The sequence below is a fragment of the Glycine max genome, chromosome 3 (assembly GCF_000004515.6).
Source record: "Glycine max cultivar Williams 82 chromosome 3, Glycine_max_v4.0, whole genome shotgun sequence".
NCBI lineage: Eukaryota > Viridiplantae > Streptophyta > Magnoliopsida > Fabales > Fabaceae > Glycine > Glycine max.
Window position 1 is genome coordinate 39,945,296 of NC_016090.4, and position 60,948 is coordinate 40,006,243.

Below are 60,948 nucleotides of genomic sequence, written 5' to 3' on the forward strand. Positions count from 1 at the left end.
GAATTGTTGCACTGAAATTATACATATTTGTGAACTTTATATATTATGTTACTTGTAATAGTTTTTTTAATGAAGTAAAACAATCTTTTTAGATCCACAAATGCTAATTTTTTACTAACGAAAAATTCGAACACACCACATGTCAATCTTATGTCACTTTGAAGTAATTATCCCTTTGAAGTAAATGAATTAGTAGTATTAAATATTCATTGTCACTATTATATAAAAAACATTTATTATATTCAGTACACGTCAGAAAATTAAACCAGTGTAAAAATGAACAGAAAGCAACGTGTTCCTCGCACCGTATTCATCTAACATTTATAACGATTTTTTTTGTTTAAAATATTTCAGTAAAAATAATTTTAAAAAAATAAAGACTTAGCAAGTTTTGTTGGTTCCCCAGTAATACCCTTTCCGTCCGTAATCAATTCAAGTGAGGGTTTTAGGTTTAACCTTTAACCTTTAGCCTAAAGCCTCTTCTTCTTCTTCTTCTTCTTCCTTGTGTGTGTTGCAGTAAGTACCCAAATCAATGTTCACACTCACTTCTCCTTCTTCCAGGGCCTTACCCATGGATTCTCTTCCCAAATTGCGCCACCCTTCTCCATTTCCCACTCCCTTATCCTCTTCCCTCTCCTTCCGCTCTTTACCGCCACCCCATTTTCCTTCGTCGTCGTTTAGGTTACCCTCCATCAGAGCCTCCTCCTCACCCTCCCAAAACGACCCCGCTTTTCGCACCCCAAGAAACAAGCCCTCCCTCCCCCCCCTCCTCCAAACCCTAACCTCCTTCCTCTCCCCCCTCCTCGAAACCACCTGCATCGTCATCGCCGCCGCCGCCTTCTTCTTCATGCGCTTCCACCACACGCCCGCCGTCATCGCCGCTCCGCTCACTTCCCCCGCCGCGGAAACCGACACCGCCTTCACCCAGGAGGAAGCCGAGAGGCTTCTCGAAGAGCGTCTGAGCACCAACCCTCGCGATACCGAGGCGCTCCACGCGCTCATGGAGGTCAAAATCAAAGCGCGTAAGATGGACGAAGCGTTCGAGGTTTTGAACCGTCTGATTGAGCTCGAACCGGAGGAGCAGGAGTGGCCGCTCCTGAAGGCAAACATGCACATCTACAACGACGACCACGCCAGCGCGCGCAAACTGTTCGAGGAAATCCTCAAGAAAGACCCGCTCCGCGTGGAAGCGTTTCACGGCCTCGTCATGGCGACTGCGCAGTCCAACGAGCCCTTGAAAAGTTTGTTGAAGAGAGTGGAAGAAGCAATTGAGGTGTGCAAAAAGCAAAAGAAGGATTCCGATGTTAGAGACTTCAGGCTCTTGATTGCGCAGATTAAAGTCATGGAAGGAGATTACACTGAAGCACTCAAGGCTTATCAGGAATTGGTGAAGGAAGAGCCTAGGGATTTTAGACCTTACTTGTGTCAGGGTATTATTTATACTCTCCTTAGGAAGAAAGATGAAGCTGATAAACAATTCAATAAGTTTCGCAGGCTTGTTCCCAAGGACCATCCTTACAAGGACTATTTCGAGGACAACATGTTCGCTACCAAGTTCTTCTCGCAGAAATTGGAGAGGGAGGGAGCTGGTGCTAGGGGCTGAGAAAGGTTATCACTCTTGTGATTGTCACAGAGCTCCTAATGAGTTTTTTTTTGTCTTATCTTGTCCCTTTTCCTTATACTGATATTCAGGTGTTGCCATAGGAGGTTATTAGTTTAATAGTTTTTAGTTTTTCCTCGTAATAATGGTTGGAAATTACTGTTGGTTAGGTTTCTGGTGGATATAAATGGTAGGGTTAATGAAGAGAATCTATTTTTGTGCATTGGTTTTATTTTTTATGGCGTTATGTTTCATTTGGATTGTAGTTTCGGTTATGTTTTTAGCTTCTTTGCTGTGGAACTTTGTCTTACATTTTGAGTGGTGGAAGAGGCTAGATAGTGGATATATATTACTTTTGCCATGACAGTAATATAGGATGATTATAATAATATGAAATGGAACACTTTCCTGAGCAACAGTGTAGGTTTTGAAAATGGTATTTACGTTGAAAGAGACTAGATGTCTTTGTTAATTGTGGGTAGTATTTTGTTAGACAATAAAATAGACATATTTGGAACAAAAGTATTTATGGTTGTTAATCGATAAGCAATAGCATTTAGTAGTTGTTGGAGAATCTTTTTTGATATGGGATTACAGCTATTGGGTTGCATCAAATTTGGCTCATTCTAGTTTGTCACTTTAGTTTGGCTTTGCTGGCTAAGCTATGGATGATGGATTTGATAGTATCTTTCTGTGGTGAGGTCAAAGGTATCTTGTGAAATTTCATAGGGTATTAGAAGGCCATGAACTGCTGTGGTTCATAATACTTAATTCCAGTCCTAATATTTTGGAGTATGGCCATTTTGCTTTTTCTTCGAATTATACTCAGATAATATTTTGGAGTATGGCCATTGTTTTCTGTGTTGAGTTTTAGATGTTAGACTCATCAGAAAATGACCTAAATATAGCCAACATTGCTTGTTTAGTTGGTGCCACAGAAATCTGAGTGTAACCAACTGAGTTTTGTTTAGCTAGCAGGGATGGATTCATGTCTGTGCGGTTAACCCTTTTTTTGGAACAAAATAACTGATGTGTGCATGGCACCTTCCTGATATTTGCAAACCTATCCTATCTTGATGCTTCCTTTTCTGATTGTTGATCTCACTGGTGTGTTTAGTCAGCTTAGATTAATTAGCTCCCACTGAATTTACTAGTACTCTTGCTTGATCAGTAAAAGGGTGGCAATTGTGGTTTATTTTGCTGGAGATCTCTAAAAGGATATGATGACAAGAGTTCACATTCACTTTTAGATGATTGGACATTTTTTGGGAGCCAGGGGGACGGGGTAGAGAAATAGTATTGAAAGCAAATATATTCAAGAGTTTTCAGAATTTCATGATTAGCACTTTAGAGAATTCAGGTTGAATTGACTGTGCAAACCTTCACTCTCACTTAAAAAAAGGAGGAATAAAAAAGAGAGAAAAATGTATATTATAGGGTTATTATTTGCTTGTTGTCGATGTGATTTTCCAAGTTTAATCATAATCTAATAGTTATAGCTTTCATGTTATTGGGTCAAAATGACATGATTCTTACTTTCTGATGAGTTTCCAAACATGCTCTTAAGGTGTTTGTATGCATTATATTAGGGTCATAGGGGGGACTTATAGTTTCACGACGACTATTAACTTAGTTACCCAATTACCTGGTCTTTTCTAAATTGAGGTAGGCCCATTGCCTAACAATGGCTTTTATACCATGTTGTACAGGGAAAAGATATTGACACTGCACATACTGATACCTGGACTATTAGGAAAAAAAAGTTTTACTAGGGCCAAGTGGCCTGAATGGGAGTATTTACAGGTTGAGTCTAAGTTTCTGCAAATATCATCACCTTTTGTGCAATCATGATATTATTCTGATATCATTGTTTTTTTCATGGGTATTAGTTTGCCACTTGTGGTCAGTTAATATTTAATAGATTTTTGAACATATCACTGTAAAAATTAATACTTGACAACTTTTCACGAGTATGATAGCCATCAGATTACCAATACAAGCTTTATCATGTTAGCTCACATCTTGTTCCTCTCTGCATCTGTTCAATTAGATTAGTTGTTTCCAAATGCATGTTTTGTCTTAAGTATACGTGGTTCTGATTTATTTTGTTTTCATAGTTTATAATGTGGTTTAGTAGTGCGCCTTTTACAAACCTTGCTCATGAGGGTTGCGATGAGAAAGAAATCATTTATGTGTTCAAGAGTGAAAGGAGGATGAACATCATGGAATCTCGAAAGTCCCAATGTTACCTGTAGCCTGTAGGAGTGTTAAATAGGTACAATTTTATGTGTTGGCCCGTGGAATTGGAGGTTAACCAATGATGCCATGACGAATGTTAGACTGCTGCTTCCTGCGCCTCCGTATTTTGCTTCCTGTGGCTTTCCGTAATGCAATGAGGTGCAGGAAGCAAAATGTGGAGGTGCAGTGTGAAAATGGGTATAGTTTGATGGGTCGGACACAAATGGTCTGAAATAATTTGTTTTGGCCCATCTTGGCTTGATCTGATCGAAAAAGTTGCCTTTATTTTTGTTAAAAGTATTTGTTTTAGCTTTTGAAAAATCTGAACTAGAAAAAAAAAATCTGAAGATAGTGGGCTTAACTCTCTCATCCAGGACGTCCAGGACATACACTAAATTCAAATTCAAAACTTTGGTTAAAGTTTAGGTGGATCCTTTTCTCTCCATTGTGAGAGTTCTATTGCCTTCTTTCTCCCTCAGTATCACAATCTACCTTTTTCTCTAGTTACAACTTACACCTGCCTTTCTTTCCTCCCTCTTCAACCACCACTGGTCATGCACCCCCTTCTTACCACAATGAATTTTTAGGGATTAAAAGTAAATATATTCTTGCATAGTGACTAAAAACATATTTAACACTTTTTGAAGTTTTTGAAGCATATATCATTCATTATGTCACTATTTAAAAAAGAAAAGGCATAAAAAACTGTAGCTTCCTACATACAGACATACAAAAAACGGTTTTTTGTGTTCATAATTATATGAACCTATTTGCATAAAATGACAATTGCATTTTGTTGAAATCAATTGGAATAATGTAAGTATGCAACTCTAACAAAAAATTGCTCATGATACCATTCTTATTCTCGAGTAGAGCAACTTCTTGCATTTGCAATAATTTGAATTTGAAGCACTTAAAACTCCTACCCTTTCTAGAAGGTTTATATATGAAACACTGGCAATAATGGGTAGACAATGGCAAAGTCACAGCGACAACGGATAAAAGTGATGGTCCTAAAGGATAAACAAAGAGATAACAGATGAAGCTACCCATGCAAGTAGACTCAAACCTATCACACTTCCCACAGATATAGAATGTGGAATTGCGGATGGATGGAGTACTTTCTACAAAGTGAGTTTCGGCATATGGAATTAACTTAATTAATGTGCATCCCACAACATTGCATTTCAAAATTTGTTCCAGTGTCAAGGAGCTGATTAAGATAGTTAACATAGCTATATGGTGTCCCAGCTGCTAATTGAGCCATCTCAAATGTGTATCGTAGTCTCAGGTTTCTCATTAAAAAAAATTAGTAAAATTGTATTTTTGGTCCCTCTAATTGTCTTCAATTTTAATTTTGGTCCCCTATTAAATTTATTCATGAATTTAGTTCCTCTCAAATCTTGTAAATGTGATCCCCAATCTCAAATATGAATGTTGATTGTCACAAAGAAACGTTAACGGTCACGTGTCACGATTTCTTGAGCGCACATTTTCATGTCCAATCAGAATGTAACACGGAGAGTCAACGTTTCTTTGTGAAGTTAACGTTTAAATTTGGACTTAGAGATCACAGGATTTGACATTATTGGGGACTAAATTCGTGAATAAATTTAAAGAATGACTAAAATCGAGATTGGAAACAATTAAAAAGACAAAAAATACAATTTTGTAAAAAAAAAAAAAGTTTCTAACATTGGTGATTCGGTGTCGTGACTCATGAGCAAATGTCCAAGTTTAATTGCAGTACCTACCAATTTAGATCATATACTTCGTCAAAAGTTCATTACCCCGTTCAAAAGTCATAATTGTTTGGACCTACATATAACTTTAATTAAGAAAAAAATATATGATAACTCTAGGTGTTGGGGACAAACAATGATCTTTTGTTATGATGTCTTTTCCTTTGGATCCATAGGGACGACACTCAAACCAGAGAAACCATAAACTATGAATTTCTGAAGCAAAGTGGAGTATTATCTATTCAATTATTATAAATTTGTTCAAAGTGATTTTGAAAAAAATAATTAAAAATGATAAAATTGTGTGTTTAAATTAATTTAAACAAACAATTTATTTTTTACTTCCGCAAAAAAATTGTGTTTAAATTGATTTCAGTTACATATTTTTTATTAAAACATAGGCCACGACATGGTCTTTTAACCACCACTTTGTAAGAGGTGCTGGTAATATTAGTCTAATAATTACGTTTTCAACAAACATTTAAGTTGTCCTCATATAGTTTGTCTAATCATTCCTGCCTCTTTAGCTGAAGCTTTTATTTAGAAAAATAAAACTACAATAACTGAATTATTGACTGTTTAAAAATTTCAAAAACTTGATTTATTATGAAAAAAGGCATGACTGGTTTTTTTATTTTCAATATAAAGGTGAATGTATACATTATGCGTGTTTACTTACACGTTTAAGACGTTTTTTTTATAGATATTTTCACATCAAAATATAAAAAAGACAACATCTTGACGTGGATCAAAATGCCATTAGACGCTAAATCAAACATCCCTATTGCTTGTAGTTTCGCTTTTTAATATAATAATGTGATCACAATATTTTACCGATTCCCCAATCACTCTAAATTAATTAAAAGTACACTAAATGAAGAGGAAAAAAAGCAAAAGAATAAAGTTGTAGGGGCATGAACTTGGTGCCGAGCTCGTTGTTTGCCTTTTTGACTTGCCTGTGTACAATTCAAATATTCATCGATCATTACGTCTATATGCTCCCTATCTCCTTGTAGTTTCTTCTTCTTCCAACATTACACACACATATAGACATTGATGTAAAACTGTTAACGTCAATAACACTCATAAGCCATAGATTCTTGCACATATTTAAAACTTTATCTTTACATTGTGGGAGGAGCTCAAGTAAATAATTGCATTTGAATTAAGCAATTTATATATGCACACAATTATGGCGTGTCTTTGACCGTCAATGACATTGTGGAGAGGCAATGTCTCTTATGAGTTGCCCTGTGATAAAGTAAAATGGCATGTCTGTCCTAATAAATTTTACAATTATTATGGTTTGCTTTGTAAGCACATCACCATAAGATAGTACCTGTGTGGCTCTTGGCTGTTCAATGCGGTCGAGGCTATGCAAGAGTGTGTGCACCTTTTTGTGACAATATGACTCAAAATTAAAACTCTCAAGGACCAATAGCATGTACCTTGCCACATCAATCATCATTATTATTCGTGGCCATATATATGTACTTACTTTTTTTATTTAATTTCTGGTCAAACATGTAAGTAAGAAAATTTAATGTAAAACCTGTACCAACAAAATCAAAACTTATTGGCTGTTACACTTTCTTGTGAGTTGTGGGTGCAAAATTTACATGCTTGGAAATGAAATAAGAAAATTTGAATAAAAAAGGTGAAAAAAACAATGAAAAGCTCTAAAGACTCTAAAGAGTAAAGACATTTTGCATAGCTAAAGTGTCGTGGCACAGACACAAATCCCGAAAACAAAAACAAATGAGTACCTCAACTTCACAACACACAGCACAATAAAACAAAACCCATGAGATTGGCACCAGATCCCGTGACTATAAGCTCAGTAATGCTTTTAAAATTCAAGATTCTTTTGCTTCGAGACAAGCATTTCATAGTCAATTTTGTAGTTACCATCATTATCTTGTTTGTTTATGTTTTGATAGATGCGAAGGGTGCCACAAACAATAAATTTTATCCAATTCCTTAAAGCAGCCTAAAACACGGTTTTTGATAGAGCTGAAGTGACAACTGACAAGCACTTAGATGGGAGGAAAAAAAACCAGTTATATGCTTAAAAAATCAACTTCCAACAATTACGTCGCATTAATATCTTAAGTACTTGAACCCACATCTCTTGAACTATAGGTTAATTAATCCCATGTGTGTGATGCAACTTTGACTTATGCCTAAAAATGTTGGCTTAAATTTGATGAAAGTAATAAAGCCGTATAATCTTATTTCTTAAACTATTTAAAGTACACGAATGCATTAGTAACATGTATCTAGAAAGAAGAAGAGTGCATTTACAACCAATTTTAAGCACGAGTACAATAAGGCATTCATATGGGAAAACATTTTTATGATAGTGTATTTTCTTACAAACAAAGATTGTTATAATAATAAACGAAGACAGTATATAAAGTAAGCAGAGTTGAAAAAGATTGAAAATGTTTTGACGCATTTTACAGATTTTGTCTTAGATATAGATATTGCTACTATTAAAATGTTGGCTTGCATAATTTGAAATGGATCCTGTAGAATACACACAAATATTGTGCGGGTATTCTTCATCTATATATGCAAGTATATATATATAAAGAAACTAAACAGTTTAAAATATATTTAAACTAAAATAAAAATAGGGGACATTTTTCTGCACCTCTTGCTATTAATGAGTTGAGTGTTGAGCACTGTTAAAATCATCCCAAAATTCACCACGTGTCGTGTAGCATGGAGGGAGCATCACACTCCTACTATGCTGGTTCCGGTGTCAGAGTATCGGTATTTGAAAGTTCAAAAATGAATACTATTGTATTGATTATCCCATCCCATCACAGTTCTCTCTCTTCACGTTTTTACCCCACACACAGTTTTAGTTTTGGCGTACCAACTAAAATCAATCACCTCTCACAATTCAAGATCTGTGTGCATTTTCATTCTTCTTTCCACTGTGCTCACTTGCACCTTCTTCTTTTTTTTCTTTCTAATTTCGGTTTTCTAAACAACACATCCTAGGGTTTCGTGGCCCCATTTTCTTTGAACCTTCCCGATATTATTCTCAATCTCCATTTACTTCCATTCCACGCTTCTTTCACCACTATTATCATACATTGCTCTCTCTCTCTCCGACTTCCGCTCTTCTTGAACTGATTTGCAACTTCACTTCAGCTACATTTTTGGACTAATTAGTGTTTTCTAATGCAGAGACCTAAAGGTAGTGGATAAAATCCTTGCTTACTCTGTTTTTTTTTTCTTTGTAAATGCGCTTTTGAACTGCTTGCTAGCTTTTGCTTATAGTGTTATAGGTGTAATAATGTCGTTTTCATTCCATCATGAATTTCTAGTGTTATCATGTCTTGTGATTTTTTTGTCCTTTGATCATTTTCCAAAGTGTTTCTTTTGTCTTCTCTTTTTCTCATGCGTGCGTAATTGCGCATGAGGTTCTTCTTCTCACGCACTTTCAATTACTACTTTTACCAAAGATTGTGAGCAGCAGTGTGTCTCTCTTTTGGTAATTCAAACAACAATTTCAGCAATCACTTATTAATTAATTAAGCCCGCACCTAAATCTTTCACTCTAATCTTGTTGTTGAATTCATTTTCAGGAAGCAAGCGGGTTCATAGACATAGAAAACTTCAGAGTTTTCCTTCTGATTCAAGTTCTTGCGGTGATGGAGTTGCAGATGAAGATTCGGTGAGTTTTTTTTTTACTATTTTTTTCCTTTCTGATTTCGTCTCTAGACACTTACTTGGCCACGATTTACTTGGTTGCATTTCAGAATCAGGAACTAGATTTTCTTAATTGAATGTATTATTATATTCACATTAACACATTGCATTTCGTATACGTTATATACATGTGTGGGGGTCCGTTGTCTAATAAAGAAGAAACAAAGAAACTGACTGTCGTGAGCAAATGCATTGATTTTTGCAGAATTCATTTCAATCCTGGAGATCTTCAAAACAATCGTTTGGAACTCCCATGAAGAAGTTATTAGCAGAAGAACTGTCCCAAGAAACTGAACCCAAAAGAAGAGCTCCAGGTGTCATAGGCAAATTAATGGGTCTTGATGGGTTTCCATTGCAGTTGCCTACATATAAGCATCATAAGGGTGTGTCAGAAAACAATACAAAAGGGACAACACAGGCGGTAAAAACTCGAAGCAGTGGTACATTATCTGGCGGTCGATTGTCTAGGAGAAACTCAAAGCATCAGCAAGAGTTTAAGGATGTGTTTGAGGTCTCAGAGATCCCAAAGATAGATAGCTGTAGGTATTCATTGCAAGGATCTGTAGGGTTGAAGATCACCAATGCTGGGATGTCATTTGTTGAACAGAAGCTCATGGATGCCAAACGCCGAGCAACTTATCAGGATTTACAATCTTCGCAGGATTCCCATGATACACTTGAGATTCTTGACTCTAACCATGATCTTCAGCAAAAATACTTTAAGAGGCCAGATTCTTTGTTTAAAAGGCATCTAGATGATCTGCAAGCTGCCCCTTCCCAATCACATTTTGGTCACGTTGAAGGTACAAAATTATCAAACATAGTGAACTGTGAACACAATGACTTCAGCCGGAAGCCAGATAAGGAGATGAAATGGTTGAATTACAATAGATCTAACCAGAAGCATGATGATGGTTATTCTTGTCATTTTGTCAGAAGACATGCTATTCACAGTTCTCCGAAATCATCAAGGAATCAGTTTAAGGGAAAAAATGTGCCCAATGCAGTCCCAACAAGGATTGTTGTACTAAAACCCAATCTTGAAAAAGTGCAAAGTCCTACCAAAATTGGTTCATCACCTTGTTCTCCATATGCTTTCCTGTCTCAATGTGGAAAGCATGCTGAATTTTCAGATATCAGATTTAGGGAAACTGGACTGAATCAAAGGAAAAATTTGACTGCTAATGCCTGGCATTCAAAGCAAAATTCTTTGGAATCAAGAGAAATTGCAAAGGAAATCACAAGCCAAATGAAAAATAATTTGAATATTGGCTCCATGATATTTTCATCTTCTAGATTTAGAGGATATACTTGGGATGATAGCTCATGTAGTCTTTCTGGGAATCAATCTCCTGATGAATCAGAGGTGACACCTGCAACCTTGGAAAAGTCATTTGAAATATGTAATACTATTAGTCCATCATCTTGTTTTAGTGAATCATTTGTGAGTAGAGAGGCAAAGAAGAGATTATCAGAGAGGTGGAAAATGTCGCTGAAGTTTCAACAAGGCAATTCCATCTCCAGGAGTGGCACACTGGCTGAAATGCTCGCTATCCCTAACAAGGAAATGAAGGCATCTAAATTTGACAGCATCTCTTGTGGGGAAGGTTCACACGATAAAATATCTAGCAATGGTAAACCTGCTGGGTGGGTCGAACCATTGGGTGTTAGCAGTAAGGATGGATATATTGGAAGTTTACCAAGGTCTAAATCACTTCCTGCTTCATCTACTACCTTTGGAAGTCCCAGAACAATATTGCACCATGAAGCACTTTGTGATGATCGATTTATGATGCCAAAGGAAGCTAGTAAACAGGAAAAGAAAAAAGTAGTGAAGCTTCTTGATCAGAGACCGTGTACAAATACCAAAAGGTCAAAATCTGGTCACAAGAAGTGTTCCCCATACTTAAATACAATTCAAAACAAAGTGAAGATTAATCTTGAAGAGAATTTGCCCAAGCAAGAAGTGTTGATTGCTGAATCATTAGCTGAGATCCTCAGAGATACAAGTGCAGTTACTGAAGAAGTTGTTGGTGTGACCAATGAAAATGCAGTTGGTTCATCTGAATCTTCTATTAAGGTGCTTCCTAATCCCGAGTTATTTTATTTTACTCAAAGGTGATGCCAATGCTATTAACAAAGACAATTTATTGCTGCTGATCAAGTTTTTAGCATTTTCATTGGTATTCTGATTATATGCTTACTGACTTATATGAATGCCATAATCATCTTCATTTTACTGAGCAGATCCACACACAGTAAACAGTAAAACAACAAACTGGCTCGTCTAAGTTGATATTGATATTGTATCGCATCAAATCAAGTACCCAATTAATTCACTTGTCTCAGATTATTAATAAAATTGGACAAATCTGTTTGGATCCAATTGCACGGTATGGGACTTGAGTCCAACAATGGGAGCATGGGATTATCCCAAGGTTCTTGTAGTGTGGTTCTCCCAAGGTTGTTATCAAAATCTCATTAACTAAAAACCTCATGTTTTAATTGACAATAAATTGTATATGTACATAGCTGAAAACTGGATGGGATCACATGAGATGCTACTTTACATTAAAGTATAAACCCTTATGGTTTGGTTAATCCTTCACTATGTGTATTTGTGAAAAATTCCTTTCATATCTTGTGTTAATTCTTCCATCTGCCATTCATATAGAATCACATATATTTTTTGTAGATTTTCATTGCTATACACTATTGATGCTCAAAAGAAATGCATAACTTTTTTTTAAAGCATCTATATTTATTCAGAAACTATTTATCTTTGCACAATTGATTAGATGTTGTAGTAGTCTAGTGAGTAAACTTCTGAGACATATAGTCTTATGTGATAGGATGGTGCTTTTGTCTCAACAAGTCCAATTTACTAGCTTTTAATTGGTAAGCAAACTTTGAAAGTCCATTAAGTATGTTTACTCTTCTTACTTGACATGTTGAAAATTGAAATATTTCAGGAGTTATCAGTTGGGTCTTCCAGTAGAAATTATGACCCCTTGCAACCACCTGTATCTGGACTTGATTCTGCATGCTGTATAGGTGCAGATCATCCCAGTCCAGTCTCGGTGCTAGAACCTTCTTTTACAGATGATCTGTCACCTTGTTTAGATTATTTTGAAAGTCTCAATGTTGACATACAAGGTAAACTGCCTTAGACATTTATTTGGATTTCTCTATTATGCAGTGTTTAGTCTCCTTCTTCCATCCTTTGTATAGTTCTCGATTTATTCCTTTTTAGTTCCTGGATCTTAGTTGCCAGGTGTCTGCACACATTTTCCATAGTAATAACAGAAATAGTTAACTATGAAGGTTCAACAGCAGGTTCACTTTATCTGTAATGTAATCAAGAAGACATTTGGATCAACACATATTGAGTCACAATACTGCAGCTGATTGAACAATTAACTGAAACAATGTTTTTTTGTGTTTTTTCATGCATTTAGGTTTCCTTTGTGAACTTATTATTTAGCATTGCATGTTGTATAAAAATAAATAAGAAGTTTTTTTGTGATTATTTATTTATTTTCAATGTGATGGCGGCTTCCTTTTAACTCCTAATAAATTTATCATTTAGCTAATTAAAATTAGATTTCATGGTTCACCAGTATTCTTGATGCATTCTGACTTGATAGCTGCTATTAAATATTAGATCTTCGGCGAGACTCTGGTCTGACATCATTATTGCCTTATTTCATGTTATAAATTATTTGAATTAAAATGTCATATGGGTTAGAAATGATAAATGGCCAACATGAATGAATTTGTCCCTCACACTTGCAACCATGCTTTGTTTTGAAGCTTTTGTCAATTACCTTGTTGAGCTTATAACAGAAGAAATGATTCATGATTGATTGACATTCTCCTAAACATATTTGTCTCTGAAGCTTTTTGCCTATTTTCCGATTCCTTGGTTTCATGTTTGTTGCTTGTATTCAGGGCTTCGAATGCAACTCCAGTTGCTGAAGCTGGAATCTGAAGATTTTGTGGAAGAACCCGTGCTAATTCAAAGTGATGAAGATGGTATGGAGGCATCTACTGGAATTTCAGAAGACAGTGGATTGCTTCAGACTACAGATAGCTGGGAGTCTTCCTACACGATTGATGTCTTGTATGAATCTGGTATTGATAGAGCTCAACCTGATGCATTTTTGGAAGTTGGGGATTCTAGAGAATACCCTGTTAGTCTTTCAGTGTTTGATGAACTTGAAAAGAGGTACTCTGATTGGACTAATTGTTCAAGGTCTGAAAGGAGATTGCTTTTTGATCGTATAAATTTGGGAATTATCAGTATATACGAGCAATTCACGAGTGTACAACCATGGGTAAGCTCTACTACATCCTTAAATCTTTGTTCTAAATTGATTAAAAATGGACTCCAAGACTGTCTTAACATGATGCTGGGGAGCCAAGGAAAAGCAAAGTATACCGCAATGGGAAAGGTGCTGGTTAGCGAATTGCAGTGGTTGAGCTTAAGAGATGACATTGATGGAATAGGTAGGGAAGTTGAGAGCTTGCTACTAGATGATCTGGTGGCAGAGATAGCCGTTACATAGGCATTTTGCACCTGAACGTATTTGTTCTATGATGTTGCATAATTCATAAATCAAGCAGTAAAGTGGCAATTTCACAAGATGAATAAAATGATGCCATTTTTGCTTCGGGCAAAAATGAGCACACGAATCATTCTACAGTAAATGGAGGAACCCTTGTTATGGTGACTTTCAATGTCTACATTAAAACATTCGGGTAAAGTTTGTTGGGCCTCGACTGCTGTCAATTGTAAAAACTAGGTGACTCTTATTTCTTAGGAAGTAGGAACATAGTAAATGGAAGCATATTCTTGAGTTGGTTTTACCTCTCTGAACACTGCCATATAGCAAATGAAAATGTAAAGTATAATGATTTGTGCAGTTTTTTTTTTTTTTTAATTTCCGGTAAAATTAACATTTTTATTTTACTAAGAGGAGGCTCTAAATTCAACTACTCATAGACCAAGAATAGGGATTGATTCTCTTCAAATCGAACAATGGCACTGTCCCAATGGCCTTCAGCCACCTTACCCTATCTTTGCGGTAGCCAAAAGGTGATTTTGAAAGCTGGTAGTCGATTGAGAACCACCCAGTCTCTGATGGTCTCGTTGTCTTGCATCACCCTCATAATAAAGTCTATAGTGCGCCATTAATCTAACCATTGTATCCTTTCCTTGTATTGTAGCCTATCATTCTTAAAAAAAAAATGTTGTTAGCCGGTGACTATTTCATATTTTTTTTAATTTAGGAAAATTACATATATGTAATATGAAATCTCTATTTAGTAATTATGTACCAATTATTAAATTGAAAAATGGTAAAGCTTTTTTTGGGGGGCCAAAACTCAGTCCAGTTCAAAATAAGAGCACTAGATTGGGTCTGATTGGACTAACTGCAATTAGGGCTTCAAGCCCATCTAATTATGAGGCGTTACTTCCGCTTGCAGGCTTCGGACATTCTAGAAGCAAAAATATTAAAGAACTTCTCTGCCCATTTAGAGGCATAAATACGAATCACCGCGCTTCTTCCTCATCACACTGTCACTGATTAGGGTTTCGAGCCTTTTTTCTTTTCAGAGATTAGGGTTTTTGAGGCATCTATCATGAGCGCAACGATTTATGCCGATTAACTCTTTTTAATTTTTTTAATCAAAAGCCTGTGCTTCCTTTTGACATATCAATCATCTTAATACTTCCTTCACAGTTTTGGCAAATGATGAAAAGAATCTTATCCTACACACCGAAATTACCGTGTGGACTTCAACTCCGCTTATTATCTGATGCCATGTGTTTATTTATTTTGTTAGGTTGGACTATTTCCTTTTTGTTTCGATTATTTTCCCTTTGATTTTGATTGAGATTTTCTTCTAGTTTGGATGAAACTGTTCTGTCCTTTTGTTTAAATGTTGAGATGCATGCATTCTGATATGATGAGTTGTTCACATACGTCTGCAAATACGAGATGTTTCGATGAGTTTTGTATGCTCTCTCTGATCAGAATGCGCATCTCTTGTTTACACAATTTTCATCCTTTTTATCGCACCTTTTCATCTCTTGTTCACACAGTTATTGCCTATTCTACATGATAATTATTTTTCTTGTCTTTTTATATCTTGTTTACACAATTTTCATCCTTTTTATCGCACCTTTTCATCTCTTGTTCACACAGTTATTGCCTATTCTACATGATAATTATTTTTCTTGTCTTTTTATATTTTTTTTCCTAGATTTCATATCTCTAATGACATCGGCCATCTATTTGAAGCTTGCGAGAAGTTCATATATTACTTTTAGCAGAAATGGATTAAATGATGTCATTTTGTGTTCCCGAGTTTGCTTTTGAGATTGTTTTGCTGCATATGATTTTAAACAGTGGTGTAAAATTATAAATTTTGGATCGGACTGGTTGTTCTGGGAACTAGTAATATAACCTGAGTGGGATGTTTGATCAGAAGTGTTACAGAATTGGTGTGATTCAGTGTGACTTGGTCAGTTTTCTAGTGGCATAGTAAATTACTGGCAAGGCCCAAAATCATGCTGTAAATCTGAATGTACTCATTACTCTCTATTAGTTGAGTTAAGGTAAAGCAGTATGTTGCTAATATCATGAGAGTTGTTAGACAATTTATTTACTACATTGGACCCTTTGTGCCAGAAGAAGCGCAAATCAGGATTACTTTTAACAGCCAATCACATCCATGCATTGTTATTGTTTTAAGTAAAAGATAAATGTTGATAATACATTCCAAGCCCCCCGTTAAAAGAGAAAAGGCAAATGTACAAATTGCAATTATATTGAAATGTTAATAATATTTAGTGGGAGGGCATGGGGTGGATATACCTTACCTCTAACAGACATGAGGATGTGTACAAAATTTTATTTCTGTCAAGAGTTTGGGGACGAGAATGATAGCTAGGTTGGAGAGCATGACTTATAATGTGACAAAAAATATTTTTATGCAAATAAGAAATGAAACATCAGCATTTAAAAAAAGAAGAAATGAAAGATCAAATAATCATATTACAAATTTTGGAGGGATTACTAAGATATGCCCTCTTCTCTTGTATTTGCACAGAAGTGAAATAATTCAGGGGTTTTAGATATCTACAAGGCACAATTTTGAAAGGCTAGGATTTTGGAATTTAAGTTTTATTGGGTTAGATAAAACATAGTCCATGGGCTTGGAAACCCTTATTACAGACATCTGAGTTGTACTAGAGGGACATGCTAGGTGCATCCAACAACATTGTTGGTGCACTCAGCAATTAGGTAAATGGGCAAAATTGTTCTTGCATTAAAAAAAATATTTTTTTCTTTCGGAAGAAGGTTCTTTCGGAAGAATAATTTGTATTCTACTGGAAGAACAATTTGTGACAATTTGTGTTCTACCAGAATACCAGAAGAACTTTTTTTCCGAAAAACTTTTCGTAAGAAGGTTCTTCTAGTAGTTGGAAGAACCTTCTTCCGGAAGAACAATTTGTGTTATCGGAAGAATCTTCTTTCGGAAAGCTTTTCGGAAGAAGGTTTTTCCGGTAGAATAAATTCTTCCGATAGAATAAATTGTTTTATCGGAAAAACTTTCTTTCGAAAAAAGGAATTATTTTTTTAACACAAGGGCAATTTTGCCCATTCATCTAATTGCTGGGTGCACCAGCAATGTTGCTGGGTGCACCTAGCATGTCCCTGTACTAGATCATACATCAGAGAATGCAAAGTCTCTCTTGGTTTGAAAAAAAAAAAGATTATGAACTTTCGAGCTGTATTAGGCATCAGAAGGGCATAAAACCGGAAGAGTGTATTTATTTTTCTGTCAATTGTCAATGACGTTCAGCATGAAGTACAAGCATTTTAAATGTAAATTACACTAATCCTTTGTGATATTTCTTCAAATTGTACATAAATTCCTTTTTTAACGTTTACTAAAACTCTTTAAAGGGGTATATAGTGTTTAATATGTTTTAAACAATTAAAAAAATTAGCGTCTACTATGTGTTTAGCATACATGTAACTTCTAAAAAACAGCACATGTAACTATGTTTTAAACAACTCTTTAAAGGGGTATACAGTGACAATGTAATGTTTTTTTTTCATGTCTAAAAGCTTATGTCAGGTGCTAAACTCATAGTATGTATACACATGTCAATATTATGTTTTATGAATGAAAATATTTATGCCCAACTCATAGTAATCTGATCTTATATATTTTTAGGATAATTGTATCGCTGTATCAGGTGCACATTGTATTTCATACTCACATCTGTCATCTGTCCATTATAGGCCTGAATAACGGAAATTCAAACATAGTTGAAGTCACAAACTAGGCATTTTAACTGTAAATACATTTTTTTTTTGCGTCGCACGAAATGTTGCTTTCTGAACGTGTGCAAAGCTAACTAAACGTGTAAATACGTATTAACCGTGTGATTGGTTTTTGCTTTACAGATGTACATTGTTGCACAAAATTGCGTCAAATACAGCTAAAGGATACATAATAGTATCTTTAAATTGACGCACGTTAGAGAAAATTAAACACGGAACCTGACATTATAAGTCGAAGGATTACACTCTTTTTTATTCTTGATTTTTGGTAAATATATGCCCTACTCCATCCCTGTTTTAGCCAGCAGAACTTTGGTCTTTGGCATAAAGGCTTCAAATTGGTAAAAAGATGGGCGGTTATTAAAAAAAAATGCATCCAAGAAACATAAATCAATTACTTTGTGGAGGTGATATTTTATTCCATGGCATTTGGTGCTAAAAGGCAGGGATAAAGTGCTAAATTCTTTTTCAATGATATTACAAAACTAGAAGCTTTAAAGATAAGTGCCAAAGGTATCACATCCGTTTATGAAAATGACAAGATTCTTGATAACCTGCATAGGCAGGCCCATACTACATATGGGAAAGAGATATGGAAATCGTTTGAATGCTTTATGGATAATTAAGGAGGTGTTTAGTTTGGTTGTTTTTTGTTTTTATTTTCACTAAAAATAGAAAATGATGATGAAAATGTGTTTGGTTGGATTTCTGTTTTCATGTTCAGTGAAAATATTTTTCCAAACGAACCAAAAACTGAAAATAATAAAATATCATTTTCAGTGATTTCAGTTGAAACCAAGAACCTCATTTTGGGTAAAATGAAAACGTGGTGGCAATAAATGTAATTTTAAGCAAATATAAAAATATATTTCTTTTTGAAAACGCATTTTCAGTGTTTTTATTTCTTGAAAGTAGAAAACAAGAAGTCAAATCAAACATGTTTTCAAAATTCTAATCTTTTGAAAATGAAAACAGTTTTCAAGAAATAAAAAGAGAAAATGAAAATGCAAATCAAACACACCCTAAGATTTTCAAGACCCAAACATATCCCTTCAAATTGGAGGTAAAAAGTTAATCACCGCCAACAACAGAAAAGAGGTGGAAAAACATTAATAGTATTTTTGATGGAGCAATTTAACAGAAAAATTTATTTTTTCAAGGAATTTAAAATGATTCATCATAAAATAGTTTGTATAGAATATTTGAAAGGAGATTTAATTTTTGATATTTTTATGAATCATTTTGATTGACTAAAACATTGGAATTTCAAATTTTCTAAAAAAATATAGAATTTGAAATTCTTTTTTCGGAGATGCTCACATTTTTGCTCGTGACTCTTTCTCGCTGAACACTCGCAACTACGGGTGACCAAAGTTTTGGCAGTCGACATCGACATAAGTTATTTTTCACTAACGTTGGCCGAGGTTTTTTCGGTCATAATTTTTTTGTATGATGTCAACCAAAGTTATTTTTTGCCAATATCAACTAACATTTTTTTAGATGATGTTGGTTAGCGTTAGTCATGAAAATTTTTTGCTGACGTCGGTCAAGGATTTTTTTTGCTGTTGTCATCCAGGTTTTTTCAGTTAATGTTGACCAATGATTTTTTTGGCCGACGTTGGTTAGATTTTTTCTATTAACATCGGTCATGGCTAACTTTTGAGTAGACACTTGCTAGGATTTTTCAGCCGACGTCAGCTAGGTTTTTTCAGCCAATATCAGCTAAAGCTATTTTTTAGCCAATATCGGCTAGGGTTATTTTTCAGTCAATGTTAACTAGGGTGTTTTGGCTGATGTCAACTAGATTTTCTTAGCCGACGTCGGTTAGGATTCTTTTTGCTCACATCGATTAGGGTTTTCTGGCTGATATCAACTAGAGCTATTTCTTAATCACATTAGCTAGGTTTTTTGGTTGATGTTGGCTAGGGTCTTTTCTGCTAGCACTAGCTAGATATTTTTGACTGACATCGGACATGACTATTTTTAGTCTACATCGACTAGGTTCTTATAGTCGACATCTACTAGAGTTTTTTCGATCGACATCAGTCAGAGCTATTTTTTAGCCAACATTAGCCAAGACTATTTTATACTCGATGTTGGGTAGAGTTTTTTGTCCAACATTGGTCAGGGCTATTTTTTAACCAACTTCGACTAGGAATTTTTTGGTTGATGTCGGTTTAAAAACATTACTGGTTGTGGTCAGACAAAATAATCCTTGTTAAAATTATCAATATTTTGTATTTTTAAATTATTAAAAATTGAAAAATATTTTTTAATTAATATTTCAAAATTAGATTGTGTTTGTTTTCTATAAAGTTTAATATTAAAATTTCATCTATTTAAAATATAAAAATGAAATTTTGCATATGGAGGAAATTAAATTGTCTTATCCAAATAAAGAATTTAAAATTGAAGAAATTTGAATTAATTTATCCAAACAAAACTTTTGAAGAATGAAAAAAATTAAAATCAAAACAGTTCATATCTTAGATATTTCAAATTTCCTGAAATTTTGAAATTCCTGACCCAGTTAAAGATCTTGGAAAGCACAAAGTGTAGTGTGACAGTATAATGATAAAACCATGGTAATAAATATAAGAAAATGGACTACTTTCAAAGTATGATAATTTTTTTGTATCTTAGAAAGCAAGTCACATTTTACCTGGTGTCGACTAAAAAGAAGCACCAAATAATTGACCGTAGGTAGTGTAGCACTTTTATACCTAACAATAATATATAATCGTGCTTTTATTTAATGATTTTCTTTAGTCATATAGTTGTGTCATAATTTTTGCTGTAGAATTGTGACCATGGCTAAATATTATTTTTGTTCATAATTTTTTAAAGGATCAGGTCTTATGTCGGTTTACATATAGTAAATTTTCTCCAGAGAAATTAGACCAACCCTTGTACAAAAATAAGGTTCCTTCGAAACAAACTAATATTTCTTCAAAGCCAAACCTACACTCTAATATTTACACTAATTAAATAACTACCCAATTCACGAGTTCGAACCTTGAAGTGGTGACACGAAAAAATGGTACAACAATACCAATAGGCTACTTCCTCTCTAGTTAGATAAAATTTGTTCTCTTTGTTTCTGGGGTAGCAGATCCAATTACTGAAGCATGTTCTGGCCAAAATTGTGCATTCTTCACCTTTGATATGCTTGCCAATACGCTCAAAGGAGTGACGTCACCAACTACTGTAACCTTCTTTGCCGCAAAGTCTATGTTGAAGGACCTAACTCCTGTCCATGAAATTAACAATACAGAAAATGGCCTGAATGTTAAATGTAAACAGGAAAAATAAAATAAAAGAGTCCATAAAAAAAGTCTTCTCATTTAGAGAAACAAAGTCCTGTTAATAATTAATCTGAACTTCAGTATCGGGTGAATTTATGCTAGAAACTTTAGAAATAGATGGAGATCAAATATGATATGCATAATTAAATACAGGATTTTGATGTGAAATCATCAAAGTAATTTCACCCCTCATCAAATTAAAATATTACTTTAGCCTGTAAACATTAATTTTTTTTTCATTACGATTATACCTTTATCTAGATTTCTACAAATAATGACTGCACATCTTAATAATTGCATGTGTGGCCTTATGTTGATCTTCAACACAATTCTATTTATGGTTCGAAATAGAAGATTTTAGGAGAGAGTGACATACCACGCATTCTTGAGAGATGTTTCCTAACCTTTCCTTCACAACCTTTGCAGTGCAGAGAAACCCTCAATTCTACAACCTGCGAGAGAATTTATTCAAATCACACCCAATTTGAGTTTATAATATACTAATATTACTAAAGTTGTGCCTTGTCTCATCGTCAATTATCCATTTCAGTTCCATGCATATGCTAGTACTATTACTTAATCATTCCACAAACACATGCTAGTAATACTAATACCATAAATTCAAAAACTTCCTTATATATCTATACATTTGATATAGTCTATTAGGAGTGGTTGAGACTTGAGAGGCAGTTTTTAGGTACAGTTTGTACAGTCCTCCAAACAGAATTAGAGTTTCACCTCAATAATCCAAGATTTGTAATAAAGACTTGTTCAAGTCACTAAAGTGAAACTCCAACTTTAATTTGAAACAAGTATACCAAGGTGAAACTCCAATAGTTGAATTCTAATTGGAAAACAGTATAAACAACACTTAAGAATATATAAGTTTTGTTCAGAAAGAAAAACAAAAACCTGGTCTGAGGAATCAGTCTTTGGAAGAGTTGAGCTAGAGGGTTTAGATGAATGGTTGGTTTCATCATGATGAATAACTTGAGCTTTCTCCTTCTCAACATTAGTTAAAGCCAAAACAGGATCATAGACCGACGACACACAATCAAACGAAGGCGTATCACCGAGCAAATATCTTGAAGAGCCAGGAGGAGTGATCAAATCAGAAGGTGGTCTAGCCCAACTCCTCCTCAGAATGCTATCAATTGGTTTTGAGGAGTAATTGTTAGTGATGTGTTCAGTCAACTTTCCAGCAGCACTTTTCTTCTTCTGATCATGACCCTTTGAAGCATTCTTCTTCTTCTGGCCACTTGGCTTGGAAGTGGAGTTTTTCTTGGCCTTTTGGAGATGATCATGCAAAGGTTTGGGGTCAATGGGGGACAGAGAAGAAGAGCAAGGGGAAATGAGGTCTCTTGAGGGGGTTCTTCTAGGATCTGTGATGATGGGGTTGTGGCGGTCAATTGCTCTGCCACCAAATTGAGCAGTGTTGGAAATGGAAATGGAAGATGAAGAAGAGGGTTGATCCATGCCAAGACATATGGCTGTTGAGGCCTGTGATGCACAGAAGATGTCTATGCCTTTCATCTCTTGTTGAATGCGGATGATGATGGATGAGAAGAGCTAGTGGTTTAGGGAATCTGCAGTGTAACAGAAAGAATGAGATAAAGGAAGAGGTTGAACCAGAAGGTAGGTTGGTACTGACTGCTTTTTAAGCTTCAAATTAGGAGTGAGGTGGTTGAGATATAGAGAGAAGAGTTAGAATGGAAAGTTCAAATTCAATTAGTTTCTTGTTTAATATGTGGAAACAAAAGTAATTAAAGTGGGAAGGAAACGTTTAAACTTTGCTAAGACTAGTAGCATGAGTTTGGATATTTCTTCTAATAGTATATTACCACTTAAACCAATCGCACGTCCACTAGAATTACCGTGGAACCTAAACCAAAAAATAACATTGATAAAACAAGATCTTGATGTATCAAGGTTCAAGGGTGTTGGACATAAATACATAACTGTCAGTGGTTTCAGGATGGCAATAGCAACGTTGCACCTGCACGTGTGATAGGATCATCAAGAGCAACAATAACATTAGCCCCACAAGTGTGAGATCGGTTACATGAATCATACAAATCATTGAATTTGCTTAAAAACTATAACAAGTAATTTTGATGTGTTGTTTCCCATTGTTTTGTGACGTTGATATTAGAAGCTTAGAAAATTGGGGTGAACATATGACATCTTTCTTAATTTTTATCTCAATTTCTCTCTTGTTTCTTGTTAAGATTATATATATATACACGGACTTACTCCACTCAATGCCAATGCCTATCTTTAATGTTTAAATTTAGAGTTGATCTCTTTTCTCAATTTTTCAATTAAAATTACATCAAAGAAGTCATATATTTAGAGATAATACATTGTTTATTCTTGATAAGGATGTTCAAAATTAATTACACAAGTGAGGACTAAAAATTGAGTCCTGATACAAATTTATCCTTGTACAGAAGTCTTTAGTATCATCTCTAATGATTCTCAAACTATTAATTATCTCATCATTTATGTCTTGTATAATTCAGATATAAGTCATGTAAATATATTTCTTTGTCAAAGCTTTCCATAATACTTATCTCAACACTCCATCAAATATTAGAAAAAATCATCAATAAAAAAATTGACGAGTTTGTGACAAAAGGAAGAATGTAGTGAATGGTTGTATCCTTAATGAGGTTTTGTCATTCTCGTAAAAGGGCAAAGGTGAGAGAGCAAAACATCATTTTGTGGCAAGGCAGAGCAAAACAGAGAGATTTTATGATATGCAACCAAAATTTCTATTGCTTTAAAGAATGACAATGACACAAAATAAGTACACTGAAGTTGCCTTTAACTCCTAGTTTGTTTCATTGTGTGAAAAAAAGAAAAAAGAAAAAAAAACACTATCACACTCACTGGAAAACACCTCAAGTGAACCTATTCATTTTACTTTTGGTTAACACTTAGCAGGGTAAGAGAGTTAATGTATCTAAGAGAAATGAACAGTTAAATATGCCAACTTGTTGCATAATATTCAGATTATCATATAACTGTAGACTGTAGTTCCACTGTATAGCTTTGGTCTTTTGATCCCATTTTTTCTCTATTTCGTAATAGTTTCATCATTTATATATATCAGATAAATAATTTGTGATTAAATAAGAGTGTAAATTTTTTTATCAATACATATATTATTTACCCAATATTTATATGCCACGACGCAGTACTTTTTGTATCTTTTTGCACGGGTGTCTAAATGTTTGTGATTATCATTGCTCCCATAATAATATATGATAATTATTTCTTATAGTAATCATTTTGTGCGGAGTGCAACATATGCATATGGGTGCAGACATGTTTTGGAATGACGTGAAGTTCCAGCGACATGAATTTCCCATTTTATGCACTGGCTTGAATTGGATAGATAAAAAAATTGGAGGAGGCACAGTGAATTTGGGTAATTATCTGTTGCCCTGTTGGCTTGTTGGGCATGGCCTACAGGCTCAGTATTTACCTACCAACAAGCACTTGACAGAAATACTTTTTAGAACATTGAAAACTTAGTCAGATGTCATGAAACAGCAACATTGAGTACTTGCAAGTTGCAGCAGTTTCATGTGTTCATTCAGATTACAATTTGTAATTTATAAAGAAATAATGGTATAAATGAAAGTGTAAGATACCAATTGACTGCAGATAATGTTCAATGTTTGTTGATCCTGGTAAGCAAGAAGCAAAGTCAGTGCCATTTCCAATGTGGTAAAATTCAATATTATATCACCCATAAAGTTCACAGTGCTGTTTTCTTCAGTAAGCAAGAAAAGTGAGATGTAAATCATGTAATTATTAATGTCACAAACTAACAAAGTGAAATAAACAGTAAAATAATGTCTTGAAAAATATTATTATGACTTATGTAACAAATGAAAATTGGTAGAGTTGAAAGACGTCTGTGTTTGATTTACTGGTTCACGACTTTCAAAGCATGTTAACAAAGAAGTATGTCTCTTGTTGGATATTCAACGGACGTTTGAAGGGTTCTAATGTCAAAACAAATACATCCCATGATTTTTTCCTTTATCTAAATCTTCTTATATTTTTATGTCAGTTTGAGTAATTAAGGCAGTTAATTTAACAAAAATGATGCAACAACCCAAATTTTTGTTTTCATAAACTTAAGTCTTAGGAAAGTAGAAGGAAACTAGAAGAGCATCAAATTTGCATGAACATTTGATGCTGGGGCACATGAACTGTGCAACTTGAACGCAATAAAGGCCTTCTATAGAGGAAAATCAAAACACAACACTATAAGATTCTAATGGAACAAATTCTGCCAGATAGTAAACCATTTCGAATTTTGCTTTCTTGTGGATGGATGAGACGCAAAGCCACTTTCTTTCTCTCTTTCATCAACTCAAAAAAAAAATTCCCTTCACAAAACCATGGAATCAGATGCTTCGATGGCTTTCTTCCTCCTCTTTTCCTCCTTACTTTGCCTGCCTCCCCCATTTTTGAACGATCGCCAATCTTCTATACCCACCATTAAAAATTCTCTCTTCCTTTTTCCCTTTATTCCATTTTCTCTTCAATTCCAATCCCGAAAGCTTTTAGAGATAGACCAAAGCTTTTGTTTTCGGTTACAAGATCCACCAATATGTGTGCGGTACGACAGGATAAGCTAGTGGAGGCATACCTTAAAATCTGAATCAAATTATAAGGAACTAATGTTACAATTTACAAATAATATGTTTCCTTTTATGGTCACAATTATTTAGGAGTAACCACGCGTAAAATAGGAAACTTAATACATTCTCCTCTCACAAATAGAAGGTGGTAGAACATAAAAACTCGAATTACATTTTAGTTGCTATATAGATTACCTCAAAAAATATAAACCTACAGCGAACCATATAACTTGGAATATCAAATGCATAAATCAGTGCATAATGTAATTCATATAAAAATTACTTGATTACAGTTTAACATTTAAATTTAAAGAATCCGTGCATCGCTTCATTAACACTATAATAAGGTTAGTTCTATTCCTAGAAGCTCTTTTTCCTTTCTTTTGGTAAGCTATTCCTTGAAGCACGTCGAGCCCGGAGATTGATAAATAGTAACAGGCCATCGAGTGACAAGCCCAAATAGTGTAGGCCTCTGTTCTTTCTGAAGGTACTCACGCTCGTCGAACTTTCATTTGTTTGCTGTTAAAAAGATTGAATTTCTATCATATCATTGGATGCATGATAAAAAAAAATGTATATTTCTCAAAATAATTTTTCAGATTAATCTTTTAAAATCAATTTTATTAACATTTAAACCAAACGAACATTTACAAGGCACTGTATCATAGCTCAAGTATGGAGACTTCTAAGACTATCATCTCCTTTAAGAGCCAACATGATTTTCAAATCATCGACGTAGCCTTTTTCCTTTGACGATTGCACACATTCATTTTGTAACTTAATTTAGCCTATAAATAGTATTTTTTAACTCAACTCTCAATAAAAACACCATTTTTTATAATTCATCAATTTTTATTTTATTCTTCTAATACTTTAAACTACAAACTTATTAATCAAAGATTTAAATTAAATAACTTCCCAGTCAATAAATAAATAAATAATTTCAAAATCTCACTCTATAATAATCATTCAATGATACTATAAAATTAAATTAAACACCTCCAGAGTTTTTTTCTCATCATCATCGTCATTTTTTTAAAGCATTATGTTCAAGAACTTAGAAAAAAAATATTATGTTCAAGACTTTAAGAAAATAGAAACTAATGTGCTCAAAATACTAATACTTTTAAGAGAAGTACTAGTCTTAATGACGTTTTGAACAATTATTACAAGCCTCAATAGATAATACTAAAGAATCTAATTCAATTAATTGAATAAAATATGTAAATAATTATAAATTTTTAGATATTTATCTTTAGTCTTAGGAATAAAAAAAAATTCAAGACAAAAGATTTATAATTAAACATGGCAACAGGGCAAGGTGAAAATGAGTGTTGCCTCTCGAGTCTTGACCCCGACTTCCCAACCTATCTTTTTATTTGTCTTTCTGGTATTTATTCGACGTGTTGAAATTTTTTATCTCATCCCCTTATCCGTTGAGTATCGGATCTCTCCCGTCCCATTTCCTGTTTAGATTTGTAAAATAAGTTTTTTTTTGTAAAAAAATATATTAATCTAATTTTAGAAAACATAAATTGATTATTACACATTTATTTTTAAATACTTATATATTAATAAGTTCATTACAGTGCATTTATCTACAAAAATAGTCAAAAAAAGAATCTTAAATTATGTAAAAATTATAAAATAAAATAAATAAATAATAAATAAAATTTTAATAATTTCATTATCAAGGCGGGGACAAATATGGGACAGACGTGTAGTGACATTCACATCCTCAATCCTCACTCCAATTAAAAAAGGCAAGTAATCTCCGAACTCGAACTCGTACTCGATTAACAGAGGTATTTTCTATCAAAATCGATGCGAGTTTGAATGGTATTCGCGAGTATGGGTTTGGTTTTCATGCCTATTTATAACATGTATCAAACCTAATGTTTTTCTATCATATCTAAACTCTAGAGTACCTTCCATAAAAAGGACGGGTATATTTTTTATGGAATAGAATTATATATAGAAGGGTTGAAAATCTAGTTTGTGGGGAGCTCCACAAACTGATTAAAAAGATCGACTACGAAATGAAAGGGACCAGTTGGGGAGCAATTTTTCATATACTTTTATATAAAACAGGAAAAGAAGAAGGCAAATACATCATATTAAATGTGCACCACATTTGTGGACGTAGCCTAGTAGTTTGTCAACACCGGTGGAACCCATTTGATAGAAATACAATTCGAAATAACTTGTAGTTATTCATCATGGTACGCCAACAAAGTGGTGCATCATGCACATGCCAATGATGCCATTGCATTCAAGCAGTCTTTTTCCTTACCTGCTTACTGTGCTTACACTTGCCTCTTAATTTGGAATATGAAGGACGGAAACTTGGAGAAGTTCTTAAATATATTGTGTATGTTACTTAAAAAATACAATTTATTAGATTAAGTGCTTAATAGGTTTAAATTAAATTACAAAAATTGAAAATATATATCACTCCGGAATATTAGAATTTTTGTGCAATTTTTAATTTGAGAATGCATATGATATATTATATATACCAAACCTCAATATCAATTTCTCCATGTTGTCATTGTCAGTATAGGTACATCACATGGACAGTCTCATATTTGGCGCATGAAATCATCTTTCACAAAAATATATATTAGAGTGTGTTTGGTTACATTTTTATTTTTTATTTTTATTTTTTAAAAATTATTTTCATTTTTAAAAGATTAGAAGTCTGAAAATATGTTTTATTTAACTTCTTATTTTCTGTTTTCATGAAATAAAAATACTAAAAATTTATTATATATTGAATTCTTGTTTTTTTTGTATTTTTAGATTTTCTTAAAATTATTTCATTTTATCCGAGATGAAAGTTTCTGTTTTCAATTGAAAATACTAAAAATGAAATTTTATTATTTTCATTTTCTGGTTGTTTCCTGTTTTCATTTTCACTAAAAATGTTTTCAGAAATCCAACCAAACACATTTTCATCACGGTTTTCTATTTTCAGTAAAAATGAAAATAGAAAACAATCAAACCAAACACCCCCTTATGTTTTCTTTTTGTTTTTCCAATTTTTAGTCCTAGAGCTTTCGTATTAATTTCCCTTTTCACGTTTTCCCCCTCAATCAATTAGTTTATTTTTCATTATTGAACGAGGCATTGAAATATCAGTATTTGAAATTAATATGTAAGTTTGAAAATCATATGAGCCAATGATAGGTTATTTTCTGCATCATTTTATGATTGGCCTATACATCCAGCACTATATATATATATATATATATATATATATATATATATATATATGTATCACATTAGTACTTGATCGAGGACCATGCTGGGTATATTGTAGACTCGTTTGTGCTGTGTTGTGGCTCTCGTTATATATAAGGTGGAGTCATGTGCAATGTTGAAAACACACTTGTAGAGGGGATGACATCGTGGAGGGGCAATTCCTTTTGATTGATGATTAGATTACGGTTTTTGCCGTGTGTTTAGGGACGTGCGTGATAGTTTGAAAATCACATTCCTTGCTTTGAGTAAACAAAAACAAACGTGTTTTTCTGGTCTAAATTTAATCAAAATTTAGTTTTTGATAGTTGTGAGGTCTTATTGTTCTTAATGACCACTTATCTATTTTTTTGGCTATTTATGTTTCTATCTTTTTTACACCGAACATCATTTGTGAGTTTTGCGAAAGAGCCTTTTGCCCAATTTATAAAATTGTTTAAACAGATATAGGATTAATATTTTTTTAAATAATTAAATTTCATAATAAAAATATATTTAAGTATATAATTATATTTTGAATTTATAGTGAATAGTTTAAATTGTAATATATGGTTATTTTTAATTATTAAAAATATAAATAGAAAAAATTACTGAAATTTAAGTTATCTTAAATATTTAAGGAAGATTTATTTAACTAATATAAGATAATTTTATCGTTAATGATAAAATAAATTAAAATTAAAAACAGAGACGTTTTCAAGTTTTAATTATAGAAAAATTTAAAATTTATTTAACTTATATAAAACTATTTTTATTAATAATTTATAAATATTAGATTATGTCTACTGTGTGTATAACAAATGAATAATTAGTTACGTAATATGCGTGTGAGTTATTCAAATAATAAAAATGAAGCCTTAAACTTAGACTACTTGGTTGTATAAAAAATTAAAAATGGATATCTAAAACTTGTATCTCTCCAAAAGTAAAAAGAAGAAAAATTAGCTTGGAAAAATAAGAGCAGAATGTGAACATGAAAATCTCAAATATTCAGCACGTAGTGTGGGTGTAAAGTAAAACCTTAATCTTCTACAAATCGGTATACATCACGTAGGCTATTTTTTCAAACCTATAGACGACATTATTATGTGATTTGCTTTGGTCGAAAATGGGACGAGCTTTCATTTGTATTTGTTTGACCGTAATTAAAAATTTACTAATGGAAGCGCATTGAGGTTATTGGCATAAATACTATAAATCTATAATTGTTCAATTGAAGGTTGAAGTATTGTTGTTTTAGCAGAGAATAATCAAACCAAATGAAAGGAGCCATGGTATATAGATGTGCAGCGTATATGTAGGCCAAATACACCTCTCTCTCTCTCTCTCTCTCACACACACACACACACACACAGTTGTGTAACAAAATTTACCTAAGCCTGAGACTTTGTTTTCCTCATCTCATTAATAATGCGTTTACTTTGGGCATACTATCCAATAAAGAAGGTCAATTACGTGCTTCAAATATTACTTTTACTTGACCTACCAAATCTCCTTTTGGGGCCCGGGGAAGACTCTACGATTAGGAATTTACAGGCAGACATGTTTTTATTCTTAATTAAAGTATTGGCCGCTTAATTATTGTAACATTTTTCTTTTTACAAGATTACTGACTCTAATAGGTTATTTTAATAATTTTTTTTCATAATTTCTTATTTAATTTGTTATTATTCGTGATAATAGGATATTTATTGTTAATAATAAAAATACTTGATATTTTATTTATTTTATTTTATTTAAACTTAAAAATAGCCCTATAATATGCAGACAATTTTCTATTTTAGAAACAATGATTCGATTTCCAAAATTAAGAATAAAAATAAACGTCAATCAAAGATTCATAAAAAAAGTGATGATAAATTAAATATTAAAAAAATGCATTTTTTTTCAATATAAATTTTTAATTTATAGTGGTGGAAAGTTTAGGTCAACAACAAGCATGTGAATGTTCTGCGTAAAATTGCTAGCAACTCGTTTTTGAAAGGACTTCCCACTTAATCCACATCGCAACTTCAGCTTGTCCAGCGCAACAAGGCAACTACAGTAACCTTATTACACTCATGACTAATCCTAACAGATGTGTTAAGTAAAAATTTTCCTATAATTATTGTAAAGAGTAAACTTTGTTGTTTTGGTGTGAAGAATATAGGCATTATTAGTAATAACTATTTAAACTTTTTTTTACGTAAAAAATAAATATATTTCACTTAAGTCAATTTTGTCTGAGGAATGTAAGACTATTATATAAATAATAAAGTTTTTTCTTCCGGTATTTAACGCATATTTAAAATTTAAACCTAAAATCTCTAATTGAGGAAATAAAGTTACTATTTACCTGATAAGTAATATTAATTTATTATAAATAATTAAGTATTCTTTTCTTAAATATTCTCTTATTCTAATATGATTTTCCTCTTCACATGACGAAGGCTCCATTTCCATTTGATTATCTTCTCTCCATTGCTTGAAAAATAAAATTAGTTTATTAGGAGGAGCTTAATATTTTTTGTTTTAATAGAAAAATATAATAAAAATTAAATTTGAAATTAAAATTAAGAACTATATGGGAAGGAATAAAAAAATAAAAAATAAAGTAAAACGCTCAATATATAATATTAGTGTAAGACTTATGTATTAATGAGAGTGATAATAAATCCTAATTAAAAATACTATCAGTTAAGAAAAAATTCCAAAAAAACACTTTTCGTAGAAGAATAATACTTAAAATTACTCTTGTTCAACATAGTTATTATAAATTTCTAATCCTATACATAGATATATACATTAGAATAAAAATCTTGAATGAGAGGTTAAGAATATTTTTTCTTCAACGCAAGTGATTTTAGGAGTGTGTTTCCTTACGAGGATATTTTTTACTGCTTATTTCTTTTAATATATATTTTTATTTTTAATATTATTTTAAAAGAAATTTATCAATACTAGTACTAACATCTTCTAAAAAATGTATGTTAGTATTTTTTATTATTAATTTTATGATATTCAAAATCATGTTGAAACATAAATCATATTGGCATTTATAATGAATATGCATTAAAAAGAGAGTATTGAGAGAGTGTAGTCAGTATTAATTCTTCTCTTTTATTATAAATTTTAATTGTATAAAATTTATTGTTTGCATTTTTCATAATTAAAATAGTAGAATTATATGTGTAATATCTATTCTCTCTCCCAAGAAACTTCAATTCCTACCAGCTACCACTTAACTTTGAGTCTGTGACATTCTATTTCCCTTCCTAGCCACCCATGCAAGCGATTCAAATAAAGCCATGTAGCAATGAAGTTGATATGTAAATTACTATCAATAGTGACGGTCATACCTGAACCAGGCAAAAACAGAGAAGAGAACTATTAAAGTCTACATACAATAAGATCCATGAACGTTGAGTCACTTTCATCTTTGTTGAAAGAGAGACCGTAATTCTTTATCAATTGGCATCGCTTGTGAGTTGCAAACACTTTGCTCGGATTATAGCTGGCAAAGTATATACGGTTTATTTTTCATTAAATGTTTTTTTCTTAATTTTATAATATTCAGTTTATAAGCTATAATCGAAAGTGCATGACTTGACATTATTGAACTTGTTCTGAACTTCAAAGACAAAATATTAGACAATGCTTTGATTCTAATGTAGTTTTTATTAATTGTCTAAATTTCATGAATACTCCACATTCCATAATTCTACATCAATCACTTGTGCATTTTTAAAAAATTTAAAAACTGACTAATAATTCAATATTGAGTAAGCAGGCATTTTACTAATTTAGCTAATTAAATATGTACAAATCAATAATAATTTTTTTTCTTTTTTGTTGCGAAAGTTCTTATTGATCAATCGTGAAAATAACTAATTACCAATAAACGTTTTCTTTAGACGACTTATTCGAATAAAGAAATTTATTCCTTGATTAAGTTGCTCATTCACTCTAAAGAGTTTAATTGGTCGACTTAAAACTAAAGTTTTATATTACCTTACTTCTATGAAATTGTGATATAGAAAATAGTAAATAAAGTGATAAATAAAAGATAAATGGCTCAAAAAGATAAAGTTCATTGATTTGGCCAATTGAGGACCTAATTTACATTGTGTTTTCTACTACTAACATTGGCTGATGAAAAATACGTTGTGTTTTCTACTCTTTGTAATGTTTTTTGAACATATACAAGCATAAACTATTTTTAGTGTATGTATATTTTTCGTTTTTTGGGTATGCCAGTCGTTTTCTAATAAACTACCCACGGATGATAGTTAGGAGTGCATGCTTCCATCATGGACATGTCTTGAAATCTATCCCCTAAACATTTTCTCATGTTTTGACCTCTATCTAATTCATTACACATGCAAAATGAATTGTTGTTAACTTCCACTTAGCCTTTAAAAAGTATTTGCAATTGCTTATATATTACGTTCAAATCTTCCCTTCAACCTGGTCTTCCCTGAGATAGGTCAAATTTTGAGCTGCTTCTCAATCCAATTTGTTGCGCTAGAAGCTAGTCGTCAGAATCTGTTATTTTAGTCATTAGTCATTTTTAGCATTGAGCCAAGCTAAAATTTATTTATATTGAGCCCCATAGTCGATGGTCATCAACTGAATTAATCGGTTAAATATATCATTAGCCGATAACAAACAACTAGCCTCGGTAGCAAATACCAAACATTTTTTGTATCAACACTTTTGTATACAATCACAACAACAAGGTTAGAATCTTAAGCAAGTTATCTAGCAACTAGGTCCACAACACGGGTTTGTGGTCTGTCATTCGTTGAATTAGCCTGTATGAGAAAGAAGCTCGATCATGTTTTCCATAGTTTGCAAGGAAAAAGATTAATTCCTCTAAATGAAAAAAAGACTAATTACACTCCACACATTGGGTGGACGTACATATATATCTGTATATGCATTGGAGAAGCAGAATATAAAGGAAAATGTATATAGGAGAACAAGAAAAAGTATGATATATGGATTACATAATTACATAATTACTTTGTATATTATACACATCAGATACCAGGGCACTATAATTATTTATTTCTTTAGTTGGAAAGTATAGAGCGACTTTTCTCGCGGTCTATTTTCTATGCTACTAGTAAAATCGTTTAGGATGTGGCTTTTACTTTATTAAATTCATTATTTATGACATGTATCATGTATTGATGCAACTTAATTATCATGTTTTCAAAGATGACATTATCCAAGCCAGAAAAGTGCGCAAATAAAAAAGAAGACTGGGAGTCAAGTCTACCTAATATTTATTATGAATAATTATAAATCTTTCTCTTTATTTATTTCTTTGTTTCTTTTATACTGTAAATATTAAATATTTTATGACATTCTTTTTATTCATTATTAAAAAAGAAACATTCTTTGGAAAATATATCATTATTCCTTTATTATTCAAATTTCAAATCTTCACATTCACTGTATACCCTACTTGTATACCGTGTGAATTTCTGAAATACTTTATCTGTAGTATTGAGTTAATTTTAGAATTTTTACATATATTGTGAATAGGATTAAGTTCATACCCAAATAGAAATTACTCTTAATTAAAAGGAATAAAAAATTACGAGAATCTATAAAACGTGTTATATATTCAAGTGAATGTAATAATCATATTTACTCTTTTTTTAATATTTATGTATTACTAATTTACATGTCTATATATTTAAGTAATGAAAACTTAGTTGTTGTTTTTTTGGTACCGTAGGAAAATAACAAACAAGAACCAAGAAATAGTAAACATATCGCGTCCTAATCAAGACTTTCCATAATGTGATCCAAGCTCCGAAGGCTCTACCATTGGTGAGACAACGAGACATTACCTGCACCACACCCGGTCAAAATATCTGCAACCATATTTGCGTCACAATTAAGGGGGTGGAATTAATTTTGTATCATAGTGTTTATTCTTCATATAATTCAATAATTTTAAAAGAAATACCACCAATCATTTTTATATTAATTTAGAAGTATACATTTTTTTTTAGCTCTTAATCAAGTGATTTATGATTCAAATTTTAATTGAGTCTTAGATATTAAAAGATCATAGTAAGAATCGAATATACCTTCAGTACGTTAAAGATAATTTATTACTATTTTTTCAGGATAATTTTGTATCAATATCATTTTGAGAAAAAAAAAAAAACAGGTTTTCAGCGGCTTGGATCCCTCAAGCGGGTATTTGACCAACCAATATCTTATAAAGATCTAAAATGTTATGTGTGTGTTTGGTTCAATTAACGCACATTTCAAATTAAGCACGTTCAACCTGTTCGTAGGTGCAGTATCATTAGATTGAATATTTGAATGTTCGTTTTAAATAAATGGAAAATTAAACTCACCTCCAATTAATAATCACAATAATTAAGGAAGAAAGAAAATATAATGCATGATCAATGTTTCAGATTTAGAAAATCCTCCAAGAGGAAGACATGAAAGAAACCAAATTCTGTTTTTTAGAATAAGCTCAAACAAAAGAACGATTAAATTAACCATGATTTGTGATCATGAATTCGTAAGTGCAGTTTGGATTAAAATTTGTAGCTAGACATAAATTTGAATTAAAAATAGATTATAAACTTACGTTTGATAAAAATAATTTTACTATAATGTGATTTATTTTTAGATATTTTTTTCAAAAGTATGTTAATAAAATGAAAAAAAGAGAGTAAAATTTTAGACTATTCTCATTATTTTTTGTTCAAAAGTAAAATACGTTATAAACTGAGTTTGAGAGAATTTTTTTTACTATAAAGTTGTTTATGTTTGAATATTTTTTTCTTCAAAAGTATATTAATAAAATAAAATAAAAAGTTTTAGACTTAAGTTTGATAAAAAAAAATGAATTCTAATTTATGATATAAACTAAATTTAAAAAATAAAAATGAAATGCAAGTATTATCATTATTTATAACCATGCTACTTTTCTATATGAGCACGGCAATGTCCACCGAATTGAGGGGCGAGAAAAAACATCCAACCCATTAACAATTTAACATCTGTCGTTGGTTGTACTGTAATAAAACAATAATTTATTCTCTTTCCAAGACAGATATCACATTATAACTCAGTTGGTCAATTTTTCTGCAGAATTAAGCGAAGGATAGAGCATTTTCCTTTCTATATATATTATTCTCACTTTTCAGCAAAAAAAAAAGTAAAATTTTAGCCTATTCTCACTTTTTTCTGATATGATATGTATATATGCTTGCGTTTCTGCTTATGGATTATGCATGCATGGTAACAGGTGGGAAAGGTTACTGTAGAATACTATATATTACTCTGTTTACATGAGCACTGATGCTAACTTTTAAATTTACTCAGTTTTCACCACAAAAAAAAAAGAAAAATTTTGTACTATTCTCACTTTTTTGTGATAATGTGATATGATATAAATTTTAGACTATTCTCAATTTTTTTTATATGATATATGTACAATGCTTACGATTCTGCTTATGGGTTATGCATGGTAATAACGGGTGGGAAAGGGTACTGTAGAATATTATGTTAATGTTACTCTGTTTCCATGAGCACTGATGCTAACTTTGGACTTTACGCCATTAAAATAAAATTTCTGCGGACAGTTTTTTTTATACTTTTATTTAATTGCGTTAACTTTTTTCCATTGATGGAAAGAATATTTTAAAAAATATATTCACCATCTGAAAACACGTTCAAATTAGTTGTCTTACCATGCATTACATAGTTTAGATGGAAGAAAAAGGAGTGGAGTTTTAGATACACTTTATTTCAAGCTATATATAGAAAAGAAACAGAGAAAGAAAATGACAGATATAATAAATGATATGTTAAAAAAAAGAGATAAAAAAGCAGAAAGTAATTAAGATTTAAAAAAAAAACAGAAGTGGAATTATTGAAAAAGAAAAGACGACATAGAGAGAAAATTTGATTCTCTCTTTCTGCCTCGGTTAAATAGAAAATCAGGAAAGAAAATAAGATGATATTATATAAATATTTTTATACTGGAAAATAATAAACAATTGATATCTCCATTTGTAAGAGCCTAAGAGGGAAACGTTAGAAACTAACTTTTTGTAAAATCTTCACAACAAAAAGAAAAAATAATTTAGTAAACTCGTGTGGTACTCCTAATTCTCTCTCTTTTTATTTTTATTTAATTTTCTCCCAAACTAAAGGGCTACACATTCCGTCTACATGTAGTACAGCTCCCATCTTCACTTCCTTGGATCCAAAAATCAATCAAAACAAATACGACATTAATATGATGTTGCCAAGTCACAACACTACGAAAATGCCAAGTGCACAGCGTGTTTACTACTTGATGACAATGAAAGTTTTTTTTTAATTTATTTAAGAAATGATTGAAAGTTACTTGCATTGTCATGTATGGCAAAAAATCACTCAAAACTAATTACTAATTTTTAATTTAATTACCATAATTTATTATACATCCTTTACTCTGAATTTTAAGATATTTGTTAATTAATTTATGTATATTAAAAAAATATTAATTTAATCATTAGTATTAAATTTACTTATAATTATAAATTATAATATATTTTTTTAAAACCTCTAATGTATATGTGGAGACAGAATAATAGTAGTAAAACTTTTCGATCTCTAATTCTTATAAGAGAAAAAAGATACTATTAATTCATAGAATTTATTATGTATTTATGGATAAAAATAATTAAAATTATTTTGGTTAAAAAATCTTATAAAAAGACTTTTTTACTGCATAAAAAGACTCCTATTTGCTAAACAGAAAATCGATAAATAGCATGACATTAATTAAATCCAACTATTATAACTTTTTTCCCCATTCATAAGACTTGATTAATTAATTGATGATAAATTTAATTTGTCTAGTTAATTTGAATTATTCTTGCGTGGCACGCTTCTGTGATTGTGGTGAGCTGTTAGTTTTCTTTCCTTGAAATCAACATCAAGGTATCTTAATCCTCCAAGCATGCCACGCGTAGCATTACAAAATGTGAAGAAGGAAAAGATCAGTTCCTGTGAATGATAGCCTAATCAACAGAATAGAAAGAGTAAACAGTCAACGTACCTCTTGAAAAGTCAATACAGGTAAAACGTAGAAAATTCTAATCCTCCTCCATAATTATCTCGAACAAGCAACCCCTGCTTCCTCTATATATATCCCACACTTCCAGTTCCAACCATTCATTCCTTCCCCCACCAGTACTTAAACACAGTTTGCAAAGAGAGACTTCAGACTTCCAAAACATGAGAAAGTTGTGTTTTAACCCCAAAACGGAGTCGTTTGCTTTGGCACGCAGTTCTCCTTCTTCGCCACTATCCTTAACCTCAAGCCCAACGCTTCCGAGGCTGAGCTTTTCCGAACCTAGCAGCTTCCACGAAGATATTTTCATCGAAGAAGCTGAGGCACTGATACTCAAATGGAACCCAGACTCTTCCGCTTACGCAAAAGTCACTTCCCTCTTCTACCAAGACAGAAACGAAGCCAAACAATATATTAGCTGTGTTAACCAGCTTCAGAAAACTATGCATTCGTTGCTCTCTCAGAACCTTTCCTCTGACAAACTCATCCTCGCTCATAACCTAATGCAGATTGCTATGAAGAGGCTCACGAAAGAGTTCTACCAGATCTTATCCATGAACCGCGCACACCTTGATCCTGAATCCGTCTCCGCCAGATCCTCTCGCACCTCCGCCAATTCCAGCGCCTCCGATTATGACGACGATTTTGCGGCGGAGGACGACGATATCCGCGCCGCCGGCGACTCTATCTCCGAAGTCGAGCAGGTTTCCTCCGGCGCCATGGCGGATCTGAAATTAATCGCTGACTGCATGATATCTTCCGGTTATGCGAAGGAATGCGTCAGCGTCTACATCTTAATTCGAAAATCTATCATCGACGAAGGAATCTACCGCCTCGGCGTGGAGAAACTTAGCTCCTCGCGCGCTAACAAGATGGATTGGGAAGTTCTTGATTTGAAGATCAAGAGTTGGTTAGAGGCGACAAGGATTTCCGTTAGAACACTCTTTAACGGAGAGAGAATACTCTGCGACCACGTCTTCAGTTACTCAGATTCCGTCAGAGAATCATGCTTCGCCGAGATTTCAAGAGACGGTGCCGCTCTCCTTTTCGGATTCCCTGAACTCGTTGCCAAAACAAAGAAATCTTCGCCGGAGAAGCTGTTCCGCGTGCTCGATATGCATGCTGTGGCTTCCGAACTGTTGCCGGAGATCGAGTCTATCTTTTCCTCCGATTACAACTCCGGCGTTCGTTCTCAATTCCTGGTTTCGCTTCAACGACTCACCGAATCGGCGCAAATCTTGCTCGCGGAGTTCGAGTCCACGATCCAGAAAGGCACTTCAAAGCCGGCGGTGAACGGCGGCGGCGTGCACTCGCTCACGATTCAGACGATGAATTACCTTTCAGTCCTCGCCGATTATCTCAACGTGCTCTCGGATATATTTCCGCGCGACTGGCTTCCACCGCAGAAGTCGTCATCTCTGCCGGAATCTTATTTATACAGCCCAGAATCTGATTACTCGGCGTCGACGCCGGCGCTGACAGCGCGTTTTGCGTGGCTGATTCTCGTCCTCCTTTGCAAGCTCGACGGCAAAGCGAAGCATTGCAAGGACGTTTCGCTTTCTTATCTGTTTCTCGCGAACAATCTCTGGTACGTGGTGGCCAGAGTCCGAAGCTCGAACCTGCAGTACGTGCTTGGCGACGATTGGATCCTTAAGCACGAAGCTAAAGCGAAACGGTTCGTTTCGAACTACGAGAAGGTGGCGTGGGGAGAAGTGGTTTCGTCATTGGCGGAAAATCCAGCCGCGGCGGAGGCGAGGGCGGTGTTCGAGAACTTCAACCGCAAATTCGAGGAAGCGTATCGGAAACAGAACTCATTCGTCGTAGCTGACAGAGAATTAAGAGACGAAATAAAAGGTTCGATCGCGAGAAGTATAGTGCCGAGATATCGCGAGTGGTATAATGTTCTTCTAGCTAAGGTTGGATCAGTGAGGGACTTGACGGCGACGGAGTACGTGACGTTTACCCCTGAGGATATTGAAAATTACCTCGTTAACCTCTTCTTTTTTGGAACCTCATCCAGTGCTGTATCGTCCTCGTCGGTATCGTCGTCCCCTCTCCGGCGTTGGAGTTAAGTGCACAGTTTGAACGGCGAGTTTTTTTCGCCCTCATTTTTCTTGATTGTAGTAATGAGTATAGAGTTTTGACATAGACAACAAAAGCTATACCGACTTTTTCAGTTTTCTGCGTGTGGTACACGTAAGCATGACTTCATCGTGTAGTTTCCACTTTTTACTTTCAGACTTTCATGATGTATACTTCTAAACCAAAAACTGGATAAATTCGTTATTTGTGTACAATAATATTTTGTCTAATTCATTAAATTAATATTATTATATTTATACGTATAAAAATATTAATATATTTATACAAATAAATCTGCGCACAAAAGAAAGTGGAGCTACTATTGATGTGCGTTTGTTTTCTTTCTTATCTCATTTCTATTTCATTTTTTCTTCTTATGTTTTCTTCATTATCTCATCTTATTATTTGAGACTAATTTAATAGTAATTTCATTAGTAGCTGAAATTTTAGGCTCAATAATATTTATTACCATATGTAATTTTATATCATCATAAAATGTGGATTTATTAAACCTAACTCAATCCTATATAATTGACTTCTAAGATTTGTTGAGGATTAAACATTTTAAGTGTAATGTTTGTAAAATTCGTTGTATACAAGTAATCCACAATAATAGATAACATAGGTCCAATAACACACATTATGATAAATTCTTTATATTTGAGTTTTTATTATTATCATATTATTAATATAAGTTATTTATCAATTTTTGTAAAAATTAATTTCTATCAAAGAACGTAACTAATTAGTTTTTGTGAGATCTTCTATTTAAATTATTTTTTTATTCATAAGATTCAAATATAAAATCTTATTCAAGAATATCAAATTTAATATTATTCAACACAATAACTTGTTGATATATCAAAATGAGTCTGAGTCTAATTTAATCTTATAAAATTACTTCACTTATATAAAATATTTTGACTTCATCATAGGAATATCCAACATAAAGCTTATGGCACCTTGGAAAATTGAATTTTAGAATTGTTATTGAGAATCTCTTTCCCTATATTTTTTTTCTTTTTTCCTTTGATATGCTCAAACTCATTTAATTATTGGTCTAAAACCTATTTGTACTGTAACCCTCAGATTTTGATTTTTTTTTTCGTGCAATCCTCCTCTCACTTGTTGGATTCATTTTTTTTTTTATAAAGTAATAAATTCAGCTGTTTCTCAATGCCCAAGTATTTTAAATTTCAATTCCTATAGATACTATAACAACTCATAAAATATCAAACTATATAATTGTATTTTTTATTTAAATACCTTTATTCACACAAAAGTAGTTTATCATTCCTAATGTTTATTCACCTCAATTGGCTTTTACCTCAACTAAATAATTGCATTTATAATTTTTAAAAAATTGCTTTATCAACATTCGTCACAATTCACAGATTTTACGTTAACATTTTCTTCTTTAAAAAATTACGTAAAAATAGAAAATAAAACTACTATAATTGTACTTCTTCTTCTTAAAAAAAATAATACTAAAATTGCAATGTCGTTATCATCTTCGGTTCATTTCATTCAAGCGTTCGGTGAGGGGAAAATTCGTTGATAGGATTATAGGAACAAGCGGTTCACTTTTCTACCCTCTACATGATCTGATACTATTTTTAAAATATTTAATTGAAATTTTACAATTTTATTTTTATCATTAACTTATTATATAATTTTATAATATAAATTATAAAGCTTTTATTATTGATAATTTTTTTTCTTTATAAATTGTTGAATAACATTTTATAGACAACGTTTTTAACTTTCAATGAAAAGATTATAATTTTTTTAATTTTTTTTTTCATATTTCCCTTTCTCTTTTATGCCATTCACCTCCTTTTTCTTTTAGTTTATAAATGACAAAATGAGAATGAGTATCAGCCTCATAACAAAAGAAGAAAAATAACAGTTTAATGTTCAACAACCACAACTTTTTGTTCAACGGAAAACATTTTTGCGTCACAGGATTTAGAAAGACAGTGATTAATCATTATTATGATTGCGATTGCCACTTAAAGAGGAAACAAAAAAAAAACACGTAGTAATTTGAAGTAACGGACGAACAGAGGTCAGATGACGTGGAATTGTGAGTGAGGTTCATATATATTTTTACACTCTATTTTTTATATATTTATAGTTATCTTTGCATCTATTTCTTTCATTTTTTTAATTAAACACCTTTCATTTTATTTTATTTTTCACCTAATTCTTGTCACCTTTAAAGAAATTTGAGCTATTAGAAGGTAAGCGCTTATCTCGTATTAATTTTAGCAAAAAATATACATATTTTTAGATTAAATATTTTTTTGTCCATAAACAATTTCAGAATTTGACTTTTAGGTCTTGTCAAGAAAATTCTACATTAATTATCTATTTATTTTATGTCAGCAATTTTAATTTTTGACATTAAATCATAATCACTAAGTATTAATTTATTTGATGTAATTTTATATCAATAGATACTTGATATGTATTGTGACACTGTGAAATAATTTTTTCAAACATAACTTATGTGTTATTATGTGGTTTCACACGAAAGACATCATGTGAAAGTATCACACTCTTATAATATTACATGACATCGTGTTTTTTATATTATTTTTCTTTTTTAACCAATTTTTTACGTCAGTTTTTCATTCATAAAAAATTTTGAAATTTGAATGTTTAATTCCTATAAAATTGCCATTGATAATGCCGTTGAATTTAGAGCTTGATCTTTTAATAAATATTTTATGTCCATTCAAATTGACATTAAACATTTTGTAACACATGTTTATGTACATAATAAACTTGAAAAATCATTGATTAAATGTCTATTTTGCTAACAAAAAAATATTAAACTTTCTAAAATTGATTACAAGAGTAACATTTGTGAGATAAAAAAAAACTTCTTAATTTCTTATTGGAGGCATTGAACCTTATATTTTGCTATATTGATTAGCATTTGGCCAATAAGTTACCACAAAGCTTCCCCTTTAAAGTTGGTTTTCATCAAGAACCTAAGATGGGTCCTAAAAAATGATTAATATATGTTAGGTATGAATATTTATTTATACTAAAATATATTGAACAATGAGAATTCTCCAAAAAAAAAAAAACATTGAACAATGAGAATTGAGCAATAGGATTATTTATTTATATTAGTTTGTTGATTGGCATTTTGTTGAATGTCCAATATTAAGAGGAAAGTAAACATTTGGAGGAAAATATTAGTTAGAATAAATAATCATTATCTTGTCTTATCCCTGCACGAAATAATGTAAATTAGATGTTTAAAAGATAATTTATTTATAAAGCGCTTAACCAATCAATTACCAAATGTATTTACTAAAAAAAATGATTAAATCGTATGTGTCATCTCCTAATACTCGAATAAAAATTGTTGCATCTTTTTTTTTAAAAAAAAATGTTGCCTTTGCTGGAGAACTACTATTGCAATTTGCAAACGAATGTTAAGCATGCAAGACAAAGGATAAAAAATACGAATCCTCTGGTTGACTTTTTCCTATCTCGAATACGAAATGGCATTATATTCTTTCACACCAAACCTAAATGCAAGATAAACGTTCACACATGTTAGTTGAAAAATCTAGCAACTCTTATGTAAAAGATTATTACAAATAAATAAATAATTAAATAAAAAATCGTTTTAATTATCTCCTAATTTCTAGTGGCAACACATTCTCTAGTATATTCAGAATAGGATCCCAGTAAAATTGTACGAACATGTTGGTAGAATTAAACATACATTTTAAAAGAGTACAAAAATAAAATATTCGTTTTATTTTAATAATAACTATTAAACGCGTAAAATTATAAGTAACAAATAATTTGTTCACCTTTTATTTTTTGACAAAATTTGTTCAACTTATACTTCTTACAGATATTCCCTATAAAAAAATTATAGGTGACGAAATAATATGTTCAACTTATATTACTTAAAGATATTCCCTATATAAAAAAAGATATTTCTTCTTCATATTGCTATCTATGTGTAATAAATGCATATTGTCCGCAGAAATCCGGGAAGAGTATTTCGCTTCAAACTAGGGTTGTTAAAATCTAAACCTATTTAAAATAAAAATAAAAAATCACTCAAAGAAACCAAAAATCGAATCAAACCATATATTTTTTAGATTTATTTGGATTCGATTTGATTTGTAGTTTGTGTGTTTGAAATCGATCCAAATCAAACCCTTGTACTAATACTTATATTATTTTACTGATGTGTATTTTTTTTTTGTAACACTTGAGTTTTATGATATTTTATAATATTATGTATATAAAATTTATATAATATATATAATTTTTTTTCATATGACTTTTTTAAAATATGTTTGGTTTAAAATAAATAAAATTTTACAAATTTTTATTGTAGAAGATTTAACATATCAATAAGTTTCATAGATTCTTATCGATAATTTTTTTAATGTAATCTTATATAAAATATGAAAATAAAGTATATATATTTTAATGATAATATTTTAGTAAAAATCAAAAAAATTGAAGTGAACCAAACTACAAAATGTTGATTTTATTTTATTTAAATTTTATTTTAAATAAAAATTAAACTAAACCAAACTGCATATATTTTTTAAGTTTAGTTCAGATGATTTTTTCAATAAAAAATTAAATCAAACTAAGCTAAATCAATATTGGTTTGATTTGATTTAAATTTTATTTTAAATAAAAATTAAACTAAACAAAATTGTATATATTTTTTAAGTTTAGTTCGGATGATTTTTTAATAAAAAATTAAACCAAACTACAAAATATTAGTTTGATTTGATTTAGGTTTTATTTTAAATGAAAATTAAACTAAATCGAACTACATATATTTTTTAAGTTTAGTTCAAATGATTTTTCAATAAAAAAATTAAACCAAACTACAAAATATTAGTTTGGTTTGATTTGATTTGAATTTTTTTTTAAATGAAAATTAAACTAAACATTAAATCAAATTGAACCAAATTATTATTGGTTTGGTTTGATTTAAATTTTATTTTAAATGAAAATTAAACTAAACTGAACTATATATATTTTTTAAGTTTAATTTGAATGATTTTTTAATAAATAATTAAATCAAACTATAAAATATTAGTTTGATTTGATTTAAATTTTATTTTAAATGAAAATTAAAATAAACCAAACTGTATATATTTTTTAAGTTTAATTGGGATGATTTTTTTAATAAAAAATTAAACCAAGCTGAGCAACCGGCACCCCTACTTCAAACTAATGACTATCTTTTTGTGAATAATAAAACTAATGAGATAATTGCCACCTTCATCTATCTCAATTCTCATCTCCGGGTCGTTTCCAATTAGATTTTCAGCCTTTCAGGGTGCAATTATTCCAAGCATCAAGCTGATCTGCATGTCTTGTAACAACAAAATACATTTCTAATTTTTACACTAACAATAATAAATTAGAATAGGCAATTTTCTAAACTAGTTATGCCTCATCAAATGCTAATAAATTTGTGCTCATCTTTAATCATTTTTAATCATAGGAATTTAGTTGTGATAATATATTGATTAATAGTTTTAACATGACTATAATTCGACAATTCAAATTCATTTTCAAAAATATTTAAATAGCTTGTTTTCTTAGTCGTTTCAGAATGGCCATTCTGAAACCCGCATTATGGAATATTTGTTCTAGAATGACCATTCCCCAAGCCTATTCTAGAACTCAACCCCCCACCATAACCCAAACCCACATCTACCAGAGAGGAATGAAAGAGGAAGCAAGCTGGGAGGAGGAGCAGGATTCTCTAAAGGAGAAAGGTGTTAAGGTTGGAGAGATGTGCTAATTCATTAAGGGTAATAGAGTAATTTCAAGCAAAAGAGGGGGTGGGGAGGGGTAGGATACACATAAGGAGGTGTAGGATTCAAGTCCCTGACTTATGTCCAAACAGTTTAGTGGCCAGTTCAACATTGGAAGGGGAGGATCAAATTATATGTTTCAGATTATTTAAACCTATTTGTTATAATAAATGTTTATTTTAATAAAATAAATAATTTTATATTTTTTATAATATATTTATTTTAATTTCTTTTATTTTTAAAAAAATTCAGTTCTCTATTTATTTTAAGAAAGGATTTGTTTCTTAAAAAAACACTTATAAAAATATTTTTTTTTTTTAAGTTTAAACCTATATGTCTAGCTTACACTAATCATTAACTATTCAATAACTTTTAATTAGATCATTTATGCTCAAAACACTTTGCTTGATTGAAAACACTTTTTACATTGATTCTACAATAAATTATATTAATCCAAAATTATTTAATAATTCATATACTTGAAAATTGATGTAATATTTTTTTAAAAAAAAATTATACAAATATGAATTTAATCGACCCAAACACAATTATTGTTGAAAATAAATTAATTAGTATATTTCTTCACAAAATTATTAGCCGAAATCATCTTTACTTCAATAAATTTAACACTTCTTTCTAAATTTAACACTAAGGATAATGTTAATTAAAAATACTAAATATTGTACAAAGACATTAATTTACTGTGAAAGAAAATGCACATCTTATAAAATGTCATCGCTGAGGTGAATTTATTTTACTTGTTTTAATTGTGAGTGAGCTAGACTGTGGTATTTTCATCCAAGATGTAAATCATGTAATTGATTACCAACTTTCGTAACTTACAAAATTAACTTTCGTACAACATAATGGTTATAATATTATTAGCATTAAAATGAATAATATAACCCAAAAAATTAACATAATGATATTTTTTTATATTCACATAAATAAGAATTATTTAGTTGCAAAAAGATATAAGTGATCTCTATCCTAGACAAAAATGAATAATGTGATTCTCATTTAAAATTTTTACAATTTTTTTCTATATACAGTTATATTTTATATTATATAATTAATATTTAAACTATGATAAAAATAAAGTTTGATGCCGTTATTAAGGACCAACTCATGTCTTTTTTCCTGAAAGGACATAAATTCAATATAATAATTTTATTGGTGAATAATATTTAAATGACACTATAAATATTCTTTGAGAATTCATTTTATTCTTTTCAATTCACCTAAACTTTAACTTATAAAAAAAAATGGACTGTCATAAAAGGTTGGCGTGTGGAAATAGAGGAACGAATGAAGGGGAGGCAAGCCAACGAAGAAACAAACCAACGATACCAGTGAAGGGAGATTCCGCTTATGGTGCAAAGCAAACCAAAACGACGCAGTGTTGCGGTGTTGTGGTGTTGAGAAGATTGTGGAATGGGGTAGGCACCCCCCACCACCCCCACCATCTTGGTCGTTGGTGCGGGCGATCATGGATCATCATCGTCACCCTCATCACACCACCCCTCTCTCCGAGCCCACCACCCCCACCACCCCTCGCCCCACCCTCTTCCTCTCCACCTCCGGCAAGGCCCTCCTCCTCTCCAACTCCAACAAATCCCTCCTCCTCTCCAACTCCAGCAAACGCCTCGACACCCCGAGGAAAAAATATGTCAAGCAAGTCACCGGCCGCCATAACGACACCGAGCTCCACCTCGCCGCGCAGCGCGGCGACGCGGCCTCCGTCCGCCAGATCCTCGCCGAGATCGACTCCATCATGATGGGGAGCTTCGAGTTCGACGCCGAGGTTGCCAGTGTCAGGTCCGCCATCTTTAATGAGGTGAATGAGCTGGGAGAAACCGCCCTCTTCACCGCAGCTGAAAAGGGCCACCTCGACGTCGTAAAGGAGCTCCTCCCTCACACCAGCCACGACGCGCTTTCCTCTAAAAACCGCTCCGGCTTTGACACCTTGCACATTGCCGCTAGCAAAGGTCATCTTGGTACGTACAATTAATAACATGCTCTAACTCACGCACCACCCCTTTCTTTCAAAGGATTTTCGTATCCTCTTTACTTAATCTATGCAATCGTCACGTGCATACTTCCTCCTCATTACCCAAATATAATGATAAGAGAGTTATTATGCTGCCCTTACAATAATACAAGAGTTTTGTTATTGGCTCAATAGTTCAACGACGGATTTAAGTATATCATGCGCTCATCATCCCAATCAAACTTTAACTAGAGTGTGATGCTAATCTATCTATCTATAGCTATCTGATATTTCTAAGAATCTTACGTTACAAATTCTATTATTAGTTGAATACAAAGATGAACCATGCAAATAATTATACTTTGGTAACGCCAAGTGTAATTTTTTTTAAAGAAAATATTGAGATTACTTAATATGCTCTAGATATGATGTAAAGCATATTGATTAAAATTTCATCATTAAGTGTAAAAGTGCACCAATATCTTATGAAACTAGGAGGTATAAGAGAAATCACCTTTATTCATAGTATTGATCAAAGTTTACTTAAGAGGTACGAAATGAAAAAGATGCATTATAAAATGTTTTGCTAGTATTTGAGGGGAATGTGTACGCAGCATTACAACTGTGTATATTTTATTGTGGCAGCCATTGTGCAGGCGCTACTAGACCATGATCCCGGTTTGATTAAGACGTTTGCGCAGTCAAATGCAACTCCTCTAATCTCTGCGGCTACACGAGGGCATGCAGATGTCGTTGAAGAGTTGTTGTCTAGGGATCCTACTCAGTTGGAGATGACTAGGTCCAACGGGAAAAATGCGCTACATTTAGCTGCACGCCAGGGACATGTGAGTGTTGTAAAGATACTACTACGGAAGGATCAACAACTTGCTCGAAGGACTGATAAGAAAGGACAAACTGCGCTACACATGGCTGTCAAAGGGGTTAGTTGTGAAGTGGTGAAGCTGATTCTTGCTGCGGATGCAGCCATTGTCATGCTTCCTGACAAATTTGGCAATACTGCGTTGCATGTAGCCACAAGGAAAAAGAGGACAGAGGTATGTTATCTTCATGCATGTCCTATAGTTTTATGAGCATTGAGGAATGTTAACAACACTTTTTCTCTCAATATTTTTCAATTCACATTATTTTTTTGGGTAGTATCCTATCCTAATTAGGATCTTTGGAATCTAGTCCGATTCGGAAGTATTTCTACAAACTTTATATCCTCACAAATTTTAGTTTTTTGGACTAGTTGAGATTAATCTTTGGTCCGGAATTTTCGACGCAATTAAACTCTTTTGAGACTTAGGCGCACTTAAATTTTTTTCCTTATTCTTTAACAAGACTTAATAAATTTTAATTAATTGAGGAAAATATGTTTGAAAGAGTTATGGTTTTCTATATCTGTTGATATTGTTTGTGAACAACATATATATGTTTGTAGTTATGCTGACTTGCAAAAATTCATGCAGATAGTGCATGAGCTGTTACTTCTACCTGACACCAATGTAAATACCTTGACAAGAGACCACAAGACAGCTCTTGACTTGGCGGAGGGGCTTCCAATATCAGAGGAAATTCTGGAGATCAAAGAGTGTCTCATTCGTTATGGTGCAGTTAAAGCCAATGATCTCAACCAACCAAGGGACGAGCTAAGGAAAACCATGACACAAATCAAGAAAGATGTGTATTTTCAACTGGAACAAGCTCGAAAAACAAACAAGAACGTGAGTGGGATTGCCAATGAGCTACGAAAGCTGCACAGAGCTGGAATCAACAATGCTGCAAACTCAGTAACGGTGGTTGCTGTGCTATTTGCAGCGGTTGCATTTGCAGCAATGTTCACAGTTCCTGGTGGGGACAATGATCAAGGGGTGGCAGTGATGGCACACACTGCGTCTTTCAAGGCCTTCTTCATATCCAATGCAATAGCACTCTTTACATCATTAAGTGTGGTGGTGGTTCAAATCACGATTGTTAGAGGGGAGATAAAGGCTGAAAGAAGGGTTGTGGAGGTGATCAACAAGATGATGTGGTTAGCCTCTGTCTGCACCTCTGTTTCGTTCATTACAGCATCTTATATAGTAGTTGGTCGACGCAGCCAATGGGCTGCAATACTTGTTACCATTGTAGGAGCCGTCGTAATGGGTGGTGTTCTTGGTACCATGACATACTATGTGGTGAAATCCAAACGCTCCCGAAGGATGAGGAAGTTCTCTAAGACAGGAACACAATTGTGTCGCCTTTCAAATTCGGATGATTCGGAAATAAATCCAATCTATGCCATTTGATGTTACTTAATTTGGGACTTTAATGTAAGTTTGATCCTTCTGTTCAATGCTTTTGTATTTATTTTTATTTGGCAGGCATTGAGAAAGGACTCTTAGCTTAATTTGGAGGTTTCATTTTGTTCATAGAGAATGGCTTTTATGTAAGTAAAATGGTTCCTTGTTACTCATTGTTTCAAAGGGAACAATATAAGGAAGCCAAAGTGGTCAGTTACACTGTTTCTTATGAAGGTTGATTTCACATCACACACCAGTTGTCATATATCTAGTATTTGTCAACATTGTTTTTGTAGCTTTTGTTAAAGTGGTCAAAAGCGCGACCATATTTTTGTAAAAGTAATTTTGGCTCAGTTTGAAGTATTGATTGCTATAAAAATCAACTAAACTCCCAATAACATTCATGATAAAGGGGATAAAATATATAGTTTGATTGTTAACAAAATAATTAGCTTTGGGTCTGGTTTTGTAAACAAACGAAATTTGGAAAAAGTCAGCCGTAAGGCTCAAAGGCACTTCACTAACAATAAAGATATGGAGTTTGATTTAAATAAGACAGAAAGTGATAATGAAGAACAATTTAAATTTGATGAAAGAAAGGATGGGAGTAATGTAACTGGCTATGGGTAACACTAATAATGTGAGTTGCTTGGGATCAAGAATTTGAGTTTATTATTAGGGAAAAAGTTGGATTTTTCTCAAATAAGGTTCATGAGCTGTTGTGTAAGCCCCGACTGTTACTGTGGTCATTGGGCCCCAAAATAGGGTTTCAAGCATGCTTGCATTTGAATAACATTTGTCCTAAAGCCATGATTCCTATAACTCGGATTAACCACACTTCTGAATTGCTACTCTAATTTTTCCCCCCTTTTCCACCATCTTTAATTTCTTGACTCTAATTTTGGTCCAGCACGATAAATCTACACCGTAATCCGTATCTTTGTGAATTGTGAGCTATGTCAGAAAAAGGGCAAGGCCGTTTGGGTCACTTTCAAATGCAAACACTAGATGTTGGACTGCGATTGAAGTTATGACTCTTCAGGGTGTTCCACTTGCTGATCTCTTTTTTTTTAAAAAAAAAAAATATACATGGAGGGCCCAAAGGGCCTCACTTGCTGATCTCTTGTGAACTGGAAACTCTAACTTTTTTTTTTTGGTGATACATCAAAAATTAGTTTAGTTCATCTTGTTGGGAATCAAATATTCTCTGTCTGCAAATTAATTTTAGGTACGAATTTGAGAAATCCTGTCTTGGAGACTGCTTACAAATGTGATGCTTGGTTGGTATTATGTAGCTCAAGATTAACAGCTCTAAATTGCAGCAGAGGATCAACCGAAACATAACAACCATGTTCAACTGTTCAGAATTGTTTTATTTAATTCATAAGAAAAGGAAGTTTACAACAATTCCCATACCCTGTAAACCAACTAAGATAGACCTGCCTGTTGATAACTGGTCAGAATTTTTGTTAAGTATCAGAACTCAGGTGGTAAAAATTAGCATTAGAATAAAAATTTCTGCAGAAGATCATTTCTAATATTATCATAGAAATTAAACTCATTAACAAATTGATTATGTAGAACAATTTATGATTAAATAGTCGTGCATGTCTCTTTATACAATTAGTATATAGACTGTTTACTCATAAATTATAAATGTATTCCGCTACCAATGTTTGGTATAAATTTTGACAAATGTTGGTGGGTGTTGTAGCTAGTAAGGAAGACTGAGTCAAAGAGAGTGTGAAAGGTAAGGGAGCAAAGAGACAAAAGGAGGAATAGTGATTTGGCAAGTGGGATTGAGATTGAAGCAATGCCGTGGTGGTCTCAAACACCCACACAGCGATTCGTGTCTGTGTCACCAAACCAAAGGACCATAAACCCCCTCTGAGTCACTAGCTGCCGCCCATGCCACCACTCTCTCTGATCAAATTACTTCCTCAATTACACATGCTTAACCGTCTCTACTTTAATCATTTTCCTTTCCTTTTTTCTTTAATAAAACATTTCTTTTTATGTCTTTTCATTGTTTTCTATATTTTTGGATGCAATCAAGACGACTTCTAAGGTGAAAAACTGTTTTGTGTCCCAAGTAAGAAAACTTTTCAAGACAGTTGGATGAAGATAATCTAACCGACAGTAGTAGTGTTTCTTAACCGGTGGATTAAGCATTAATGATGATGGTTAAGAAGAAAATTAATGTTTTTTTATTTTATTTTTATATTTCATGTGTATATCTCAGCTAAGACAAGTGTCTTTCCATGTGGACGCACAATGTGGTGTAGGATTTAGCATATGTTTGGTACCACAGAAATATTCAAAAAATTGTGGGCCCTACTGCTGCAATTTTCTTTGCTAAAATGAGCAAATTTGAAGTGAAAAATACATGTTTATCCGTTTTGCCAATAAAGTCCCTCCTTTTTAGTTTTTAACCGGTTGCATGTGGTGTTACTGGAAGAGTTGGACACGTATTGTAAGTTACTCGATAGAACATTTTTTTTTTCTTTTTTCCTTTTTCCTTTTCTAATAATTAAAAGATCTAATTTGAACGTTTTAAAATTTAAAAACCAAATTGATGTATTTTAAATGATTTAAGTACAAATCAATAACTAAGTCTTTTTGTAACATTGAATTTTTAATTTGCAACTCTATGCCCACGGGGAAGTGGGCCAAATTTTATAAAGAAAATCATATCCAGTTTTCTTTTTACAATGATAATATTGATGTTTAAATCTTAGACTTCATCCATATTATTTTAACCCCTTGTTTAAACCGACCTTAGAAAATCATATCCACTAACACCAGCAAACAATAAAAACATGTATACTTCTACTTTTAGATAGTGATTTTTATTTTTTTAATACAGTTCTATTCTTCTATTCCTACGTACCTTTTTATACATATATAAAAACATGTATAAAAAATTTATAGCTGAGTATTGTTTTTTACACTCTAACTGCATACTTTTTATTAATACAGTATTTGTTATTTTTCTTTTTCTCGCATATAATATATTTTTATATTATTATTACTTATCATTTACACTTTTTTTCTCTTTTATTATTATTTTCCCTGCAGTTGCAAATTAGCGGTTAGTTATCACGGATCATTTCTGTTTAATTAATTGTGCGAGTTAATGTTATTTGTATAACCAAAATGGTTTTTGTAAACCCAAAATATTAGTTCACACTTAGTGGAAAAGAGATAAAAGAAAAAATATATAAATATAATAAATAATATAACACAATATAGATAGAAAAATAGAAAGAAATAACAAGTATTAATTAGGTGTTTAGAAAAATAGGATCTTTATAAATCATTGTTCTTTGTATAAACAAAGTAGCAAACAACTACGAGCTATAAATTTTACTCGTTTTAGTTTGCAGACGGATATTTTTGAATCCGTGCCAAATTGGTAAAAATTAAATTTCTTAAAAAAAAAATATGTGTAATGAATTTGAACAGTATTAGATTCCATCATCTTAAATAAAATGATTAAAAGGAGAGAAGCAGCGACCAATTTGTTTTCTGACAAAATTGATTCATCAGAAAGTCAATAGATAGTTAGCAATGTATGATATATGAAATGTGAAGTTGAGCACATTGTATGCAAAGTTGAAACCGGCAAACTCGGCCTAACTCGTGTCGTGCATTTTCTTTTTCCGCGTTTGCTCCATTCTTTCATTGTTCTTCTGTCTCTTAATTATTTTCTATCTCTAAGTACTTACACAAAGGGGTAACCTTTTTCCTCCGTTGAACACGGTGGAGAAGGTTTCTCAACTGCCTTTTCACACCTCAACTTCCCGCGTTCTTCACTTGCTTCTCGAACTTCTTCCTTTTTGAAGTTATTAATTAATACTAGTTTCTTATTCGGTTTCTAGATGTCTTAGGAACAGGAGCACAGCAAACCACCCCTCTCTTTCAAAGCACAACCTAAGATGTCTTGTTCTTGATTTCTTGGTTAGTTGTTGTTTTTTCTTTTCCACTTTAATTAATTGTTGCTTACCCATTTATTGAATTGATTTCCTTTTTTTGTTTCAAAAGATCAACAACTTCAATTCCCCAATATTTTTGTAGATTTGTTGAATCCATATTGCCTCCCCCTTTAAAAAAAAGGTTTTTGCTTTGAATTAAATTTTGGTTCCTATTGCTTACTCTTGATTTTTTATTTTTTTATTTTTATGTAGCTATCTCAAATTGCCTCTACAAGCAAGAAGAAGTGGAGTCTGATTGAACGCTGAAGTGGTCAGAATGTGTTTTGAAATCAAGTGGACCTTGAGTGCTTACCTTAATGTACAATTTTGAATTGCCTTGGTGAATTGATACAAGTGGGAGGCAATCAATAGTTGTAACTTGGATACTCTTAAAGAAATGTAAACTTGATAAGTTGGAGCTCCATCATAGTAGTAAAGATACACTCCAAAGATGATGAAGAAACAATTAACAGGTATACGGGGAGATTCTCCCCTGCAATCGGCAATCCGAGCTGGAAATTTAGAATTGGTTCTGGAAATCATCTCTCAGAGTCCAGAGGAAGAATTAAAGGAGTTGCTTTCAAAACAAAACAACTCTTGTGAAACTGCCTTATATGTTGCTGCTGAAAATGGTCATCTTGATATACTCAAGGAATTGATTAGATACCATGATATTGGGTTGGCCAGCTTCAAAGCTAGAAATGGATTTGATGCATTCCACATTGCTGCTAAAAATGGACACTTGGGTAAGTCTCTTTAATTTGCTAAAAATGGACACTTGGGTAAGTCTCTTTAATTTTCTTGAAATGGGTAGGTGTAGGATCCTTACTAGGTCACTACGTATTGTATATTGGTCCATGTGACTTTTTTATACCAATCCTGCCTAGGGTAGCTTTGCTATTCTTAGCCGGTCCCAAGCCCGGATAAAAGGAGAGGGTTGTGTTAGGCTTTCGACAGCCAACGTTAAACTTTGTCGAATCTCTATGACATGGATCAATTACGTAATAATGTGAATGCTAGGTCGTTGCCCGGAAGCAACGCGCTGTATGGCTCGAGTACAGTGTCAAAAGAGCAAGGGCCGCTGCATCGCCGCCCGGATGTAGTGAAAAGTAAGCAAGGGTTCCCACATTTTCGTGAACGGGTGTGGGTAAAGAAGCTAGTTCATGACAGGAGGATTCGCTTTGGTACATGGAATATAGGCACACTTACTGGAAAATCTATGGAAATAGTGGATGTTATGGTGAGGAGGAAGATCAATTTTATGTGCCTACAAGAAACTAAGTGGACAGGTGAAAAAGCGAAAGAATTAGACAACTCGGGATTTAAGCTGTGGTATACGGGAAAAATCAGATCAAGAAATGGGGTAGGGATTATTGTGGACAAGGAGTGGAAGAAGGATGTCGTGGATGTAAGAAGAGTAGGAGATCGTATCATAGTCTTAAAATTGGTAGTGGGACAGGACACCTTTAATGTTATTAGTGGGTACGCACCTCAGGTTGGGTTAGCAGAACATTTTAAGGTAAAATTTTGGGAGGATCTAGAAGGGGTACTTCAGGATATACCCCAAGGAGAGAAAGTTTTCCTAGGAGGGGATCTCAATGGACATGTAGGTAGCGTGGCTAGAGGTTTTGAGGGGATGCATGGGGGTTTTGGCCTAGGGGAGATGAATGAGGAGGGTAAATCCATCTTGGAGTTTTCGGAGGCTTTGGATCTTTCTATAGCCAATACATGGTTTAAGAAAAGAGAGGAACATCTTATCACTTACAAAAGTGGAGGAACATGTTCTCAGATAGATTTCTTCCTTATCAGGAAGCCTGATAGGAAGTATTGCTTGAACTGTAAAGTTATCCCGGGAGAGAGCTTGACTACCCAACATAGAGTTTTGGTTATGGATGTAAGAATTAGAGATAGGGCAAAGAGAAGAAGTCCTATGGTAGCACCAAGGATCAAATGGTGGCACTTGAAGGGTGAGAAACAAGGAATCTTCCAACAAAAGATATGGGAGGGTTGGTGTGGTTAATCACAAGGAAGTGCAAATGATATGTGGAACAAGATGTCCCAAGAGATTATTAAAGTGGCTAAAGAGACGTTGGGTGAATCTAGAGGTTTTGGACCTAGGGGTAAAGAATCGTGGTGGTGGAATGAAAATGTTCAGAGCAAAGTTAGAGTAAAAAAGGAGTGTTTCAAGGAGTGGTCTAGGTGTAGAAATTCTGAAACTTGGGATAAGTATAAGATAGCTAGAAATGAAACCAAAAAGGCGGTAAGTGAGGCAAGAGCCCAAGCTTTTGACGGACTATACCAAGCTCTAGGAACCAGGGATGGAGAAAGATCTATATATAGGCTTGCTAAGAGTAGAGAGAGGAAGACTAGAGATTTGGATCAAGTAAAGTGTGTTAAGGATGAAGAAGGAAAAGTCTTAGTGCATGAAAAAGATATCAAGGAAAGGTGGAAGACGTATTTCCACAACTTATTTAATGATGGATATGGATATGACTCTAGCAGTCTAGACACAAGAGAAGAGGACCGGAACTATAAGTACTATCGTCGGATTCAGAAACAGGAAGTAAAGGAAGCGTTGAAAAGAATGAGTAATGGTAAGGCGGTGGGGCCAGACAACATACCTATTGAAGTGTGGAAAACTCTTGGAGATAGAGGTCTTGAGTGGCTCACCGAACTCTTTAACGAAATTATGAGGTCAAAACGCATGCTGGAGGAATGGAGGAGAAGCACGTTAGTGCCAATCTATAAGAACAAGGGGGATATACAAAATTGTGCAAATTATAGGGGAATCAAGCTCATGAGTCATACCATGAAATTATGGGAAAGAGTGATCGAACGGAGATTAAGAAAGGAGACTCAAGTTACTGAGAATCAATTTGGTTTCATGCACGGCGGGTGATGGAGCAATATCGCATGGCCCAACAAGACTTGCACTTGATTTTTATTGATTTGGAGAAAGCGTATGATAGAGTGCCTAGAGAGATTCTGTGGAAAGCTCTAGAGAAGAAAGGGGTTAGGGTTGCATATATTCGAGCTATCCAAGATATGTATGATAGGGTATCGACTAGTGTTAGGACACAGGGTGGAGAGTCAGACGATTTTCCCATCACAATTGGTTTACATCAAGGGTCAACCCTTAGCCCCTACCTTTTTACCTTAATTCTGGATGTCCTCACGGAACAAATCCAAGAGATAGCGCCGAGATGCATGCTTTTTGCAGATGACATAGTCCTCCTTGGAGAGTCGAGGGAGGAGTTGAATGAGAGGTTGAAAACTTGGAGACGAGCTCTAGAAACACATGGCTTTCGCCTAAGCAGAAGCAAATCGGAGTATATGGAATGTAAGTTCAACAAAAGAAGGAGGGTTTCTAACTCAGAGGTGAAAATAGGAGACCATATTATCCCTCAAGTCACATGGTTTAAATATCTTGGGTCTGTAATACAGGATGATGGGGAAATTGAAGGGGATGTGAATCATCGCATTCAAGCACGATGGATGAAATGGAGAAAAGCTTCGGGGGTGTTATGTGATGCAAAGGTACCGATCAAGCTAAAGGGAAAGTTTTATCGGACTGCGGTAAGACCGGCGATTTTGTACGGAACAGAATGTTGGGCGGTCAAGAGCCAACATGAGAATAAAGTAGGTGTAGCGGAGATGAGGATGTTGCGGTGGATGTGTGGTAAGACTCGACAGGATAAAATTAGAAACGAAGCTATTAGAGAGGGGGTTGGAGTAGCGCCTATTGTAGAGAAGATGGTGGAAAATAGACTTAGGTGGTTTGGGCATGTAGAGAGAAGACCGGTAGACTCTGTAGTGAGGAGAGTAGACCAGATGGAGAGAAGACAAACAATTCGAGACAGAGGAAGACCCAAAAAGACTATAAGAGAGGTTATCAAAAAGGATCTCGAACTTAATGATTTGGATAGAAGTATGGTACTTGATAGAACATTATGACGGAAGTTGATCCATGTAGCCGACCCCACCTAGTGGGATAAGGCGTTGTTGTTGTTGTGACTTTTTTATACCAGGGTGTTTGCTAAAACCATTTGAGTATACCTGTACTTTTGCACTAATTTAACTTCATCTTGATGAATGCTATGCTACATATCTTAAGTCTTTGCTCAATTTGTGAAAGAAACTTGGTTATGTATTGATTTGATACCCAACAATATGTATTTCTCAATGATTTAAGTACTTTTTCCTCCCTTCAAATTTGCCAGAATCTTTATGTCTGTTAGAATTTTAGGTTTCCAATAGACTCTTATTTATTGATTACCTAAATTATAATTTTATTATCAATTTAAATTTGGAATTTGTCTAAGTGATTTTCACTTTTATTGGTTTGCAGAGATATTGAAAGTCCTCATGGAGGCCTTTCCTGAAATTTCAATGACTGTTGATCTGTCGAACACTACTGTGTTGCATACTGCTGCAGCACAAGGACACATTGAGGTAGTAAATTTTCTCTTGGAAAAAGGTAATAGCCTGGTAACTATTGCAAAAAGCAATGGGAAAACTGTGTTGCATTCTTCTGCAAGAAATGGCTACATGGAGGTTGTCAAGGCCCTTGTGAGCAAAGAACCAGAAATTGCAATGAGAATTGATAAAAAGGGGCAGACAGCACTCCATATGGCAGTTAAAGGACAGAATCTTGAGTTGGTGGATGAGCTCGTGAAATTGAATCCATCTTTGGCCAATATGGTGGATACCAAGGGGAACACTGCACTGCATATAGCAACCCGGAAGGGTCGTCTACAGGTAAAAAAACTGCTTTCCTTTTCTGTTTTCTTTCTTAAGAAAGTAACTGATAATGTATTGTTCTATGTCAACTGAACTTGTGCTTTTTATTTTAGACATTAGATTCTAGAGTTCCTCATCATCCAAGACTATGAACAACAAAATAGATTTCTTTATTAGCTCCAGAATACTAATATACTATGTTTCTGTGATACTTCAGAAATGGTCTGGTTTTACTAACATTGATTAACAGATAGTAATTAAAATTTAAATTGGAGATTATTTCAAAGGTAGATGCTTGTCTTTCTTGTGTCCTGGTTAGTATAAGAGAAATGAACTTCAAAGTTTAAACTTACTTATTCAGCGCCTGTGGTGGCTGTGCACTGTGTCACTAGTGTCATACATGTGAGCATAATCAATTGATATGGTAAACTGAGGGGGCAAAAATCTAATAACTTGTACAAACTGCTTTTTTTTGTTTGTTACTTAAGTTTTACGTTGTTTTTAAATTTTAATACCCTCAACAATTTGCCCTGGTCCTTGCTTAACTTCTTCTGAATTGATTAGCTTCAGCTGTTTGATTATGTTCTGCAACCATAGCAAGTAAACTTAATGCTTTTGCACTAATCTTGCAGGTTGTTCAGAAGTTACTAGATTGCAGAGAAATAAACACAGATGTTATCAACAAATCTGGAGAAACTGCTTTAGATACTGCAGAGAAAAATGGTCGTTTGGAAATTGCCAACTTTCTGCAACATCATGGAGCTCAAAGTGCCAAGTCCATCAAGTCACCTACTACAAACACGGCCCTTGAGCTCAAACAAACAGTGAGTGACATAAAAAGTGGGGTTCATAACCAGCTGGAACACACAATTAAAACGCAAAGACGTATGCAAGGTATAGCGAAGCGAATCAACAAAATGCACACTGAGGGGCTTAACAATGCGATCAACTCCAACATTGTTGTTGCTGTCCTTATTGCAACAGTTGCTTTTGCTGCCATATTTAATGTCCCGGGCCAGTATCCTGAGAAACCAAGTGAACTCTCTCCTGGAATGTCTCCTGGGGAAGCATATATTGCTCCAGATATTGGATTCATGATATTCATAATCTTTGATTCTACTGCCCTCTTCATATCATTGGCTGTTGTGATTGTCCAAACATCAGTGGTTGTTATTGAGAGGAAAGCAAAGAGACAAATGATGGCAGTTATAAATAAGTTGATGTGGGTTGCATGTGTGCTGATTTCTGTGGCATTTATTGCAATGTCATACATAATTGTTGGGGATCATAAAGAGTTGGCTATAGCAGCCACAGCTCTAGGAACAGTGATTATGGCAGCTACTTTAGGAACACTCTGTTATTGGGTGATTGCTCATCGCCTTGAGGCCTCAAGATTGCGAAGTCTTAGGACAACAATGAGCAGTAGGCAGTCAATGTCTATGTCAATGATGTCAGGATCAGAGAATGAGTATAAGACAGTGTATGCAATATAACTTTGATTTCTACCATTTCAGAGTTCTCCCTCCTTTTTTGGCCAGTTACACTAACATTGTAGGTGTTTGTTGCTTAGTAAAACAAACATTAACTAATGCAACAAAAGCATGCCTTTGCAGAACATAGGCAAAAGATGTAATCATAGTCCACTTGATAAGTGAATGTTATTCTAAATTGAAAGTATTGGATCATCATGCCTATTTTAGGTATTTTCACATTAGCTTCATCAGAATTTGAATATTATACAAATTTACTGTTTGTCTATGTCCTATATCACAGAATTTTATTTAGATGAAACTATTATGGCTTGCCATTAATGAGTAACTAGTATTTCTTTTGTAAACTGATTTTATGAATTTCTATTTTAGAAGAGAACGAAGAGATCACGGCCCCTACCAAAAAAGAAAAAGGAAGAGAGTGAAGTCGATCTACTTCAGCCTTTTAGTCATATCAAATGAAATTTTTATTATTATGATTCATTAGTATGAATAAGGCTACTTACTTTGGACACCTGGTTTGTGTGTATATAATAAACCAAAGAATAAAAAGGAAAAAGTAAACAGAAAGTTTTGCT

At 33.1% G+C, this 60,948-nt stretch overlaps 6 protein-coding genes, 1 long non-coding RNA gene and 1 other non-coding gene across 9 annotated transcripts; 7 read left to right on the forward strand and 1 right to left on the reverse strand.

The window, feature by feature from the left end:
* Positions 1 to 360: 360 nt before the first annotated feature.
* LOC102661172 (protein SLOW GREEN 1, chloroplastic) lies at positions 361 to 1,823 on the forward strand. The gene has a single exon (XM_041014110.1). It carries the CDS (start codon positions 533 to 535, stop codon positions 1,601 to 1,603), a length of 1,071 nt encoding a protein of 356 aa, XP_040870044.1. The 5' UTR covers positions 361 to 532; the 3' UTR covers positions 1,604 to 1,823.
* A 6,492-nt stretch (positions 1,824 to 8,315) lies between these two features.
* Positions 8,316 to 14,231, forward strand: LOC100801297 (uncharacterized). 2 transcript variants are annotated; one of them, XM_006576925.4, is made up of 5 exons: positions 8,316 to 9,088; positions 9,183 to 9,271; positions 9,512 to 11,386; positions 12,279 to 12,462; positions 13,258 to 14,231. In XM_006576925.4, the coding sequence occupies exons 3-5, from the start codon at positions 9,560 to 9,562 to the stop codon at positions 13,872 to 13,874; spliced, it is 2,628 nt and encodes an 875-aa protein (XP_006576988.1). In that variant the 5' UTR covers positions 8,316 to 9,088; positions 9,183 to 9,271; positions 9,512 to 9,559; the 3' UTR covers positions 13,875 to 14,231. The 2 variants fall into 2 exon arrangements, with proteins under 2 accessions (XP_006576988.1, XP_006576987.1); XM_006576924.4 differs by having other exon boundaries at positions 8,316 to 8,791.
* A 496-nt stretch (positions 14,232 to 14,727) lies between these two features.
* Positions 14,728 to 17,306, forward strand: LOC121174603 (uncharacterized). The gene is made up of 2 exons (XR_005890783.1): positions 14,728 to 15,156; positions 15,577 to 17,306. It is a non-coding gene; the product is annotated as an uncharacterized lncRNA (long non-coding RNA).
* On the forward strand, positions 15,055 to 15,137 carry LOC113001303 (small nucleolar RNA R16). The gene has a single exon (XR_003266622.1). It is a non-coding gene; the product is annotated as a small nucleolar RNA R16 (small nucleolar RNA).
* A 3,174-nt stretch (positions 17,307 to 20,480) lies between the features above and the next one.
* LOC100810015 (protein SODIUM POTASSIUM ROOT DEFECTIVE 2) lies at positions 20,481 to 23,177 on the reverse strand. The gene is made up of 3 exons (XM_003521305.5): positions 21,887 to 23,177; positions 21,351 to 21,426; positions 20,481 to 20,919 (listed from the first exon to the last, which is right to left on the reverse strand). Exons 1-3 carry the CDS (start codon positions 22,505 to 22,507, stop codon positions 20,744 to 20,746), a joined length of 873 nt encoding a protein of 290 aa, XP_003521353.1. The 5' UTR covers positions 22,508 to 23,177; the 3' UTR covers positions 20,481 to 20,743.
* A 13,711-nt stretch (positions 23,178 to 36,888) lies between these two features.
* On the forward strand, positions 36,889 to 40,281 carry LOC100810548 (exocyst complex component EXO70H1). Its single transcript, XM_003521306.5, has one exon. It carries the CDS (start codon positions 38,146 to 38,148, stop codon positions 40,051 to 40,053), a length of 1,908 nt encoding a protein of 635 aa, XP_003521354.1. The 5' UTR covers positions 36,889 to 38,145; the 3' UTR covers positions 40,054 to 40,281.
* A 6,969-nt stretch (positions 40,282 to 47,250) lies between these two features.
* On the forward strand, positions 47,251 to 50,433 carry LOC100801840 (ankyrin repeat-containing protein ITN1). The gene is made up of 3 exons (XM_003520584.5): positions 47,251 to 47,888; positions 48,527 to 48,936; positions 49,354 to 50,433. Exons 1-3 carry the CDS (start codon positions 47,381 to 47,383, stop codon positions 50,170 to 50,172), a joined length of 1,737 nt encoding a protein of 578 aa, XP_003520632.1. The 5' UTR covers positions 47,251 to 47,380; the 3' UTR covers positions 50,173 to 50,433.
* Positions 50,434 to 53,638: 3,205 nt separating this feature from the next.
* LOC100802370 (ankyrin repeat-containing protein At5g02620) lies at positions 53,639 to 60,589 on the forward strand. Its single transcript, XM_006576926.3, has 5 exons — positions 53,639 to 53,808; positions 54,048 to 54,126; positions 54,354 to 54,886; positions 58,489 to 58,898; positions 59,513 to 60,589. The coding sequence occupies exons 3-5, from the start codon at positions 54,592 to 54,594 to the stop codon at positions 60,371 to 60,373; spliced, it is 1,566 nt and encodes a 521-aa protein (XP_006576989.1). The 5' UTR covers positions 53,639 to 53,808; positions 54,048 to 54,126; positions 54,354 to 54,591; the 3' UTR covers positions 60,374 to 60,589.
* Positions 60,590 to 60,948: the final 359 nt, after the last annotated feature.

What these genes read in the sequence shown, in the direction of transcription:
- LOC100810015 (XM_003521305.5), bottom strand. Translation starts at nt 22,507, where the DNA reads ATGAAAGGCATAGACATCTTCTGTGCATCACAGGCCTCAACAGCCATA. An exon ending in AGACTGATTCCTCAGACCAG is followed by an intron (nt 21,427 to 21,886) that starts GTTTTTGTTTTT and finishes ATTCTCTCGCAG; the next exon opens with GTTGTAGAATTGAGGGTTTC. An exon ending in ACATCTCTCAAGAATGCGTG is followed by an intron (nt 20,920 to 21,350) that starts GTATGTCACTCT and finishes TTTCATGGACAG; the next exon opens with GAGTTAGGTCCTTCAACATA.
- LOC102661172 (XM_041014110.1), top strand. Translation starts at nt 533, where the DNA reads ATGTTCACACTCACTTCTCCTTCTTCCAGGGCCTTACCCATGGATTCT.
- LOC100801840 (XM_003520584.5), top strand. Translation starts at nt 47,381, where the DNA reads ATGGATCATCATCGTCACCCTCATCACACCACCCCTCTCTCCGAGCCC. An exon ending in CGCTAGCAAAGGTCATCTTG is followed by an intron (nt 47,889 to 48,526) that starts GTACGTACAATT and finishes TTATTGTGGCAG; the next exon opens with CCATTGTGCAGGCGCTACTA. An exon ending in CAAGGAAAAAGAGGACAGAG is followed by an intron (nt 48,937 to 49,353) that starts GTATGTTATCTT and finishes AAATTCATGCAG; the next exon opens with ATAGTGCATGAGCTGTTACT.
- LOC100802370 (XM_006576926.3), top strand. Translation starts at nt 54,592, where the DNA reads ATGATGAAGAAACAATTAACAGGTATACGGGGAGATTCTCCCCTGCAA. An exon ending in TGCTAAAAATGGACACTTGG is followed by an intron (nt 54,887 to 58,488) that starts GTAAGTCTCTTT and finishes ATTGGTTTGCAG; the next exon opens with AGATATTGAAAGTCCTCATG. An exon ending in CCCGGAAGGGTCGTCTACAG is followed by an intron (nt 58,899 to 59,512) that starts GTAAAAAAACTG and finishes CTAATCTTGCAG; the next exon opens with GTTGTTCAGAAGTTACTAGA.
- LOC100801297 (XM_006576924.4), top strand. An exon ending in GAGTTGCAGATGAAGATTCG is followed by an intron (nt 9,272 to 9,511) that starts GTGAGTTTTTTT and finishes TGATTTTTGCAG; the next exon opens with AATTCATTTCAATCCTGGAG. An exon ending in TCTCAATGTTGACATACAAG is followed by an intron (nt 12,463 to 13,257) that starts GTAAACTGCCTT and finishes GCTTGTATTCAG; the next exon opens with GGCTTCGAATGCAACTCCAG.
- LOC100810548 (XM_003521306.5), top strand. Translation starts at nt 38,146, where the DNA reads ATGAGAAAGTTGTGTTTTAACCCCAAAACGGAGTCGTTTGCTTTGGCA.